The sequence below is a fragment of the Lepidochelys olivacea genome (assembly GCF_965140295.1).
Source record: "Lepidochelys olivacea isolate rLepOli2 genome assembly, chromosome: 1".
Taxonomy (NCBI): domain Eukaryota; kingdom Metazoa; phylum Chordata; order Testudines; family Cheloniidae; genus Lepidochelys; species Lepidochelys olivacea.
This window is the reverse complement of record NC_140411.1, coordinates 237,009,403-237,081,491: the sequence shown is the minus strand read 5'-3', so window position 1 is coordinate 237,081,491 and position 72,089 is coordinate 237,009,403.

Below are 72,089 nucleotides of genomic sequence, written 5' to 3'. Positions count from 1 at the left end.
ATTATTTTTAAAAATATGCTACAGAACATATATTAGTATATATAGTATATTAGTAAAGTAATGTCTGAAATCATAAATTAATAAGTAATGCAGGTTTCATAATTAAACTGTAATGGTAAAATAAAGGAATGAGTTGTGGTGTACCCAGTTACAGGGGAACTCTTTTTAAACCAAGGAGCCAAGGTTTGATAATGATGTACTTAAAACCATCAGCAAGGCCTTGTGTATTTCTGCAGCAAGCAGGACCTAAATTCTCAGGCAAGGCTCCCTGCTTTCTGTAGCACACAGCAGTGCCTAACTTTGTAGCAAACTAGAAATTCTGTGGCAGCTTCCAGTAAATTTAAAAGGGAGAGTTTTAATCAATTAAATATGAAATTGAATAATACAATCAGCAGAGTATTCCATGTGCTATTTATTTTTATATTGAAGTAAATTGATTTTTAATAAACCCCCACATTTTCAGTTTTAAATTTGCTGCAAATTTTTGCATTGACAATACATAACTGCAACAAAACAAGTTGTCAGGAGGAAGCTGGATATAGGACAGTGAAGGATTTTGACACCATGGGCTCTTTGGAGGAGGAGGTTTAGGGTGGTTTGTTGTTTTTCACAGAAGGCAGTGAAAGCTTTGGGCAATGGGTGGGTGGGGCAATGAATACTCCTCTTACCTTCCTCCTTGAAGCAGAGTCAAAGGTGGCATGAAATGTTTTTTGGGTGACTTGACCTTCTAGACCTAGTCTAAAGGTTGTCCACTGTTCTGAATCCTTCATGCCTCATCAGATGTCACTTAGGACACAAGCAAGGCTCCACCATCTCTGTCTATCCAAGGCCACTCTTTGCATGTACCCTATGTTAAGTCCCATAAGTTTTCTCTCCTTGAGTAGTGTTTCTAACAGCATTTTCGCTCCATTGGTATTAGCATTGTTGGAAGCCCCAGCATAGACCTGTTACCAGCTTTATCACCAGATGATCCCATTTACATTATTAGCATGCACATGTTGGGAAAAAATTCCCTCATTTTTATAATTATAAGGAATCAGAGTGGGAAAGACATAATGCACATCTCTCCCTCCCCCTTCTTGCATCCTTCATTTTGAAGGGTTTAAAAAACAAAAGCCACAAGCTTTTGGCTGCAAATGGAGCAAAAGTCTGTTGTTCCTCTTACTCCCTTCCACTGTCCTTTCCCATTCCTCCCCTCAGTTCAGCTGCTGGATTTTGCAGGCAGCTGGGTCACTTTAAATTTAAAAGTTTTACTTATGAAATAGGTTCCAATTCAGATGTTTTTTTTTTCATGTAAATGTCAAACGTTAAAGCAACCCAGCCGCTCCTGTAGCCTTGTTCCACACCATGGCCAGAGAAGAGTGGAGTTGAATTATGGGGAATTTCTCTTTGAGGTTTGGCACTGTGAGAAATTTTGGAGTCTTTCCCCCCACTCTCAGTTTTTTGCTATCAATCTTCCCCATTGCTGGCCTCAGTGTTCTCTTGTTCACTGTACCTAGCTTCACCTCTGCTTGCTTATCTATCTGATGTACCAAGTGTTCCACACCATAGCAGCTGGTGTAGTGAGTTGCTCTCTATATTGGCTCAGAATATGGTGAGAGCCTTTCAAAAAGTAGTCTCCATGTTGGAATAGGCAAATATATTAGATAAAAATGCATCACCCAATCCAGGCCTGAGAGATGTACAAAACAAGGAAGATCTAGCGTAATGAGAAAGAGAGCACCTGATCAACTTTCCTTATACCACTCTACTCCTCTTTGCACCAGGACTCTTTATAATTCACATGCTGTAGAATAGTAAAGGCAGTTTTCTCTTGTTTGCCAGTTGGGAAAGTTCTTCAGTCTCACAGTAAATAGCACAGTACCTTTCATTCTTGACCAGTCAAGAGGCCTACTGACAGGATCATGACTTTTGATGTACATAGGAAATCCTGCCCTGAAACTCATACTGTGTTCATTACATTGATATTGCAGGCAAGAATTAAAAAAGAAAACTGTTTCAAATAAGTTTTGCAGTTATGCTCTTGCGTTGTCTTTCTGTGGCATCTGGGATCCATCAAACTCTTATACAGCTGGTTAGATGTCGAACATATTGAGTAGACACAAATGTTGCTTTTTCAATTTCTCTGAATTGTTGCTATTGTATAGAGGTTTCCTTATCTCAAACCTAGAATAAGCAAACTCTTAAGAAGCAATACTTATTTCATGCTCACCAAACTTTTTTTACCACGAGCATTAGATGACGTTCTATAAAGTGTGTATGATAAATTTGATTATGCTGCCACGTATTTATTGTCAGGGAAAAATATAGTATGATAATTACTCAATCGATGATACAAACATAATCAATACTAGTTTATTAATGTGCTACTGGAACTATTTTTTCTTAAAAGTTTTCTGCCATTAGTACTTGTGACATGCTATGGTTTTAGTCTGTGATTTCTTTTTTATTTTAATTTTTATAAAATTAGGAGCACTAATTGGAGAAGGGATAAATTCATCTCAAGAGCAGTCAGAAGCAGACTTGGGATTATGTGCGTAAGGATTTGGGCCCCATTGCTCTGCCGGCTCTGAGACTGGAGGCAGAGCGGCGCAACAATGCTTTCATTCTCATGGTTTTTTTGTAATTTTCGTCTCAATTTTCTCAATATTTGATTATGATTGATGTAAAATCTTCCCTTTTTTTAAATCACAATTTTTTGAAGCCTGACTCATAATTCTGGAACATTTGGGGTTGGCAATATGGATATTCATCAGAAGGTGTGGGAGCTATGGTCCTGTGACCTTCAGCCAGGATTAGTTCATTGGGCAAATGACCTTCAGCCCCAACTAGATCTGCCTCAAGGCAAAGCTAGGAAGATAATTTAGGAGAAGCTGCTTCTATTCATTTTAATGATAAACACACTGGCAGCCTTCTGAGTGATCGATGTGTTTTGATCATCTGAATTTAAAAAGGCTGACTTAAGCACCTGCAATACCCACAGTCATATCTACAGGGCCTCTTAATCAAGGCTGGGTTGCCACCTGCTTTGAAATTCATGGAACAGTCCTGGTTTTCAAACATCTGTGTCTCATCCGATGAACCTAAAACTTGCAGGATCAATTAAAGGGCCTTAAATTAATTTTGCGCCTCACAATACAGTGTTGTGGTGATTTTGCATAGTTTCAGCATTATTTGATATCAACAGATGATGACAGCATTGTTTCACAACAACAATGTTGTGTCAACAATGTGATGACAAAACATGGTTGCGGAATCACATGACCTAATGATATGAGATGCATTGCTCATGGAGAGGAATGTACAGGTTTAGGGGGAATCTCAGGCTAATTTGTCTGGCCAATTCCTAAATCCTAAAGGCAGTGTGAAAAGAGATGTGCATTGACAAATTTGACAGTAAGGAATTTAGGACAAAGGAACTAAAAATTTTTGAAGGGTTTTTGATACCCTTTTAACCACATACTCAAAAACTTCCTGAGCTAGAAACAATATCCAGTATTAGTCCCTAATCCAGAGAGAACAATCTTTACAAGTTATCAAAAAAAAATTGTATCATGGAAGCATTTGGATGATGCAAATTGGTAGAAAACTGTTTCTTATCAGTTTTTTTAATGCTAAAATTATTTTCCTCTTTTCTTGTCTTCCTTTCTTCTGCACAAAATGTGAACTTATGACAGTTTACTGTAGTTTTTTGGCTCATGGAATAACACTGTACATATGCCAGTAAATCAGGATGTACAGTGTCTCTTCTGTATAATTTGCTGGATAACTTTCAATGTCAACCAGACCGAACTGTTTTTCTTGGAGTGAATTTCAATAGCATTTATATTTATATTGCACATTTCCAACATCTCATATGTATAAAACTAGAATTTATTCCATTGGGAAACAGGAATAATTAATCACTTGTCCGCCAATAGCATCCATTTCACAATTGAATTTATAAAGAATTTCTTGGGGATCTTGGGGTGGAGGCTGGTGGTGCAATTTCTTCTGACCTATGATTTCCATACTCCAGGGGTTTTTTTTTGTTTGTTTGTTTGTTTTTCTACACTCTCCTAAATGTAGTGGGAACATCAGCATTTAAAATGTGAAATATCCCATTGTATTCTCATTGTACGTTACTCTGGAATTTGTCTGCTCCATCATACAGTGCATATTTCTTCGCTAATCAACCTAAATATTTATTGAATTTCAAAACTAAAACTTTTAAGGCCTGATTCTCACTCAGGGTATGTCTTCACTGCAAAAAAGGTGCATTCTTAATTTGGGATAGATAGCCTGTGTTAGGTAACTCGGATTAAAATAGCAGTGAAGCTATGACGCCTCATCTTTTAACTTGGGTTAGCAGCTCAAGTTCTACCCCAGGCTTCCCAATAGACTTTGCTAGCCTGAGTTAAAAGACTTTCTTTTTCAGTGAAGACTTTACCTCAGGTCTCTTTACACCATTCTGTCACCGTAAAGTGACCTTAAAATGGACATAAATTACATTTACACTTGCTTTACGGACCCTACACAATGCCAGAGCAGTGTAAACGTACCTTTGGCATAAAGCTAATGTTGTTAAATTCTTCCCCGCTTATAAACACAACTATGAAGTACTTGGTGGGTACAAAAGTTAAACATGAACAACATTTTAAGATTCATCATTTAGGGCTATCAGTAAATACTAGCCTTCATTAAGGGCCCAATCCTGAAATCTTTGCTCCTGTGACTAACTCTTGCTCAGATAAGTAGTCATTTTGAAGGCAATGGGACTGCTCATGTAATATTTATATGCAATGTAGTTGTAGCCATGTCAGTCCCAGGATATTAGAGAGACAAGGTGGGTGAGGTAATAACTGGACCAACTCCTGTTGGTTTGTAAGCTTGTTTCTCTCACCAACAGATGCTGGTCCAGTAAAAGATATTACCTCACACACCTTGTCTCTCATGTAATATTGGGTTATGTGATCAAAGGCTGCAGGATTGGGGTATAACTTTGAACTTAAATCTAAGCTACTTGCTAACTTTAGCTACTCATCATCCTCCCCGGAAAAAAAAAATTACACAATTTTTGTGAAAAGCTGGCCCATTTCAAACAGTTGACAAGAAGGTGTGAGTAACGGTAGGGGAAAAATAAAGCAAGGGGAAATAGTTTTACTTTTTGTAATGACCCATCCACTCCCAGTCTTTATTCAACCCTAATTTAATGGTGTCCAGTTTGCAAATTAATTCCGATTCTGCAGTTTCTCGTTGGAGTCTGTTTTTTGAAGTTTTTTTGTTGGAGAATTGCGACTTTTAGGTCTGAAATTGAGTGACCAGGGAGGTAGAAGTGTTCTCCGACTGTTTCCCCATGCTAATTTTTCCCCTACTGTTACTCACACCTTCTTGTCAACAGTTTGAAATGGGCCATCCTGATTATCATTACAAAAGTTTTTTTTTCTCCTGCTGATAATAGCCCACCTTAATTGATTAGTCTCGTTACAGTGTGTATGGCAACAACCATTTTTTCATGTTCTCTGTGTATATATATCTTCCTACTGTATTTTCCACTGCATGCATCCGATGAAGTGGGGTTTAGCTCACGAAAGCTTATGCTCAAATAAATTTATTAGTCTGTAAGGTGCCACAAGGACTCCCACTTCTATACTACAAAAAGAGAAGTTCTGGGGTAGCGCAGAGTTCTTGCTCCCTTTTGCCACTTAATCCTTTTCTGATGCAATTGGTTGCTGTGCAATACACACATAACAGCCACACGTGTTCAGAATATTATCTTGCAAGTGGAATTAGTTGAATAATGGAAAGCAGACTAATCAAATAATAGCTTTTGAAATATTTTAAAGTAATGAATATTATTTGACCAGCTGTACTTCCATCTCTGCTGGGAGCTGGGATTAGAGTGACTTCCCATGAAATATAGCTGACCCGCATACAAGGGTTTCAAGCTACCCGTGTGAGGTCCAAGAGTTCTGTTCTCCACCCTTCACCTGCCTGAAATTCTGTTCTGCTGCTATCAGAAACCTTTGAGGTTCTATTGACAGATTTGCCTGACCTCATCAGTATGTTTCTATACACTTCTTTGTTATAGTTCAAGACAATGGGTTTTTTTTTTTTAGTTAGCATAGAATTGTGTACAATTAACTGTTCCTTTCAACAAGATAAATTATACTGATTAACCAGTTCTTTCCATGCAAGGATTAATCGCTATTACTAATACCTAATTCTCCTTGCTGTTTAATGTATTAGACTGAATACTCAGTTACAGTACACAAATAGAGAATGCATTCATGTTAATTTTCCTATTCATTTTTATTAACGCCACCTAACAAATTTTAAATTCCAAGGAAACTGTTTTTTAACTCAGTCATATTGAAGGTGAATCAAAGGCCAATTAAAATTGAAGTCCAGATTTTATTTTTTTTAGAACACTATTACATTAGACAGATTGCATGGTATTTCAATACCAAGGAAGTACCAGAGTTTGGCAGATTGATAAATAGCATTCTAGTAACAACTTGTAGATTGCATTCACAAAATATTCCAATTTTGATAGATTTTCCTGCTGTGGGTCAGTGCTACCTACTGGAAGTGGCATTTTATATCCAAACATTTCTCTAGAAACTATTGCGGCCTGCTGCTTTCCTCTCATTTTTCAGTTGAGAAAATTCCAGTGTGTGTTAATTCTTTCTGAACTGCAATTCCAAGTATCATATATACTTGATCATAAGCCAGTTCATTTATAAACTGACCCCCCCAAGATGGATAAGTAAAAATGGAAAATTTTTATGACCCATTCATAAACCGACCCTATAATTCAGGGGTCAGCAAACTTTGGCTCCTGGGCCCTCAGGATAAGCCGTTGGTGGGCCTAGATGGTTTGTTTACCTTGAGCGTCCACAGGCACGAAGGTAAACCTAAGTCAACAAAGTGTCCCAGCGTGCCAGCCGGACCAGGACAGCAACTGGTGGAGAAATTTTTTGGGGGGAGAAGCTGGGGGTCAGGGGAGTAACCCCTGTGACCACCCCCCACATGAGCCCACCCCTAGCCCAGGACCCCCACACTCTCCCCATCCCATCCCTTCCCACCTTAGCTGGGGAGGGCCAGGGGAGGATGTCTCTGGGCTGTCCAGAGCTGCTCCGGCAGGCTGGGCAGTGCGGCCTCAGCCTGCTCCAGAGGGCCAGACCGGTCGGTGCAGCTACAGCATGTTCCAGCGGGCTGGGCCGGGTGGCACGGCCACAACCTGCTCTGGAGGGCGGGGCCGAGTGGTGCGGCTGCAGCCTGCCAGCCCTGGAGCTGCAGCTGTTTCGGAGGCTGGGGGGAGAGCAGCGCAGCCAGAAGCGGAGAGACTCTGGCCCCACCTCTTCCCTTTTGGCTCCGCTGGCTGTGCTGCCTCTCCTTGCCCCCTCTGTTGCGGAGAGGGGCTGTGTCCCACCTCTCCCCTCTCTATACCTGTTCATAAGCCGACCCCCTTCTCTGGTGCTTCCCTTTTTTACTAAAAAAAAATTCGGCTTATGAACGAGTATACAGTAATTGCAGTACCACTTTAAAATGTATCTGATGGCCCAATATTTTGGGTGCTTTGCTACTTTAATATTGTATTACGTAATGCAGGGAAATAATATGCCATGGGAAACTACCTTCCCCAAGCCAAACGTTTCATCTAAGGAAAACCACTATGACTTCATGTCATTTTTTCCATCTCTGACAAAGCAGCGGTTTAGGTTTAGAGCCTGCTTCCTTTGTGAGCTGGAGAACAGTATGTTTGGTTTTGTGTGGTCTTGTGTAAAACAAATCACCATAAAACTAACAAAATCCCTGAATGTTAGTCCCATGTCTTTACTGTGCCTGTTGTTTCCCTTGTTGTGAATTTTTGCAGTAGGCTGAGTGTGAAACAGGGATTACGCCATACACAGATGGTCTTGATATTGCTCAAAACAGAGGTCCTGAAGCAAATTATGCAAAGATATCCACTTTCCTCTGTTTAATACTTGGCTATCCTAATATTTGCCATAAGGTCTATATTTCCATATGGTGAAGTGTCCACCCCTTCATTGCATTATGCAAGTTCATGTAAAAAAACTCAGTGACAAAATGCACTTAATCTTCTAATTTCTGAAATATGTTGATCAGCTGTTGTTTTTTTCTAAGAGAGCTATGATGTAACAATGTATATGAGAGAGCTTTACAGTACCTTTGATAGCAATAAGGATTTTTATTCGATCTACCACTGCACTGAGACTACTGAAGAATGAGAGAGAGCGATGAATTCATAAAGGGTGAAATCCACTCCTGTGCAGAGCACTAGCACAAGTCTTTTCACCACTTGTGTCCCACATAAGTCTTCAAAATATAGGTCTTGTCTGTACAGAGATAAATTTCACCCAAATTGATGTACATCTTAAACTGAATTATGTTATTTGCAAAAGGCCTATAAACCTTGATAATCATTACAGGAAAAGTATAGTAAGAGCATCTAGTTGCAACATATGATTACAAAGAACTAAAAAAAAGTTCAGATGTTAAAAGTAATTTTAAAGGCTATATCTGAGCTTCTTTATGGTTCGATTCTGCTGACCTTATTCCTGCCTGCTTAGCATCTTATGCTGGGAGATGGCCTGTTGATTTTAATGGCACTACAGATGGGGTAAAGTACTGTACAGTATGAATAAGTTTCAGAGTAACAGCCGTGTTAGTCTGTATTCACAAAAAGAAAAGGAGTACTTGTGGCACCTTAGAGACTAACCAATTTATTAGAGCATAAGCTTTCGTGAGCTACAGCTCACTCTGGCCCTTATTAATCAGTGACCAACATGGTGACTTGTTTGTGCATTTCAATAGATGTGCTTGTGTGGCTATTCAGCCTGAAATCAGGAACTCCTGAGTCCTTATCCCTGCTTTGCCATGGTCTTGCTGTGAGACCTTGGGCAAGTTACTTAACTTCTGCAATCCATTATTCTATCTGTAAGCCTGGGATAGTATTACTTTTTTTGTGTCATAATGGTGTTGCAGGTATTAATTGTTAATATTTGTGCAACACTTGGAAAATCTGTAACTATATATACGTGCTAAGTATTAGTGACGTTTACAAGATCAGGGCCTTACAAAGAGTACAACAGATTTTATATGGAAGCTCATTAAATTAATCCGAAAAACACAGAAAAGTAGAATTTTGTGCAGTGAATTTCATGGTTGCCATGGCTGCTTCTTTGGTATTTGGTATCTGGAATTCAGGCTGAGTTCCTAAATCATGATTGGTCACAAGTTATGTGGGATGGCTTCTGCTCTTGACTATATGAGTCTAATTCTCATAACAGATTTCTGGTGCAGCTACTAGCTGAAGCCAAATTTAAAATTTGCTTTCCATTAGTATTTGAGTGTGAGCTTAAAATCTGTGTTAATGAAATTCAGCTGCATGAATATTCCTGGAAACCAAACACAAAAGGGTCATGAAGATGGTTGGAAAAAATTCATTTTAAAATTCAAACAAACATTCACAGGAAATGGTTTTACACTATTCATGTGGGTCTAGCACAGAATTTAGAAGTAAAGACTATTCTGTGTTTGTTTTACTGCTGTCTCCCATCATCTGTTTTGGGGGCTTCATTCATTTACAATAGTGTTAATCAGGAGTAATTCCACTGAAGTCAATTCAGACACACCAGAATAAAATCACTGTGATGTCAAAATCAGGCTCTTTTGCTTTCAACCACTTCTGATTCTGATTTAAAAGCACAGTCCTGCAAGTTGCTGAGCACCCTCAACTTCTTTAGAAGTTTCTGGGAGTCTGCGTGGTCAGCACCATTTTGCAGGATTAAATCCTAAAAATGTGTACATGGTATTCATCAATAAACTGGAGGAATGAATTCTGCAGATTTAGCATTTATTGTTTGTTATTTTAGGCCACTTTACACTTGATCTGATCTTAGAGGCCAATGTTCTGGGGTTTGGTTTTAGAGTAAACAAGACTGTATCCTTCTTTGACCAGGACAGCACATCTTAAAAGTATGTGTGACAGAGCTCGGGTTTATAATATAGTTGTTTCGACAGTTCATTTGTGATCGTCTGTAGTAACGGGGCACATTGTTGTTCTCTGTCAGGATTTATGGCCATGCCTTCCTCATTTCTGCAATTCTTTATTGCTGCAATGTCCTGGGAAAGTTTTTATCTGAGTATGGTAGGTGATAACAAAGTCTTTCACATCAGCATGACCAATCAGAATGTTAAAGTACAATTAGTGAGGCTTGTTGTGTTTTCCTCAACTGTTTAGGCTCTATTTATCAAGAAACTTCAAAGTGAAGGACATTCTCAAACGCTCTTAAAAATTTCCATGCTTTACCTTGAATATAAAAGAGAGAACAAAGGAAGTGGAACACACAAGAAAGAAAAAAATGGATAGAAAATTACAACAAATTGAAACACAGTTTGGAGACACTTGGCCTTCTGCTGACCAAGATCAACAACGGAGAGTGTACCATGCCACTCAGCAACATGCAGTCAGAAGTTGACACTTGATGTGAATGATTTTACCAATTACAGCTGTATGTATAATCTTCCACTCTTGATCAAGGTCACTGAGAAGCTCTGTCTGCAGCAACACCTGACTTCTGCCAATAGCTTAGATCGCCTCACAGTTGGATTTAAAACCAAAATATGCCACCATGTGGAAAGTGGTTGTGATGGTAGAGCATCTCTTCTTTAGCTGTAGCCAACAGATGACTCCTTGTCCGTAGTCCTTGTTCAGTAGGTGCACATCACCTCTCAAGATCTGACACCAACACCTAGTGGCCGGACTGGGAATTGTGCGCTTGGTATACAATGTATGCCAATAAAGGGCCTTTCTGGGGGAAATGCTGTGGTGAGGAAACTCTAGTATCATAATCCTTAATCTGACTGGCTCTATGTCATTAATATCTTTTTTATTATATCAGATATCTATCTAGACGTATAGGCTATGTATCACCATGGAATCTGAGAAACTTAAAATATTAACTACCTGGCTTCCTCAGATAGCTTGGACCATTTCTGGGGAAAATCATAACCAAGACTTGGAACCTGACTTTGTACTCAGTTTCTGAGCCACTGTAACAAGCAAAGCACTAGAATGAGGTGCTTTGGGAAGCATGCACTTCTGAGCTGGTATATCACTGCATCCTGAACCAACTTCTGAGGGGTGTTGGCTTCATTCCTGTGAATGTAAAATTGCTGTAATCAAAACTAGAGATTATAAATGTCCTGTCATATATGGATCACCATGGCCAAGTCTGAGTCTATAGGCTAGAGCATAGTTTTCTGACTAGATGTAGATGGCAAAAGGTCTTTATAGGAATCATTGGGGTACCCAGTAGTAGTTGAGTCCAGAAAGACCCTAAACCTATAGATAATCTAATCCAGCAGTTCTCAGACTGTGGGTCGGGACTCCAAAGTGGGTCGGGACCCCATTTTAATGGGGTCGCCAGAGCTGGCTTAGACTTCCTTGGGCCCAAAGGTGAAGCCCGAGCCACACCACCTGGGGTTGAAGCTGAAGCCTGAGGGCTTCAGGGCTCACGTTACAGGCCCCCTGTCTGGGACTGAAGCCCTTGGGCTTCAACTTTAGCCCCCCAGCTCAGGGTGGAGGGGCTCAGGCTTTGCCCCCACCCACTGGGGCGACAGGCCTCAGGTGGGCTCAGGCTTCAGTCCCCCCTCCTGGGGTCATGAAGTAACTTTTGTTGTCAGAAGGGGGTCACAGTGCAATGAAGTTGGAGAACCCCTGATCTAATCTTTAACCCTCTGTTCCTTACCTCTTCCTGCAGCTGGTCAACATTCAGGAAGGTGATTTTATGCAAAAATTCAAAGTTGTCTGTATCTCAGAGGGTTTGAACTTAGAGCTGGCCAGAAAACTATGTTTCTATTTTGCAAAACATGTTGAAGTTTCAACATTTGCTTTTGTTCCAATGTGAAATGAAGCCAAGACCTTTGGAATTTTTTTGCAAAAAATCTCGAGAGAGAGAAACACAGCTCAGAATAGCCAATAGCCCAGTGGTTATGGCATTTACCTGCACTGTGTGAGAGACAGGTGCAAGACTGATATAGAGCAGGGACTGGAACCAGAGTCACATTGGAGTCAGTCTTTCTTTTCTCACTTTAGCTCTTCTCTTGCTACTGTTCCATTTATATAAATAATTAAATGTTTAGCATATGAAACAGGGACTAATTCTGTAGGCTGGTGGTTGCCTGGGAAGTGGGAGACCAAGGTTCAACACTCTATTTCAGAATAAAGGCTTGAACTTGGGTGTCTCATGTCTCAATTGAGTGCTCTACCCATGTGGCTATGATGAATTGGGTTCATTCTCTGGTTTTGACCTGAAATGGCTTTCTGAACCTGAGAAACCTTACTGACAAAAATGTAATTGATAAGAGTTTTGCAAAATCTTTCGGTTTCAATACATTAGCATTTTCCAGTTGAAAAAAATGTTCCATCGAAAAATTCGTAACCAGCTGTATTCGAATTGGACCTTATCACTGGGTGGGCTGGCCCTTTAAGGGAGTTGGATTTAGCCACACCCTGGTGATGGATTTGAAGCCAGGGATCATGTTGATAATCTTAGACAAAGTCACCTTTGGGGCTAAAAATAGCAGTGTAGATGTTCGGACTTGGGCTGGAGCCTGGATTCTGACGCAGGGGTGATGGAAGCTCCCTAAAAGTGGGGGGGCCACCAACGACCGAACCATAGCCCCAGCCACTGTGCCTCCCCTGAGGCCCCTTCACCCAATGCCCTGCCTTTGCCGCACCTCTTCTTCCTGAGGCCCCACCCTCACACCACCTCTTCCCCCCAAGATCCCTTGCCCTGCTTGCACCTCTCTACCCCCTGCTCCCGTCGCTTGCCCTTAGGGCTGGTAAAAAAAAGTTATGGGTCATAGCCCTCTGGTTTTCCCTGTTCCATAGCCCTTGCTCTGAGACCACCCCCCTCGTGGTGGTCTCAGCACCTGGGTTCCAGCCTGAGCCCACACATCTACATTGCAGTTGTATAGTACCTCAGTCTGAGCTCTACTGCCTAAATCAGCTGACCTGGGCCAGAGTGTAGATGTACCCAGAGAAAGCTGTAGGGAGCAGGTAGGTTCCTGCAGGAGACCTGGGGTCAGGGGGTAGGAGCTGGAAAGGCTTGGAACTACCTGCAATGAGGAGCAGAAGCCTTAAGGGGAAGACACTTGAGAAAATGCCAGGCAGCAAAACCCAGGTTTTGGTAAATAACTGTAGAGCCCAGCAAGTGGGCTGAAGAAAATGTAAATTGGGTTAGATTTGTTTTAAGTGGACATGTGAATTGTGATGTTTTAGTAAACTAGATGCCAAACAGGGGTATTACTTGATTTACAAATATCTGGCTACCATTTTGAAAACCTTGAGAAAGGGAAACTGAGACAGTGTCAGGGCTCAATGCCAGATCAGCTATGACCTGTTACAGACCTTTTTTCAGTATTTCATGAAACTTTTCCTGGATATTTTTAACCAGAATTTTTACTTGGGGGGCGGGGAAGGGAAGGGTTGCTTAAAACATGTTTTTCAGTAAGCAAAACATTCCAATTCCAATTTTTTATGATGATGGAAAAGTCGCTATATCACTGACAATCTTTCACAAAAATATTTTGTAAAAAGGCCTGCGGGAAGGGCAGCCCGCACGTCCCTTGGCCCTCACTGCTTCCCGCAGCCCCCATTGGCCTGGAGCGGCGAACCGCGGCCAGTGGGAGCCGCGATCAGCTGAACCTGCGGACGCGGCAGGTAAACAAACCGGTCCGGCGCGCCAGGGGCTTTCCCTGAACAAGCGGCGGACCGGCTTTGAGAACCACTGGTATAGGTGCAACTTACACCAGCAAAAAAGTGCTTTTGTCAATACAGCTTATACCAAGTCACAGAATGAAATGAGCTATAGCAGCAAAAATACTTCTATGATGGTATATCTACAATAGGGCTTTTGCCAGTATAGCAGTGTTGCAAACAATCACACTCCTAACCAGCGTTACCTATTATTAGCATTATAATGTAATATATCAATTTTATATTAAAATTCATATAGTAATATAAAAGTCAAAACAAAGTAAATGTGAAATGATAAAGTCAAAGGTAAAATGTTTTGCTTATGAAAATGAAAGGTTTTGACATTATGGTAACAGAAAGAGAAAGTCAAAACAGTTCATGTTCACTTTTTCCTGTTGAAACTTTGTCAAAATCAACACATTCTCATGAAACATTTTGATTTTGAGTATTTAAATGGAAAACTGTCCTATCAAAAAAAAAATTTGACCAGTTCTATTTTTGGCCTAGCTCTTTGGTGATTCTTTTTTTCTGTCTGTTCTATTGTTCTGTTGATTGCCACATCCCCTATGTTTAAGAACAGTTTCACCCCACATCTCCAGTCTGTCTGGATGTAATTTCTTTCTAAAGTAGTTTACCTCTCTTGGTTATTACGCTATAATTTAGGAAAGAGGAACAGAGGTTCGGTACCTAGACACAGTTAAAGACAATCCTTACACTTTACAAAGACAAGACCAAAGGCAGACAAAGGATGGGTGGAAGGAAGTGTTGGCATTTCTGGGTTTCACATGGAGGACTGAGGCACAGAGACCCAGTGTATATCCACACAGTGAGCAAGTCTCAGAGCCTGGGTTCCAAGACTTCACTCATGCTACCATGTTAAAAACAGTTGTGTAGATGGCTTCAGAGCTCAAGCTACAACATCTACAGAGCTATATTTAGCATAGTGGCATGACCCCCACAAGCTCAAGTCTGTCACCCCAGGCTTTGAGACTCACTGCTGCTTGCTGTGTAGACATACCCTAAGGGTGACCTAGGAATAGTCAGATAGAGCCAGGAACTGAACCCTATGGCCCAGATCAGTGTCTTTACCCCCAAAATTATGCCTCCTTTCTATAATTAGCATCTTATGCCGAGAAAGTGGGTCAAACAGTGTGCTATTTATTTCAGGACTAGCAAACCTGATCTTCATGCTGGTTTAAATTTCAAAGGTAGACATCTGTGGCATCCCTGTATTGAAATACATGTACATTGAAATGCACTATGTAAACTAAAATCTACTTTCCTAGTCATAAACTATCCATTTACCATTTGGGATCTTTCATTTAGGTATTTAGGTAGCCACATCACCTCATACTTGCTTTTGCATAAATATATGGGGTACCAATTTGACAAAAGTAATTGGTGAAATATGGGCCTTTAGTTGCAATGTAAATAAGTTTACTCCTCTAATTTAGAAAGCTACCATTGTAGTGAAGCAGTGAGAACTTCCTCCTATTATTCTCAGACTGCAGGAGTCTTAACAATCTATTGCACTATAAACAGTACATGCAAACAGATATTCACATAGACTACAAAAGAATTCATGTTTTGTCTTGAGAAAAATTAAGTCCCAGAGGTAATTCCTGTACTGTGTGGGAAATTATGTCTCCTGGAAGAAATTTATAGCCATGATTGTTTAAAAGAAATGAAAAATATATCATTAAAATGTTTTTAACAAAACCCCTCAATTGTTTCATACTTTCCATCAGACTAACATTGCCAGTTTATATCAGTTATAAATTCTGGGTAAAGATTTGGGTTACTTCTTCTAAATGAGTTTGATCAACTGTGGGTATTATTGTGGTAATGTATAAAATAACTTATTAATGATGCATCTTATTTGAATTAATTGTTAGACCTAAAAATTGAAAGTACTCTGTAGTTTTCTTGTCAGGTTCTAAAATTTTATTTGTAAGTAACTGGTAAGTGTGACTTTATTTATTTGCATCCAAGGTAGCCATGTTTTTCTATCTGTTTAGCTGGTTATGAAGATTAATTTACTAAGGATCATATGTAGGATCCTATTTTCCTCTATGCAGAATTACCTGTATAGGGGAGAGGGAGCTGTGAGTTGAAACTCATGGAAGTTCCTACTCATTCTTCCATTGGAATATATAAGAATGAGGGATTCTGTTCCCTTAACTTGAGATCTGCAAGAAACAAGAAAAATTCATATTGATAGCCCTTGCCTCTCTCACACTTATCCCCACGGGCCTCTTGAAAGGATGGTTTCCCTGACCATGGTGGCCCTTAGAGGACTGGAGAGTTTACACAGCAGGTAGGTCTGGGAGAAGAAACCAGACATGCTGAACTGGCTCTCCTGTTTCTCTTATTTCCACAGCCTCCTACCCAGCTGCACTTGAGTTCTTGTGGAGGGTTCAGGATGATTTTGAACAAGTTACATAATCTCTCCTTGTTTCACATTGCTCTGTCTATAAAACGAATATGAGTAGTCTCCTATTTCATAGCTGCTGTAAAGCCAAACTGATGTTTGCAAAGCACATTGAGATCCTTGGATATAAAATGCTAGATAAGGGGAGATGATGTATTATTTATGCAGATCAAAGATATGAGCTGTTCAAACGGGGTGAAATTTACCCCCCTCCCATAGGGGGTAAGTGGGATTTAAGTGGTTCATAGGTAGGGCCCTACCAAATTCACTGTCCATTATGGTCAATTTCATGGCCACAGGATTTGAAAATTGGTAAATTTCACATTTTCAGATGTTTAAATCTGAAATTTCACAGGGTTGTAACTGTGGGGGTCCCTACCCAAAAGGGGATTGTGGGGTCGGGAGTCACAAACCTGTTGTAGGGGGGTCATGGGATTGCCTCCCTCACTTCTGTGCTACCTTCAGAGCTGGACTCTGAAGGCAGCAACCACAGATTCCCGGAGGTGGCTGTGGGTCTGATCCCACCCACTCTCCCTCCCCCAGAGCAGTTGTGCAGGGATGGACAAGTCCTGTACCTCCCCTGCCCAGCCCGAAGTAGGAGCCCCCTTTGCTGGGGTGCTGCTAGAATCACACGGAAGATCAGACCCACATCGACAAGCCTCCTCCAGCTGCAGGAACCTCTGGGGCTGCTGCCCAGTCCCAGAGAGTCCTGCAGCAAGGGGAGGCACTCGAAGGTGGGTCTCTCCTCCCACCCCTGAGCAGCTGTGCAGGATGAGATGGTCAACTCCTGTCCCTCCCAGCCCAGCCAGAACTAGGAGTCCCCTTTGCTGGGGCATTCCTAGGAACAAGGGGACATCGGATTTCACAGGGAAGGGCTTATTTCACAGTCTGTGATGCCTTTTTCACAGCCATGAAATTGGTAGGGCCCTATTCATAGGCCTTGTGCCTGGGTTCTCTACGTCTGGGTGAATTTCATCCCAGGTGAGATATCTGATTCCATATGGCACTGGAGTAAGATCCCTTAAATGGAAAATAATGCCACATTATTTTCCTACAATTTCTGCCTGCCCCTTTAACCTGATGTCAGGTCAAGGCCAAAGGCTCCTTTGCCTCCAAGTATGACTCCCTCTTCCTTTTATATAAGGCTTTCCCTTCAGGACTGGAACCTCAGAGCTGCTCTAACTTAACTATCAGCTTCCCACAGACCCTTATGGTCCCTGGGAGGCAGGGCAAAGCTGTAATGCCATGGACACCAGCCTCACCTCTGATCTGTGCCATAGTTCAGGAAAGTGGGCATACAGCCTTTATAAAAGCTCTTCACCAACATGGGAGGCCATATGCCCAGGAGATATTCACAAGATACCATTTCCAGAGACCCATTTAAGGCCCCTTTATACTGCCAGAGTGGTGTAATGGGGCCTAGGGTAATGAAGAATCAGGCCCTTTGAGAAGAATAAACTATGAGTGACTGTTGGTGTTGCAATTCAGTAGGGTACCAACGAGTGTTGGGACGTGTATGTAGGGGATGATGATGCAACCAGGTATTTTCCCCATGAAATAACTATCCAGAGACTGTTCCGACCCACTTGTTTAGTCAAACAAATACTTCCAAGATAGTAATCATACATTTTTCAGCAAATCCCTCACTGAAACAATTGCTTGTTTCATATTTTCCAAAAGCTTCCACAAAAGTCAACAGTTTTATGATTTAGTGAAAAACACCCTATCACATTCAACAGCTTGCAAAAGTAAACTTCCTTCCAAATATGATGTGCCCTGATCATCATATAAAGCAATTTAAAGTAACATTACTGCATAAAAACCCTCAAAGTGTTAGGCTATATGTTGCTTTTTTGGCCTGTAAAACATTCATGTTGGTCACTACCGCTGCTCACCGCTGTTGTATACGCATGTCATACATACTCACGTGAATAAGTGCTATTCATTGTCAATAAAATTATTAGAATCTGACCTTTAGTTTGGAAGAAACAACATTTAATCTTTGAATCTTAGTTAGAATCTTTTTAGTTAATCCAGTCTTCTGTATAAATTCATCCAGCTTTTGGGGCTAGATTGCACTTTTGGCTCTTAGTCCTCTACTTCAGAGGGTTACAATTCTTCCCACACTCCCCTCTTGCTTCAGGGAAAATAACTTACTGCAGTCCTTGAAAAGATGCAGATGACTTTTCTCTTTATGCCCATCCAGCTTTGCAAGTTGGTATGTGGGGGAGAAAGAAACAGAGACAAAGCTTCACCTATTCCCCACCATAATATTCCTCTTTCTCACCCACTTGCTCCCAGTGGATGGGGAGCACAGCTCCACCCCTCTGCACAGGACCAAGGTCCAGGTAGCCCTAATACAGCTGTGAGAAGAATGGGGCAATACTCTCTTAGGTCTATCCATTTTTTTAAGAGCATAAAACTACATAAAATGTCTTTTAGGCACTTAAACTGCTATCTTAACCAACTCACATATCTGTAAATTCTGGCCCAAATGTTTCACAACACTGATAACTACCTCTATGGAACTAATTCTCTATATCATTCAAAATATGCCAACAAACCTGGAATTCACTTATACTGATATTCCTAAGAGCAGCAGTGTGAACACCACTGTCATAGCAATGTAGACAAAAATGCATTACACAATAATACAATTCATAGCCAAAAGGTTTCATGTTCTGGCCAAAAATGTAAACACAGAAAACCCAGGAAATTCAATTATAATGTCCCATAGAAAAGATAACTGGGTTCTGTTCCACTTATGTTCTAAGGTATTTTTTATTGTTTGTGTGTTTTGTTAATTCAGACTTTAATATATGCAAACAATGTAGGGCTTCGTCATTGCTGTGGGACCAGTAAGCTTGAATTTCTTGATTTTTGGGCATTGGAATTCTCAGTCATAAACATATGTTGCAATAAGACAAGGCCCAGCAAAGACCTGAAATGAGAGGGACACAAATTATTTATACAAGACACTTAAAATGTGGAAGGGGTTCACTTCTTTAGTGTGAATAATGCTCCAACCTCTGTTCCAGAATACTTTATTTCTGATGTGAATAATTTTCAAAACTACAAGCAAGAGGACACCAAATTTGTGGGACACACAGGTATGATCATAAGGGCTTCTGTAAAATTTTTTTGTATTACATTTCCTCTTTTCCTTAGAGGTTTTTAAAATAAAGAACAAAAAGATCTGAAAAAGTGAGTGATTTGTATATTATGCAATTTTAGATTCAGATAAATACAGCTTGGTATGTCATTAAAAATTGGTGGAAAGTTCATTCTTGAAAATAAGTTTTGATATAATATGCTCCAGTTAGCCTGAAGATTGTCACCACAAAGCCAAAATTGACTCTCAGCTTCTGTTTCCAGGGCTCTCGGTGTTAGCTCAAAAGCTTGTCTTTCTCACCAACAGAAGCTGGTCCAATCAAAGATACTATCTCATTCACCTTCTCTCTCCAGTTTCCAGGGCTGACAGTCTGGAACTTTTTTAGAAAAACTAAACTCACTTTCATTTAACAAGAATAACAAAAAGTGCCAAATGACTAGTTCTGTATTCTGAGAAGCAAAAAGTCCCCAGAGAACAGAGAGAGAGTGTGAGAACCTAATGGCTTATCCTCATTTTGATGTGTACTGTACACTAGTTTGTCTTCAAACTGAAATGGGAAGACATGCAGATTTATGATGAATTAATCTAAAATAGTTATGCGTACATCTTATCTGATAAGTGTTGTATCATTCACATTCTAGGTGCCAGAACTGCTTTGCTGAGCAGTTCTAGCACCTGAAATGTCAACTAGATAACACTCTTATCAGATAAGATGTACCAACATGCTTTCACAGTATTGAATAAAAAGAGGAATTCAGGTCTTTAGCATAACTATGTCACCTTCATATTTATAAATTTTACCCCTTCCTGTCTAGCCTTTGAAAACATGGTCATATAATTCTGACAGGATCCAAAATAACATTTTCTTCCTCTTCACATAATTTATGGAAGGCCAATGTTAATGTTTTCAGGTTGCATCACTCTCAATTGACAATTTAAACAAAGCAAGGATGTAAGAATCTACCAAGTCCTAAATTAAGTTAGACATGTCCATGAAATCCTCTCTGCTATGACATATGAGCAATGGAGTTTGTCACATTTTTCCCCCTTCATCACCCACAAAACACCAGGGAAGCTGCATTCTGTATCAGATAGATATGCATTCAACTCAATTTCCTAGATCCATACAGAGGGGCAAGGGGATTGTCTCCTCACTGTACCAGACATTAGCCCCAACCCAGGTTCCCTGGTTCCCTTAAGGGATACCTTCCTCCTCAGTCCACTTTCAGCTCTGGTTTATCTGGGAACCAGATCCCGTACGGAACAAGGACACATGCCCCAAGGAGACTCCTGCAGTTAGCTTAGCTGCCTCACACCCAGCCAGGTTTCCAGATACTTAACAATTCCCACCCTAATGTCAGCCAAAAATAATCCACTGCTTGGTCAGACAGGTCTACCCCCTTGTCCCTGAATGAGGGTGTGAGGCAGCACCCCCTCATGCCTTCTGCTATAGCATTTCAGACCAGTTTACAGTCACCTGCTGGAAAAGGTCCTGGTTCTGCCCTACATCTCTCTGTGCCCTCATGATTAAATCAACCCCGTTACAAAATCCAACTGTTTTCACCCAGGTGTTCAATAATCATTTCAGGTGGCTGGTTCCTGGCTGCCAAAGAGCACGAGAGAGGCATTAGCTGACTTTAGAGCACACACCTCTTTCCATGCCATTCACCGCACCACTGAGGCTTAGTTGTGAACCACCAGAGGAATTATCTGCTTGCCTTTGGGCCCAATACTTACATATCCAAACTCTGGGTCTCATGACCCATTCTCTTGTTCCCCTCCATCCATGTCAAGTCAAAACTGCCTCACTACTGAGTCCCAGCAATGCATTCCCAGGGGAACTGGCTGGGTGCCTGTGGGCCTAATGCACAATATTTTGTCCACACATCCAGTCACCCATTTCAGTGATCCTCTTTTGTGATCCTGAAGTAGGGGATATAGACCTCTGAATTATCCTCCCCAATGGAGTCTGTATGTATTCAGAAGCCATCATTGATAGGCGTAACCCTCTGGGCTCGTATTCCAAGCTGTGGTGTGGATGTAACCAATCTAATCCCAAATAAATAGGATCCCACTTCACAAGGGAATCCTGAACAATATGCACTCACTCAAGTTAAATTTTCTTTTCCAGAATAACTCTTCCTCATGAAGAAAGAGTGGACCAGCACCAACAGCCTCAGCACTAAATAAATCTGCATTGCTTTGACTGGGAAATCCCAGCATCCCCACAGTATTATGACTCACCATGCCACCCCTAATTGGTTTGTACCCTCTGTGGGAGTCAGGGGATCAGATTTCTCCCTTCCTGACTGCAGATCCCTAAATTCCAGAGCCCTGTCTGAACACCTTATTAAACCTGATAGAGAATGCCCCTCCCATAGCTGTGACACCACTGACTGTTATGTCAAATTTGGAGGTGGCTCATCCCTGCCCACACATGGGAACAAAATTCTTCATCCCCTCAGTAGACACCTGAATGTTCCGGGTGTCAACTGTTTTGCAATAAAACAAAACTGGTTGAGGACAAAGGTTCCAGATACCTAGCTGAATGCCTGAATAGGCTGCTTGCTGGCTCCCAGCACCAACTCTCAAATTCTGCCTCCCTCATGCTCTGAGGGATTTGAAGACCTGTCAGTTATCACCCTGGACTACTGCCAGATTTTTCACTTCAGGCTTGTCTCTTGCTCTTGACTTCATTCTTGCTAGTAGTCACTTCCACTAACACAAGAAAGAGCTCCTACTGGGTTATATCCCTTTCTTCTCCCAGAGCCAATGAGCACCCCGGCCCTGCTGGACACACAAGATCCAATGCCCCCGATGCCTGCAAACCAACTTTCAATGCCATCTCTGGCATCCAGTCCTCCCTTCAAACAACCCTGATTAAGGGTTTGGTCCAACACTCGATAAAATCTCCATCACTTAATTTGCCTTTAGTAATAGATTGGCTTTGGCCATGACTGAAGATAAAGAAGAGTGTCAAGTGCAAAATACCCCCAGTGGTGCCCTCAGGATAGGTGTGGAATTGAAGACGGCCATGCTTGTAGTTCATGCAAGATAATTTTCTTGGATACCCCAACCCTCCTAGCCAACTCCTGCAACCCCGCCAGTGTACTAACAGTGAGTAGACATACCTGCCTGGATCTTTTAGCTCGGTCTCCAGACAAGCCAGTCTAGCAAGTGGGGAGTGCTCTCTGTGGTTCTTTTGCTGGCACTACTCCTAAAGTACCATCTAATGTGCAGTAAAGTCAGTGAATGTATAGGCTCACTTTAATCCACCCTTGCTGCAAACAAAAGGGTATCCAAGTGTCCCACCACATGCAAAGCTGGCCTTAGCCAAGCTGTAACTCCTGGTTTCAGTCGCCCAGTGTCAGGTGGGGAAGGGATTCATGGCATGCCCTCTCCAGGGGTCTGTGTCTACCCTGGGGCTGTGTCTACATGAGCAAACCATCTTCCCTCTTTGGGATAACTGTATGTTCCTTCCCAAGAGATCAATTCCTCTCCCTGCCTGGCCTTTATGTGAGCTGCAAGTTAGGGTCGCTTGACTGAAGTTTCCTCCATTATCCATGGCTACCCTCTGAAAAGGAGTCCATTATACGGAGCCGCCTCATCACTGCTGTACATATACCTTGGGCTTTTCCTAACCTGAGTAGGACTCACATATTCTGCAATACTCCTTAATTGCTTCTGTTTCCCCACTTTCAGCAAAAAAAAATGAGCTGTGCCTCAGTTTCCTCAATCTTGGTTCCCCAGTTTCAGCTGGGATCTCACCTGCTGTCACACACAGAATGGTGCCTCCAGTTGAAACTACAGGGAGATCTTTGAGCAGCGCAGAACATCAAAGATGGTGTTAGGGTGGCAGTTTTAGCCTGGTGTATTTTTAGGAAAAGTCACCAAGTGCTTGTAGACAGAGGGTCATGAGGAATCTAAAAATAAATATAACGATGTCTGACACATGACTTTATATATATGCGGTGTCAGAGACACTTCATATATATACTGCATTTGTACAGTGTATATATATAGAGAGAGATATACTGTATATTGTACTCCAAGTAAGCTACTCCCACCCCCATTTTAATGCAAAAAAATGTGTGGTGAGCTTGTGTAGCTCTGAACACGGCAGTTGCCTTAGAGCCAAACTTGTCAAACCCAGCCTAGGTCATCAATTGTTTTTTTGTTTTGTTTTTTTAAATGTAGTCTTAGGAGAAACCTAGTCACATTTGGTGACACTAACACTCTGAGGGCCTGCTCCTGCTCCTATTGAACTCAAAATGGCCATTGACTTCAATGGGTGTATAATCTGACCCTTCTGCACAGCGGCTTATTTTTATATGTTTCACTATATTTTTTTTCCCCTGAGTTCCTGCTCCCTCAGAGACTCCTGTGCAATGCAAGGTTTTAACTTGACAGCCATCAAAGATCTAATTGAAAATGGTTTAGCTATTTAACTTCACGCCCCACCTGCAGGGAAAAATCTCAGTGGGTCAAAAGCCAGGGATATTTAAAACCAAAACAAAATAAAGAGCTAGGAACTATAACATCCATGGCTTAAAAAAAATCCAGCCTTATACATAATTGTAGTGTTGGTGAACATCTAGCTTGTGAGGAATGGGAAGATGTAGTAAGAGCTGCATGATTCTGAGTTTGCTGGTGCTTCTGTGCCACCAAAGACACAGTGAGATTTCACTGTGGAGTGATTTCTGACCAGAATGTGGTCAGTTTTCTTCCTGGCATGTCCACTGTTTGAAATCCAGGTCCAGCAATCATTGCTAAGGTGCCTAAATCAGGAGCCCATAACAGATGAGTCTTTGGTGGCATACGTCAAAAGCCGAATGCTGATGTCATTTGGGAAACCCAAACCAAAGGGACCTATCATGGTTTCATATCCAGTTCGGTCATAGCCAGTCATGGTTACTGAAATCTCTGAGCACTAGCAGTGTGTCACAGGGCAGAGCTGACTGCATTCTTAATGCTAACTCATAGTAGAATGCATCCCTTTCCACACATGAGGCCTCTTCTGTTGGGGTGTAAGCCAAAACAACAAATAAGTGTCCATGATGATGTTGGAGCTGAGCATAGGGTAAGCATGTAGAGATGGGGGTTCAATGTGGTTAAAGTCTCTGCTAGAGGTTTTCTGATAACACGTGACACACCTTGAGTTTGGTGTGACCATCAGAGAACATCTTCCACAATCCCTTGTTTGGTGGGTGGCAGGCGGGCCTTTGTAAAGGATGAGTTCTTTGATGAGAGGAATCTTCTACTCAGTGCCATCCAGTGTTAACAGATTCCATCTGGCTACATGGAATGTACCTCAGAAGTCTAGTTTGGACCTCCAGGATGCTGTGGTCATTGGGCCTATGCTTTCCTTGAGCGGTGTTTGAGTCGTGCCCATCCTAAGTGTGAAAAACACCTGGAGTTGGTAATAGCAGGGGCTTTAACTCGGGTGCTCTTGTCATGGTTTGTCATGGCTGGTTCCCCTTTGTTTCACTCTTCCCCCTGAGGAGTGGGGAGATGTAGAGAGGTTTTATTTTTGGGGACACCCTCCCCCTTCCCAGGAACTGTTCCACCAGATGCCATTGGTTCCTGATGGTTTGGATGAGTGCTGTGAAGATCTAGCTCTTCTTCTTCCCTGTCTGGTTCATGCATCCACTGTCACGGTTTGCTTCAATTGTTCATTATAGTCAAAAGCTGCACCTTTTGGTCATGTCTCTGGGATGGGCAAAAACACCCCTGGCACACCATGCTCAGATGCATGCTCTGGCCCTACCTGACACAACCCATGGGCTGCCCCGGTCATTCATGGATTTGCAGGATTGATCCAGTTCTGGGAACTTCACTACACAATGCTGGTGCAATGCCACCATCCATGGTCACCCTGACTTGTGCAGTAGTCCCCAGTAGACGACCTGTGTTTAATGATGCTTATGTATAATCATTACTACAAACAGTGTACAGGATTAATGTTTGACGAAAAATTCTAACAAAGAGGGAGAGAGCGGGTATACTATGTTGCTCAGAGTTGCATGCTGTGCATTAGGTCAGCATACTTAAAGATGGGTTTGAAAGTTTCATTTAATCAAGAAAAAGGGCTGTAAGAGACACTATGCTGTAATAGAACTGAGGCAAGTTGTGATTAGCAAGTTTGAATTTGGGCAAAGTTTGGGAATTTCAGATTTGGATGCGCTTTTACAAATATGAAAATAAAAAGAGTCAGTCAAAACAGCATAACCTCTATTAGGGTTCCTATTAGAGGAATTCAGTTAAGACCTACCTACATTTTGGATGTATCTGAAATTCAGAAACCACAGGCACAACAAAATAATTAAAATTCTAAACTGCTATCCAAAGTGTAGTTCTTGTCCATTCCTCACCTCTCTCTTAAATCCTTAAATACTCTCATTTTGTATGTGGCATGACAATTTTGTAATCTTATGTGTCAGGAAACCTTGTTATTGCTGTTCAAATGATATTCAGACCAACAAGAGTGACTTTGGTTTTCAAATTCGGAGACAATAGGATTAAAACACCAAGAGGTTCCACAGGATAAAAGGCCGAAACAAAGGAAACACATGAGAGATTCTCAAAAGGCTGGAGCTAATGTAATTGTCAAACCACAGCCTGAGAGCAAAACTAAGTTATGTGTCTTTCGATGCTCTTGTTTCCGTAAGAGTCTTTAACCATCTTCAGTTGCTCCTGGGTTCCAGCCAGTTGAGATGCACATTTCAGTTAGCGGAAAGACATTGTTCCTTTTCTGAGATGTACCTTCATAGCTTTTATTTATGGACTCTTTTAGGGACGTGAGGGTAGAAATCTCAAGAAATGTTGAGAAAATTAATACTTGAGAAAGGGCTGCAAATATACCAAACAGAACTTTATGGAGGGGAAAGAAAACATAAAAGGAGCCATAAATGGGAGAAGTGGTTCATACGTCCAGCCACAGAAATGATGACAGTAACACTTAGCAATGAGGGAAAAAAACTGATACATCTGACCACATGTCTGCAGAAAATGGCGTTTTTAAAATGGCGTTTTTAAAACATGGTGCAAGCAGGATTAGTCATTTTTACAGCTACAGCAGAATGTGTTGTTTTAGGAAGAAGGAAGAAAGATTCCCGTTTGATTTGGGAAATTGTTACTGTTAGAGATTGAATGCTTCCTCAAGTTGTAGTTTGGGTGAGAGGGAGAGGGAGCCATCTAGTGAGGATGGTTTTGCTGTAAAGGAACTGGGTTGGGACTTATGAGATCTGGGCCAAGTTCCTGGCTCTGCAATAGACTTCCTGGGTGACTTTGGACAATTTGCTTTCTCTATGTCTTCATTTTCCATTTGTAAATTGAGGCTAATACTTCCTTGCTTCATAGAGGTGTTGAAATGATTAATTAATGTTTGTAAGGTGCTCAGATATGATGATTCAATCTGATAATTAGATTGATAGATAGAAGCTGGTCCACAGAGAGAAGCCACTTCTAGTGCCCACAATAAGAGTTCTCCCTTAGCTCAAGTCATTGGTGGAAACCTGTGGTTCTGGATGTCATGATGGGGGTTTTAGTCACGTTGTGTATATGATTTATTTGATAATTGTGTGTGTATGGAGCACATGTGGTATCTCCATAATCGTAGAGCTGAAGGACAAATGGGAGCTACAGCCTTCTGGGTCAATTGTTTTGAGCATTTCCCAAGGGAACTTTTCTTACCTTCCAGATGTCACGGTTGCTACAGAAAGACATTGCCAAGAGGAGCAATGTTGTGCAAGTGTTGGAGGAAAATTGGGAAGGAAGCATAGAATTCATTGAAATGTAGGACAGGAAGGGACCTCAATAGTTCATCTACACCAATTCCCTGCACTGAGGCAGGACTGAGTATTATCTAGAACATCCCTGACAGGTGTTTGTCTAACCTGCTCTTAAAAACCTCCAATGACAGAGATTCAACAACCTTCCTAGGTAATTGTTCCAGTGCTTAACTACCCGGACAGTTAGGAATATTTTCCTAATGGTTATCCTAAATCTCCCTTGCTGCAATTTAAGCCCATTGCTTCTTGTCCTTTCCTCAGTAATTAAGGAGAACAATTTGTCACCCTCCTCTTTATAACAACATTTTATATACTTGGACGACCACCCCCATCCCCCCAGTCTTCTCTTCTCCGTACTAAACAAACTCAATTTTTTTTCAATCTTACCTTGTAGGTCATGTTTTCTCATCTTTAAACAATTATGTTGCTCTCCTCTAGACTTTCTCCAATTTGTACATATCTTTCCCAAAGTGTGGTGCCCAGAACTGGACATGTACTCCAGCTTAAGCTTTAACAGTGCTGAGTAGAGTGGAAAAATTATTTCTCATGTCTTGCTTACAACACTCCAGCTAATACATCCCAGAATGATGTTCACTTTGTTTGCAACAATATTACATTGTTGACTCTCATTTAGTTTGTGATCCACCATAACCCCTAGATCCTTCTCTGCAGTACATCTGCCTAGGCAGTCATTTCCCATTTTGTATTTGTTCAATTGATTTTTCCTTACTAAGTATTGTACTTTGCATTTGTCCTTATTGAATTTTATCCCAGTTATTTCAGACCATTTCTCCAGTTTATCAAGTTCATTTTGAATTCTAATCCCGTTCTCCAAAGCACTTGCAACTTTTTCCAGCTTGGTATCAGCTGCAAACATTATAAGGGTACTCTCTATGCCATTATATGAACCATTTATGATGATATTGAACAGAACCAGACCCAGGACAGATCCTTGTGGGACCCCATTTGATAAGCCCTTCCAGCTTGACTATGAACCATTGATAACTACCCTCTGAGTACAGTTTGCTAACCAGTTGTTCACCCACTTTATAGTATGTTTGTGTAGGCTATATTTCCATGGTTTGCTTATAAGACAGTCATCTGGGACAGTAACAAACTAACAAAAGTCAAGATACATCCCATCTACTATCCCACATCTATCCTATTTACAAGGGCTTGTTACCCAGTCAAAGAAGACTATTAGGTTAGTTTGACATTATTTGTTCTTGCCAAATCCTTGTTGTCTATTACTTATCACCCTCTTGTCTTGTAGCTGCCTACAAATTGATGTTTGATTATTTGCTCCATTATCTTTCTGGGTACCAAAGTTAAGCTGACTGGTCTATAATTCCCTGAGTTTTTCTTATTCCCTTTTTTTATAGATAGGTTCTATATTTGCCCTTTTCCAGTTCTTTCGTATCTCTCCCATACTCCACAAGTTCTCAAAGATCATTGCTAATGTCTCAAAGATTTCTTCAGCCAGTTCCTTAAGTATTCATGAGTATATTTTGTCAGGCCCTGCCAACTTGAAGACATCTAACTTGTCTGAGTAATTCTTAGCTTCTTCTTTCTCTATTTTGTCCTCATATCCTACCTCACTTTCACTGGTATTCACTGTGTTAGTTGTCCAGTGACTGCTAACCTTTTTCGTGAAAACTGAAATTTAAAAAAAGGCACTTAACACTTCAGCCATTCTGCATTTTCTGTTATTTTCTTCCAACTCCTCATTGAGTAATGGGCCTACCCTGTCCTTGGTGTTCCTCTTGATTCTATTGTATTTGTAAAAAATTTACTTCTTACCCTTTAAAGATCCCTAGCTAGTTTAATCTTGTTTTGTGCCTTGGCCTTTCTAATTTTGTCCCTACAAGTTTGTGCGTTTATTTTAAATAACATGAAACAACTCAGTCAAAAGTGCCAGCTCTAAAATGGACTATTTGTGTTTCTTAAAGTTCTTCTCTTTGTTTTATGTATTTTATTGTTGCTGGAGAAAATGAAGGTAGGAGAGAACAGTGGGTGGGTGTAGAGAACACAAAGACACTGGAATCTCAACTTTTCTTCAGTGATTTTTACTTAGGTTCAGTGCAAAACAAAGTGTATGCAGGCAGGTGTTTTCCCCTACTGCATCACTTAGCACTTCCCTAGACACAGAACAAGCTTTCCCCAGGTATTTTTGTCTGCAGCCTCTCCCCCAGTCTTGCTTCTTGTACAGTACTAAACTTATTCTCAATGTGGAACAAATTAATTTGCAATAAAGCTCGTCTCAAAAGCCCCAAATTCTTTTTCACAGCTCCTTTCTTCTGTGTTGTTGTTGGGTGTTCTTTCCTCTTATTCCCTTTCTCTGTTTCCCTCTGCCAGTACCTGGGATTCCTTTCTCCACTGCTTTACCTCACACCTCCTTTCTTTTCTTCCCACCACACAGGGTGAATGCTTGTGGGAGGAGCAGGTTCCAAGAGTCTGGTTCTCTTCCCCTGTAACAACAATTCACTTCCAAACCAAGCAAGAAAAAGGCAGCTATATTTTACCAATTGCTACTAAGGGCATTATTTAGATCAGAGGTGCTGTGGAGAAGGTCCTTGCCATGGCAACACTGCTTTCCACTAACACCACTCCTCTGCCCTGCTGTTCTTTGCATTATTCTGTAGCAGGTTCTTGTGGTTTGAAGACAGGAGTGGGACCAAATCTCCTCCTGTGTTCTAGTCCCAGCTCAAACACTTGCTCTACAGTGACCTTGTACAAATCACCCATCCTCCTACCTCAGTTTCCCCCATGTTTAAAAATAGGGGAGTGTGTTAATTAATAAAAAATATTTAAAGATTAAAAATGTAAAGTATTAATTACATATTTTCATTGCAGAGTAATCCTCCTCTCGCCCACAAATGTAAAACATATTAGCTGGGAGAAACTTGTCAGTAAGGTTTGGCTGTATGTAATCCAGTACAGAGCAGACGTCAGCTGGGAATATTGCCTGTTGAATTCACAGCAATGCTTTGACTTTTCTTAGACAGCTGCCTCTGTTTGTAGATTCAAAGCTCACAGTTAATCTAACAAGATTTTCCTGTTACCTTTATAGGAGTTTTGTCTGCTAATGATATTTTTGTCACAGAGGCAGAGCAAGAATTACCTGTTTACAGATTGAATGACAGTGGCTTAATAAAAAGTAATAATAATTAACATCCGCATGTTACTGATAACTTTATAGAAAGCAAAGGAAGACTCATCACAGCTGGTTACAACAGAATGAGTGAGAGCCAATAACTTAATTTTTAAAAAATCTCCAGTGGGAGGAAGCAGAGCTGCAGAGGTGACAGGGGCTAATCAAGAAAAGGCCTTTGGAACATGTCGGTAAGCAGTGCTAGTGGGGAGTGAGAGGAGGAAAGAAGATGTGGCATAGGCAGGCAGCATAAAAGGAAAACCAACATCATTAGAGTGGAATTTATTCTCCTTAGATCAAAAGGTCAGTAGCATTGCAGTATGCTGTTTGTGTAAAAAGACGCACAAAGAGAAAGGAGGACAGTTCAGTATGCATACATAAGAACATCTGCTTGATGAACCCACTTGAATGATAATCATAAAGCAGTGTGAGAGAAACCCTAGATACAGTTCTCGAAGGGCACAACCAGGGATATATTGGGACAAGGAGGAATTCAGAAATTTAAGCAAGACCAGGAATTGTTCAGGAACTGGCCTTCCACTGAGTAGTTTAACTTCTATCACTACAGCCATATTCATAGTGGCCAAGATTTTCAGAAATGACTAGTGATTTTGGATGCCTCAGTTACAGGAGTAATCAACTTGAGATAACTTAAATGGAGACCTGATTTTCAGAAAGGGCTGAGAACCCACCTTTTAAAAATCAGGCCCATTCTGTGTGTCTCAAGGTCAGCGCCCAAAACACTAGGTGCTTCTGAAAATCTTGGTCACTAACACCCTATAAAACTAAGGAGATGAAGGGGAGGTAAAGAAACCCATAGATTTCCCCATTAGATACCGTCACAAAGTTTTATTTACCATCTCACAAAGGTTCCTACTAACTACACTGACCACTGGATTGGACCCTAACAGTATTTTCCTTGAATTAACCTAACCAAACCAAACCAAACCAAACCAGAATACACACATTAAAAAACAAACAGACAAAAAAACAACAACAAAAAACACCCCACCACCCCCACAACAGCACACACTTCTGTGCACATTTCCATTACCCTACACCAAACTACAGTAGATATCATACATGCTGTATCTGATCTGTTCAATGAAATATTTCATACCTCTGTGTACCCCTGAAAGCCCTGGATCTGAAAGCTTATGAGTAAAACATAATCATGCCTCTGGCATAAGCACTATATGTAAAAAAAATGAAGACTAGCAAAATTTAATGAAGAAACTGAAACAACTATTCCTTCCAGAAAGTAAATTAACTGAAAGCCTCTGCACAAAATAGGAACTGATATTCAGTTTACTTAATAAATATTAATTGGAAAATAGAAAGTGGCAATACAATAATTATTATTTAATAACATGAGCAATGCAAGTCCCATAATGAGAGGCTTATATATTTCAAGCAGCTGGTTTCCTCTTCTCTCTTCCATATTTACAGGTTTCATTGTCCTACCATGTTACCTGTAATCTAGAGATTTATGGCAGAATAAACTCATTAATCCTAACAGCTCAGTTTTCATTTGAAGGCTGGAGAGACTGTCAATAAACATCAAAAGAAGGAATTGTTCTTCAGATGACACCTGTTTAAAACAGAAGAGGGGCTATTTGACATTACACAGAGTCTGTGTGTTATAAACTTTTTATTACTGCATGTTTGTGCTGACTGCATTACACCACTTGTGAGCCAGACACAGGTTTTCTCAAACCAAGGTGAGTTAAGGACTTCATACTATGCCACCATATACTTTATTTATGCTACAAAGGTTTCCTTTCTGTGTGCTTTTAAATATGGTCTTCATACTTTATTCCAGCTGGAAGAATTTTAGGGCCTGGTTTAAGTCAGACACACACACACACACAAAGTTATATAAGCAGACCCACTGAAGTCAGTGAATGTGTCTTACTCATTATGGACCTAACCCAGTGCAGTTTTTCCTTTGAGTTCTGCAGGCATTGCACCAGGCACTATGGGTCAGATTATGACACTGCTACTTACATTGTGTGGTACTTTTACCCCATGAGTAATCCCAGAGAATTAGAATTCAATGGACTATTCATGGTGTAAGGTACTAATTAACATGAGTAAGGATGGCAGAAACTGGTCCTCTAGGAACAACGGTAGCATGCCAGTATAGGCAGAGTTTAATGCAAAATTATATTTACTTCAGGGTTTTAATTTTATTCCATGGTGGGTGAAATGTGGTGATTACCCTGCCCACATACAAGATGTGGGATACAGTGTTATGCACTGGGAGAAATTAGCACATCCTGGTTTGAGGATTAAAAGGTGTGTGTCATTTAAAATGTAAATAGCTGTGTGCAGGGAAGAATACCAATAATATTGAAAATTTTAAAATGAAGATTTTTAAAAAATAGATACTGCCATAATTAGACATCTAAACGAGTGACCTGAGTTTCAGAAACATTCAGCAACCAGACCTGACCTGATGGGAGCTGCTGGATTCTCAGTCCTTTTGATAATCAGGCCCAGGGCCGGCGGACAACATTTTGGCACCTGAGGCAGGGAGCTCAAATGATGCCCCCAAGCCTCCTCGCTTGGGCCAAAACTTTGAAAGGTCTCAATTTTGCCTTCTTCCTGATCTTCTCCTCTCATAGTACTGCTCTGCTACCTACCCCAATAAAGGAGAACTAACAACTTAAAATGCCTTGTTCAAAAATTTTGAGTAACAGTTAACTTTCAAACGCCTGAACAGCAAATGTAACTTTTCTTGTCTGCGTTGTAAACACTGGCATTTTTATCTGTTTGAATAATCAAAGTGGTGCTTTCCGTACCTCCTTGGTTGCAAAGATTTGAACTGCTTCCTGAAGGTCCATAGTCTGGGCCAGCTCATGCTCTATTGAGACCAGCCTCTCCTGTGTCATTGTGGAGCGTAGATGTGTTTTTATTAACTTCAGCTTAGAGAAGCTGCGTTCTCCACTGGCACCTGTTACAGGAAGTGTTAGAAGTATGCGCAGAGCAACAAAAGCAGTTAGAAAGAGAGTGATCATCTTGTCTGTGCACATATATTCCAGAACAGCCTTTGGAGTTGATCCTGCTGAAATGTATCTTGAAAGGGCTTTCAGTTCATCACCTAAATCACTCGCATCAATATCGTGCATGTCATCATGTGTCAACACTGTCTCTAGTGCCCTGCTGTAATGATGCTGGTTCTGGTGGGACCCAACTGAGAGTGCCAATTCAGGACAAATTGCTTAAAGCAGGGCAGTTACAGCCCAAGGCTGGGGTTTTTCCACCTCTAAGGCAAACCAAACCAGCCAGACAAAGAGAACTTTGATTTTACCCCACTGGCTAACCACAAGTAACACAAGCAATTCCCTTAGACACTCCAGTTTCTCAGTATCACCACCAGTGCCACTTGTTATGGGGACAAATGGTTATGAAAACCAATACCCAAGTAAAAGAAAAAAGGTTCTCTCGATCCCAAAGGACCAAGCCCCAGACCCAGGTCTATATACAAATCAGATCTTACCCACAAATCACGCTGTTGCCAATCCTTTAGAATCTAAAGGTTTATTCATAAAAGGAAAAAGATATAGATGAGAGCTAGAATTGGTTAAATGGAATCAATTATATACAGTAATGGCAAAGTTCTTGGTTCAGGCTTGTAGTAGTACTGGAATAAACTGCAGGTTCAAATCAAGTCTCTGGAGTACATCCGCAGCTGGGATGGGTCTTTCAGTCGTTGGTTCAAAGCTTCAGTGTAGCAAAGTTCCTCCACAGGTATGAAGCAGGATTGAAGACCAAATGGAGGAGCTGCAGCAGCTTTTTATAGTCTCTTGCCATGTGGTCTCTGCTTTCTTTGTCCCAAGGACAAACTATCCATCACATGGCATGGCAGAACCTCAGAGTTCTGTCCATAGGCATGTCCCTGCATACCTTGCTGAGTCACAAGGTATGTGTGTCTTCTCTCAGTGGGTCAATTGTATAGCTGATGGTCCTTAATGGGCCATCAAGCAGGCTAGGCAAAGCTGACACCAGCTTGTCTGGGGTGTCACCCAGAAGCATAGCATAAGTTGGAAATACAGACAGTATGGAGCCAATATTCATAACTTCAACTACAAAAATGATACACACATATAGACAGCATAATCATAACCAGCAAACCATAACCTCTCCATAGACCCCTTACACAACAACCTTTATACAATATTTGCTGCAAATATATAACAGTGGTTGCAACAGCGATCTATATGGTTACAGATTCTGTCAATAACGTCACACCTGCATTGCGGGTGTAGATCTTCTTCGGATATAGTGAGGAGTTTTGGAATATCATACATCCCAAATATATGGCTGTGTTCCTTGAGCTGCATGAAACGTTCTTCAGCTGACTGTATTGCACAGTCTAGCACCTGTTTTAAAAAATTCAACTTTGAACTGTTGTTTGGGGTCTCTTATGGGATTATCCCGTGCCTCGTAATCAAAATGTCATCTTCTTCGGTGACTCTTGTATTCTTGAATGGGTGGGAAAATAGCTTCAGTGTGAAGTTCCTCTGCCAACTTCTGTGCACTCTTCAAAACGTTTTGAAATCCCCCATCTGACGAGTAAGACTGTAGGTATGACTTTGCTTTGTCCAGTTGTTCCATTGCTCCAGATATATCAAGGTCAACACCTTGGAGTGTCTTGCTTACAACATTTATTTCAAACAGTATGTCATGCCACAACACTAAGCCTCACAGAACTTTGAAGTTTTGTATGTTTCTGGTGATTCCATTTCCCCCTGCCAGTGTTCTCCCACAAAAAGTTCCTGTCATAGCATTAAGAAAAGGAGTACTTGTGGTACCTTAGAGACTAACAAATTTATTTGAGCATAAGCTTTCGTGAGCTACAGCTCACTTCATCAGATGCATTCAGTGGAAAATACAGTGGGGAGATTTATATACATAGAGAACATGAAACAATGGGTGTTATCATACACACTGTAACGAGAGTGATCACTTAAGGTGAGCTATTACCAGCAGGAGAGCGGGGAGAAAAAAACCTTTTGTAGTGATAATCAAGGTGGGCCACTTCCAGCAGTTGACAAGAACGTCTGAGGAACAGTGGGGATTGGAGGGGAGGAATAAACATGGGGAAATAGTTTTTCTTTGTGTAATGACACATCCACTCCCAGTCTCTATTCAAGCCTAAGTTAATTGTATCCAGTTTGCAAATTAATTCCAATTCAGCAGTCTCTCGTTGGAGTCTGTTTCTGAAGTTTTTTTGTTGAAGAATTGCAACTTTTAGGTCTGTAATCGAGTGACCAGAGAGATTGAAGTGTTCTCCAACTGGTTTTTGAATGTTATAATTCTTGACGTCTGATTTGTGTCCATTTATTCTTTTACGTAGAGACAGTCCAGTTTGACCAATGTACGTGGCAGAGGGGCATTGCTGGCACATGATGGCATATATCACATTGGTAGATGTGCAGGTGAACGAGCCTCTGATAGTATGGCTGATGTGATTAGGCCCTATGATGGTGTCCCCTGAATAGATGTGTGGACACAGTTGGCAATGGGCTTTGTTGCAAGGATAGGTTCCTGGGTTAGTGGTTCTGTTGTGTGGTATGTGGTTGCTGGTGAGTATTTGCTTCAGGTTGGGGGGCTGTCTGTAAGCAAGGACTGGCCTGTCTCCCAAGATCTGTGAGAGTGATGGGTTGTCCTTCAGGATAGGTTGTAGATCCTTGATGATGCATTGGAGAGGTTTTAGTTGGGGGCTGAAGGTGATGGCTAGTGGAGTTCTGTTATTTTCTTTGTTGGGCCTGTCCTGTAGTAGGTGACTTCTGGGTACTCTTCACTACAAAAGGTTTTTTTCCCCCGCTCTCCTGCTGGTAATAGCTCACCTTAAGTGATCACTCTCTTGTTACAGTGTGTATGGTAGCACCCATTGTTTCATGTTCTCTATGTATATAAATCTCCCCACTGTATTTTCTGCTGAATACATCCGATGAAGTGAGCTGTAACTCATGAAAGCTTATGCTCAAATAAATTTGTTAGTCTCTGAGGTGCCACAAGTACTCCTTTTCTTTTTGCAAATACAGACTAACATGGCTGCTACTCTGAAATCTGTCATAGCATTATCCTCCATAATAGCAACTATGGCGTCATCTATCTTCCCAATTTGGTGTTTGATAGGCTTTATTGCCTCCAATCGACTTTCCCATCGTGTGGCACTCAGTGGTTTCAGTGTCAGAGAGGATGTTCCCAGATGTTGCTTCAAAATTTGCCATCGATGAGTTGATGCAGAGAAAAACACATAGATACTTTGAATTACATTAAAAAATTCAGCAGCCTCGCTTGAAGCTGATGCTGCATCACTGACCACCACGCTCAATGAATGAGAACAGCATGGGACAAAAAAAGCTCGAGGGTTTAACTCTCGGATCCGTGTCTGCACTCCTCTGTTCTTTGCTCTTTTGTTGGCACCATTATTGTAACCCTGACCTCTCATGTCAGCTATCGCAATTCCCATATCTTCCAGCTTTTTAAGAAGCACATTTGTCATACCATCTCCTGTAGTATCATCAATGTCAATAAATTCTAGAAAATGCTCTCTGACAGTCACTATTGCAGGGACATTTTCACTAGGTTCTGCTGTTGTTACAAAATGCACCATTAAAGTAATTTGTTCTGTATGGCTGATGCTAGGTGTGCAGTCCAGAATAACAGAGTAATATCAGACACAAATCAGACATCAAGAATTATTACATTCAAAAACCAGTCGGAGAATGCTTCAGTCTCTTTGGTCACTCAATTACAGACCTAAAAGTGGCAATTCTTCAACAAAAAAACTTCAAATACAGACTCCAACAAGAGACCGCTGAATTGGAATTAATTTGCAAACTAGATACAATTAACTTAGGCTTGAATAAAGACTGGGAGTGGATGTGTCATTACACAAAGAAAAACTATTTCCCCATGTTTATTTCCCCCCGCCCCTACTGTTCCTCAGATGTTCTTGTCAACTGTGGAAATGGCCCACCTTGATTATCACTACAAAAGGTTTCCCCATTGTTTCATGTTCTCTGTGTATATAAATCTCCCCACTGTATTTTCCACTGCATGCATCTGATGAAGTGAGCTGTAGCTCACGAAAGCTTATGCTCAAATAAATTTGTTAGTCTCTAAGGTGCCACAAGTCCTCCTTTTCTTTTTTTAGAGTAATATCTTGCTGACTTCAGATCTGCCACAATCTTCTGTTTGACTTTTGTTGCCAGTAACTGTATGATCTCATTTTGAATTGTTTTTCCAAGGTAGTGGTGTGTGTACATTTCTTGGGTGGTGACTCTTCTTAGATGCTCCCGGAGTCCAGCATCAAACTCAGCCATCAGCTCCACAATTTTAAGGAAGTTTCCATTGTTTGGCACATACAGCTGATCTGAAGTGCCATGCAGTGCTAGGTTTTGAGTAGCAAGCATTTCACAATGGCAATGAGCCTTTTCAGAACATTTTGCCAGTAAAGAGACTCTGATGCAATCTTCTTTTGATGCTGATCATCTGTGGTCGCCTTTAACCTTAGTCTCATCTCAAGCTCTTTCCACCTATGGATTGCGCTTTCGTGATTTGCTGCCTTCTCATGGCATGCCAGATTTCTAGCTAGACTTTTCCAGTCCTTTGTTCCTGTAGAACCCAATGTGGCTGGAACATTAGACTGGAAGAGTTTGCAACAAAAACAGTATGCAGCATTCTGGGTTTTTGAGTACATAAGCCATGGCCTCTCCACTTTGTCACCATTGGGGATTTCACTCCAGTAATGTGTTGGATGGAAACTTCTATTTTCATTGTCTTTGGGGAACATGAAGTTTTTCACTTGCTGTGGCCCATGCAGTACAAGGAAGTCCTTCGGGATACTGCTCAAGTGGGTCCACAGTCCTGGATCATCTAGATTTAAGGAACTAAACTCAGCAGCAGCTGTTTCTTGCGCCATACTCTTCTCTGATCTACACTTTTCTTCAGGAATGTGCATGGTTACATCCATTTGAGATGGAGATATGGATGCTGCAGTAGCTGCCAGGTCACCTGCACTCTGACTAACTGGAAGATCAGGCATCTCCTCACCACTCACATTCTCACTGTGACCAGAAGGCTCACCATGAACATTTGTGTCTGTGTATCTCAGGAGAGCTCCTTCCTGCTTAAATAGAAAAGCTTCCTTTGCTTTCTTTCTTTTTCTGAATGCTGCCCCAGAGGGGCGTTTTCTTCTTTCACTCATGACTGCTGTTCTGTGCCAACTATAGTGGCTCTCAACACTCAGTTGAAGGGGACAAATAAGCAGGCTGGTAGCAGGGCCTGAGTGAGGGAAGATATCAGCCTCTTGAGGGCCTAACTACTTCAGTTGGCTCCTACTACTTCAGTTGACTGTGTGTTCTCCTCAAGGGGGTTCAGGGAAGCAGCAGGTAACAGGAAGCTCCCTGAGAAGCTGGTGTTAATCAGTCCAGGCTCCTGGGGAGAGAGGTACATAAGAGGCTCCTCCTCCTTTCTCTCCCTGCAGCTCCTGCTGCTTTCTGTTGTTCCCTCTCACGTTTTCTCCCGCCTGCCTGTTATGTCTCTCGTGCCCTCCTTCCTCCAGCACAGCACTCCACCATCTCTGTGCATCTAGAGCAGAGAAAATCCATATGCACCAGCAGCAGACACAATTTTCTACACTCTGGGTCCTAGTGGCGCCCCCCACAGTCTGGCACCTGAAGCGGCCGCCTCAGTTTGCCTCATGGTAAGGCCAGCCCTGTTCAGGCCACTTATTTAGGTGCCTAACTTTATGGCCTTTTTTTTTTTTTTTTAAAAAAAACATCTTGGCCTTCATCCATAAAGCTAAAGCATTTTGTCAAGGGAAGAAATGCAACCTGCCTGGTCACGCTTCACTTACGCTGGTGGTGTCTAAGGGCCAGACTGTACTCCCATTGAAACTTAATTTGTCCTCCTCCATTTTGTGCAGGAACCAGCCTGAAGTGTGCCAGGAAGATTGCAGATATTTTGGCAAATGAACACCCGTGTATATCTGAAGCCAATAAAGATATTTTTAAAATCTTTATTGGCTAATCGTGATGTTTATAAATAAATCTCTTAATACAACATCACAAATAAACCTCTTAATACAACATCACAAATGTATTGATTCAAGCCAGAATGCTTCACACACCCTCAACGTTGTCCAAGTGAAGTGTGTCCCCCTTACATTTACATAAACAGCCTGCTGAATAACAGCCCTCTACATGCACAATATTACACAGCTTCTCAAGCTGTGTAATTCATTGCCCACATCATGGGCTCACTCCTGCAGCCCTTACTCACAGGGTGGAATTTGATGATTTTGGATTAAGGAAAGCCTTCAGTACAGGATCTCACCCAATAATAATATTTGATGTTCACCAACAGTTCCATTTCTGGTTATACACAATTTGAAGTGAAAGCAAAACGTACCTACTGTTCTCAGGAAAACTCTTCCCACAAACTACTGTCTCTTTAGTCTTCCTCAGCTTTTTCTCGGGTTTTTTTTGTGAATGCATTTGGTTTGTGCTTTATGAATTTTCCAGGAATTTTTGCTAATAGCACAATTTACCTGGTACCAAGGCTCATGCAAAATGCCAGTTTTCAGAATTTTATTACCAGCACAGAAAAGTTGTTTGGGGAATGTGGCGTTTTAGCACCTATGTTCCCAGCTCTGCAGTGATTGGCTGTGAGTACCTGGATAGGCCTCTCTACCTTTCTGCATCTCAGTTTCTCAGTCTATAAGGTAGGGATAAGAATGCTTACCTACTGTGGCAAAATACTTTTGGACCTACAGCTGAAAAAGTGATATATAGGTGCTAATTGATATTACTATTATTGGGCCAAATCCTGGTTTTCTTTAGTATATTTTTACTCTGTTCTTATTTAAACTTCCAATGACATGAAGAGGTTTTTGCTGAGTCATAGCTCTACTTCTAAAGATCCCAGGAAGGAGTAGAGGGCGGCATCCTCGTCTCATTATTGAGTGTGGTAGGGTTTTGTTGTTTGGTTTTAGGGTTTTTGGAATCAGGGTTTTAAAGATGTTGAAATGAGTTTTACTGAATGTTTCATTCCGTCTTTACTCAGGCAAACTTTAAGTGTTGTCAGTAGGATTTTGACTGAGTAAACACTGAGTAACATATCCTCAGAATGTGTGCCATTATTATTTTTATTAGAATCATTAGATGCTAGAGCCATCTCCAATTGTAATTCTTTGAATTCAGTGGGAGCTGGATTGGGTTATGCAAGAAGACCATAAGGTCAAGCCAAAGCCCCGCTCTCTAGTACCTCTGAAGGTTAGGGAAATTTGCTTCCAGATGCCAAGTTTGCTGTTCAGGTCCATCTTTTCTTACAAGAAGCTGCTTTTGCTGCTTTCTATTTCATATATATCTGGACACATCTAGTATGATAAGAATTGTTCTCCTACACTAATACAGTATCAAAAAATCACCTTATTCACCATGTCACTGCTGTCTTTCTTCTTTTTATAAATATCTCATAGTTTTCCTTGTTTCCTTATGTACCATTTTTCTGGTACTAGTGGAAGATCATGGAATACATTATGAGTTTAGTTTAAGTGTATAATTTAGCACAATTACGACATAGCTGATGTTTTGAGAATGGAGGGGAATTGGTGTGACACTCACAATGATTTGATAGATCTGTTATCCTACCTCTTGTCAACAGCACACTTGCCTTATTAAGGGAATATTATGTAAGAAATTCTTTGAAGCTGTTTTTTTGTTTGTTTTTTTAAAGACAATCAGAGAACAAAATGTTTCATTTAGAGATGGGCCCAGGCAGGAACATCTGGTCCAAAACACCTCACCCTGTGGGGAAGTTCAGAGCCTCCTTGGCATCCAAATGCCATCGATCTTTATCAATTGGCTCCTACATGAAACAGTGGGTCTGGAATCCCTTGAAGACGTTTGGGTCCATATCCAAATTTTGCAGTTCAGGTCCATCCCTAGTGTTATGTAATGTGATGTTGAAGGGTTTGGGGAGGTGTTGTGGAACTTGGAGGTAGCTCATGGCATCTCCTAAGGCACTGCAGATGCAGATGATAGAACATATTTTAAAATTTGCTTTACTGAATGATAGGCATCTCAGTGCCTGGCTTCAAGCCATACAGGTATCCTTCCAGTTCAGAGCAGGTCCTGAGACCGAACAGGTACACTGTGTGCTGTGACTCACTGCGTGCTAGGAGGAGCATTTAACCGTTGGGACGGACTGAATAATCTGAAAGGCTGCAGTCTTAAACTGATACCTTTCCTCCCTGATGTTATTAAGAACAAGAAAAATATGAGCACTTCAGGGTGATCATAAAGACTTTCTGGACTTTATTGAATGCACTCTGAGTATCTTTAAAACAGGTTATTTGATTACTTTCCCTGTCTATAAAAGTTTTTCTCCTGTAAAATGTGCATGTATTTATACTTCTATTTTATTACAATCCTGCTGCAATTCTTACTAGGCCCATCATTGTTACAGATCAGGAATAAGAGTGAACTTTTTTTTTTGTTTTTTACTATCCTGGGCTATACAGTATTAAGGAACAGTACATTTAGGTGGGAAGGAAGCTAACATGGTAGCCCTCCTAGAACATACTACTGTTACATACATAGAGAGGAAGCAGGAAAAGAATCCTCGGAACATGATACAAACAAAACTAAGGGCATGGATGTAATCTAGAAGTAACCTCTTGCTACTGCAAGTTTTGGAAGCGGGCCACAGGCAATAATATTTTCTTATAAAGCATCTCCCATCCTGATGGATCCCCAAAACACTTCATAAAACATACATGTAGCATAACCAATGCAGCTATGTTTGGGTTATGGGGTAGCAGCCAAGCAGATAACCGGGGCCCAGCATCCAGAGAGATGTTATTTTTCTTTACTAGGGAAACAGACAACCCTCCACCACCATTCTTGTTAAAAGAATCTTCAATATCCATGCACCACAGCCATAACCACCATTGTTAAGTTCTCGGAGTAGGTTCTATAGAACAACCTAAGCTAGACAGACAGCCTGACTTCCCACTGCATTACAGCAGTTTTACTCTGGTGAAATGCCAAACAAACCAATGGAGTAAAACTGGAATAATGCAGAGGTGAATCAAGGCTTCTTTTACTACACTGATTTTTTTTCATTAAGTTTCACCTGTGCAAAACTGGAATAATGCACTGAATTTGGCCTGTAGAGCTAAGGGAATTGGCCCTTAATGGCCACCACTCTACCATTACATGTTAAATAAAATCATGAATAAAAATGGTGAAGACTGACTAATATTTCACTGGAAGCGAAGGCCGGTGCCATATTTTTTTTATATTGTGGAATTCTTGGAAGAAGACCATTAGGTGCCTCATGAAAAAGAAGTGATTCCAATTTACAAGAAGAGAATGCCACTCGACTTACTGGCGGTGCTTTGTTTTTGTTTTTTATGCTACAATTGGTAACCATTAGGAATGGTTTAGGGCCAAAACAGCCTTCATGTAGATCCACGCTGGTAATTTTCTAGCCGGGCTATTGGATGCATTCACTTAGAATTCCATGTTTTGTGAAACAGCAAAAACAACTTGCCTGTTTCTGTTTTTTCCTCCTTCATAATTCAATTGTATAGTCTTTCTGGAAAATGTGCTCTTGTAATTCAATATTATAATACAGGAAAATGAACAATATTGGCTTTTTAATCTGATGTCACATCTCTTTTTAAGAACCCCCTAAAAATACTGCACGCTAATTCTTTTTGGCCCCCATGATATACATAGGACAGAGCAAAGTTGATCTGCAGCGGGTATCCTGCTACTGAACTCTGCCAATAAAGTGCTCCATAAAAGCAGATGTTTCTCTTTTAGGCTAATGGAGCTCTTGTAGACCATTTTCCTTCCCAAGAGAAAATATCAGCACATTTGGAGGCTGGAAGAACTCCATGCAACAACAGAAGCAAAGTGCCAGCAGCAGCAGTTTAATAATAAAAATGCCATGGATGGAACAGCAATTGTCCTCTTTTTTTAAAGCTTGTTCTCAAAAACACATTTTTCTTCCCTCAGGAAGCCCTTCTCTTATTTGGAATCACTTTTTTGTTGTAGCAGTTTACTTCCAGGTAAGGGGACAGTATTGGTCAAGAGATAAGAAAGTAGAATGTAGATTAATGTACAGTGTTTATCAATAAAATTCAGCCTTTACTTACAGTTACCACACAGGTGGTAACTGACATACTGTAGCTATATCCTTCTCTGGTAAAGCTTTATAATCAGGTAGGCCTGATTGTGATCTCACATAGTGTAAGTCAGGAGTAATTCCACTGAAGTTAATGGTGTTACACTGGTGTAAAAGGAGTGTATGTGAAAAAAGAATAAGGCCCATTGTCGCAAACAGATTTGGGATTCCATAGAGCTTGAATGACAACCTGAATGTGACTAATTCCTGGAAACATCTTCTATTCTCTTGGGATTTGCACACCTGGTTTTGGTCCATGTGTTGATAGTGAGGATCACACGTTAAATACTAATTAGTGCCAGGGTTTTATATTTTGTATAAACTTGACCGTAACCCAGGAAAGCCAAGTTTCACTGAGCTGGGGTGCAGAGAGGGGTGAGTCTGCTCCCCACCACCGCCCTTGCAGGGTTCCTAGAGCAGCAGTAAAGAAATCAATCTGGGGCTGTTACTCAGAGTTCCAGGTGTTAGCATAAAGAAATTTATGAGACTAGATTGTAAGCTCTTCAGGAAAGAAATAGCTTGTACTGGGTTTGAACAGCAGCAAGTATAATAGAGCCTAGACTCCGATGGATCCCTCTGAGCACTACTGTATAACAAATAAGTTATAATATTACCCTGGGCATTTTGTTCAGTTTCACTTTTATTTATTTATTTATTTTACTCCTAGGAGAATTCTGTGCCAAAAAATTAAAAATTCTGTGCACAATATTTTAAAATTCTGCATATTTTATTTGTCTAAATAAAGTAATGTAATCACACTGGTTTCAATTATTTTGGTAATTTATTTAAACTACAATACAATGGATGAAGAATGGGAGCGAGGAGCATTGGAGGAAATCCCCAAGCCCCCTTTGTCTAATAGTAATGTAGCTAGGTTTGACCTTTTATTTCTAGTTATTATTCAACAAATATATGCAGCCATATGCTCAGTGTTACATCATAGGCAACTGAAGAGAAAGTGAGGGCTGGGGAATCAAACAAACAATTTAGATTGGCTATTGACCACCTCCAGAAAGATAACAAACAGTTCCTGGAGCAATTTTGATAAGAATTTTTTTCAGTCCAAAAATTTAGACCAGTTCTAGTCACTAAAGCACCACAAGCATTTACAAGTCCTTTGCACCAATCTGGCAATGTAAAGGAGGCTTTTTACACCTGTTTTATACTTCTGGGGGAATTCACAAAGACAACGGGAACAATTCACTAAGGAAGCAGGCTGCTACATTCTGCTCTAAGGGGACAGATCCTGCCCCACACCTACCTCCTCAGAAACCATCCAAGGGCCTGCCTCTCCATGCCAAGTGTGCCATAATAGCAAACAAGAGGGACAGAGTATCTTTTTCTCTCTCATATGCATGACTTCTCAGCCCCTCTCTGTGGTGATTTACGTCTCTACTGGCTGCTCCAGGCACCTGAACCAACCTGCCTGAGCTGCTGTGGAGGGGCACATGACTGCTCTTGTGGCTTCCCTTTGCTTCCCCATCAGAAGTCATTTTTCTGTGGGGAAGCAAAAAAAATATGTGGGGGACATGAATTCTGTCATGCACTGTGATGCAGAATACTCCCTGGAGTATTATTTATATAGCAGCACAGCCTCCAGGAAGCGCGAATTCTGCTTTCTTCCCTACATCTCCCACGCCGTACTTGAACTGTCCTAAACAGTAACAGGCATGCTGGTTATTGCCATTATTCGCTGGCTGCCTTCACTTTTTAAAATAATTCTTAGTGGTATTTCTGCTGTTCATGTTGTGAGGAAGGGGACAGGAAATAAAAAGTAGTTTCCATTCTAATCCAGTTGAAAGGACATGGCAAAACAAAAGTAGCTTTCACGTTTCCTTGCTGGGGCAGAAACATTTGGCTTTTAAATAACATCTTCTTGAGATTATTTACATAGTCTATTTGGCATTATTCATATCAGTTCATGCCCTTCGTGTGTTTTAGATAACATTGTTGTGTTTCCTTTCACTTAGCATTTAGTTCTCTGTGAACTTGCCAATAGTCGGAGCAGCTCAGGGCCTTCTCCATGTGATCCCTTACAAAAGCTGTTTATTAAGTAGTTATTCATGATTTCATATTGTAAATTCATCTTTCACAATGAAAGCCTGAGAAGCCACTTCAGTAGATTCTCTCTGCTTCTGCCTCCAGCATAGTAAGTTCATCTCTACTGTTTATAAACTAGTGGTTCTGAAACTTTTGTACTGGTGACCCCTTTCACACAGCAAGCCTCTGAGTGCAACCCCCCTCTTATAAATTAAAAACACTTTTTTTTATATTTAGCATTATTATAAATGCTGGAGGCAAAGTGGGATTTGGCAGTGGAGGCTGACAGCTTGCAAACCCCACGTAATGACCTCGCAACCCCCTGAGGGGTCATGACCAGTTTGAGAACTTATGGTTTACACCTGTTGGCACTTATACAGCAAGAGAGTTTACACAAATCATAAGAGGAAATGGACACAAAGGTCAGTGATATTTCTGGCTGATGTGGAGACAGATTTTCTTGGAGTCTGTGCCTGAAAAGCTGAGAACTGGCAAAGTCCACCTCCAGATCTGAACTTCTCTGACACTTCCCTGGATGTTGTAGTTTGGGGTTTTGTTTTGACCCATTATCTAAATCCAGCCTCCCCCACATAAATTCAAGATCCAAACATCTCTGCCTCAGATGTTTGGATCCAGCCAATTTCCATTCAAAACCCATGAATGCCCTATTCACAGCAGCACTTTGTGTAAGTAATACCGGGAAAAAGTGATGATGGCACATGGAGGACAAACTGAATCAAGGAAATACATATCCAAAAGAGCTCAAGACATAGAATCATAGAATATCAGGGTTGGAAGGGACCTCAGAAGGTCATCTAGTCCAACCCCCTGCTCAAAGCAGGACCAATCCCCAACTAAATCATCCCAGCCAGGGCTTTGTCAAGCCTGACCTTAAAAACTCCTAAGGAAGGAGATTCCACCACCTCCCTAGGTAACACATTCCAGTGTTTCACCACCCTCCTAGTGAAAAAGTTTTTCCTAATATCCCACCTAAACCTCCCCCACTGCAACTTGAGACCGTTACTCCTTGTTCTGTCATCAGCTCCCACTGAGAACAGCCTAGATCCATCCTCTTTGGAACCCCCTTTCAGGTAGTTGAAAGCAGCTATCAAATCCCCCCTCATTCTTCTCTTCCGCAGACTAAACAATCCCAGTTCCCTCAGTCTCTACTCAAAAGTCATGTGTTCCAGTCCACTAATCATTTTTGTTGCCCTCCACTGGACGTTTTCCAATTTTTCTACATCCTTCTTGTAGTGTGGGGCCCAAAACTGGACACAGTACTCCAGATGAGGCCTCACCAATGTCGAATAGAGGGGAACGATCATGTCCTTCGATCTTCTGGCAATGCCCCTACTTATACATCCCAAAATGCCATTGGCCTTCTTGGCAACAAGGGCACACTGTTGACTCATATCTAGCTTCTCGTCCACTGTAACCCTTAGGTCCTTTTCTGCAGAACTACTGCCTAGCTGTTTGGTCCCTAGTCTGTAGCAGTGCATAGGATTCTTCCATCCTAAGTGCAGGACTCTGCACTTGTCCTTGTTGAACCTCATCAGATTTCTTTTGGCCCAATTCTCTAATTTGTCTAGGTCCCTCTGTATCCTATCCCTACCCTCCAGTGTATCTACCTCTCCTCCCAGTTTAGTGTCATCTGCAAACTTGCTGAGGGTGTAATCCATGCCATCCTCCAGATCATTAATGAAGATATTAAACAAAACCAGCCCCAGGACCAACCCTTGGGGCACTCCGCTTGATACCGGCTGTCAACTAGACATGGAGCCATTGATTACTACCCATTGAGCCTGACGATCTAGCCAGCTTTCTATCCACCTTATAGTCCATTCATCCAGTCCATACTTCTTAAACTTGCTGGCAAGAATACAGTGGGAGACCGTATCAAAAACTTTGCTAAAGTCAAGGCATAACACATCCACTGCTTTCCCCGCATCCACAGAGCCAGTTATCTCATCATAGAAGGCAATTAGATTAGTCAGGCATGACTTGCCCTTGATGAATCCACACTGACTGTCCCTGATCACTTTCCTCTCCTCTAAGTGCTTCAGAATTGATTCCTTGAGGACCTGCTCCATGATTTTTCCAGGGACTAGGGTGAGGCTGACTGGCCTGTAGCTCCCCGGATCCTCCTTCTTCCCTTTTTTAAAGATGGGCACTACTTAGCCTTTTTCCAGTTGTCCGGGACCTCCCCCGATCACCATGAGTTTTCAAAGATAATGGCCAGTGGCTCTGCAATCACATCCACCAACTCCTTTAGCACTCTCGAATGCAGCGCATCCAGCCCCATGGACTTGTGTTTGACCAGCTTTTCTAAATAGTCCCAAACCACTTCTTTCTCCACAGAGGGCTGGTCACCTCCTCCCCATGCTGTGCTGCCCAGTGCAGTAGTCTGGGAGCTGACCTTGTTTGTGAAGACAGAGGCAAAAAAAGCATTGAGTACATTAGCTTTTTCCACATCCTCTGTCACTAGGTTGCCTCCCTCATTCAGTAAGAGGCCCACACTTTCCTTTCTTGTTGCTAACATACCTGAAGAAACCCTTCTTGTTACTCTTAACATCTCTTGTTAGCTGCAACTCCAAGTGTGATTTGGCCTTCCTGATTTCACTCCTGCAATATTTGTATGCTCTTCCCTGGTCATTTGTCCCATCTTCCACTTCTTGTAAGCTTCTTTTTTGTGTTTAAGATCAGCAAGGATTTCATGGTTAAGCCACTGCCATATTTACTATTCTTTCTACACATTGGGATGGTTTGTCCCTGTAACCTCAATAAGGATTCTTTAAAATACAGCCAGCTCTCCTGGACTCCTTTCCCCCTCATGTTATTCTCCCAGGGGATCCTGCCTGTCAGTTCTCTGAGGGAGTCAAAGTCTGCTTTTCTGAAGTCCAGGGTCCGTATTCTGCTGCTCTCCTTTCTTCCTTGTGTCAGGATCCTTAACTCGACCATCTCATGGTCACTGCCTCCCAGGTTCCCATCCACTTTTGCTTCCCCCTACTAGTTCTTTCCAGTTTGTGAGCAGCAGGTCAAGAAGAGCTCTGCCCCTAATTGGTTCCTCCAGCACTTGCACCAGGAAATTGTCCCCTACACTTTCCAAAAACTTCCTGGATTGTCTGTGCACCGCTGTATTGCTCTCCCAGCAGATATCAGGGTGATTGAAGTCTCCCATGAGAACCAGGGCCTGCAATCTAGTAACTTCCGTTAGTTACAGGAAGAAAGCCTCATCCATCTCATCCCCCTGGTCCGATGGTCTATAGCAGACTCCCACCACGACATCACCCTTGTTGCTCACACTTCTAAACGTAATCCAGAGACTCTCAGGTTTGTCTGCAGTTTCATACCAGAGCTCTGAGCAGTCATACTGCTCCCTTACCTACAATGCAACTCCCCCACCTTTTCTGCCCTGCCTGTCCTTCCTGAACAGTTTATATCCATCCAAGACAGTACTCCAGTCATGTGAGTTATCCCACCAAGTCTCTGTTATTCCAATCATATCATAATTCCTTGACTGTGCCAGGACTTTCAGTTCTCCCTGCTTGTTTCCCAGGCTTCTTGCATTTGTGTATAGGCACTTAAGATAACTCACTGATCGACCCTCTTTCTCAGTGTGAGGCAGGAGCCCTCCCCTCTCGCGCTCTCCTGCTTGTGCTTCCTCCCGGTATCCCACTTACCTCAGGGCTTTGGTCTCCTTCCCCCGGTGAACCTAGTTTAAAGCCCTCCTCACTAGGTTAGCCAGCCTGCTTGCGAAGATGCTCTTCCCTCTCTTCGTTAGGTGGAGCCCGTCTCTGCCTAGCACTCCCCCTTCTTGGAACACCATCCCATGGTCAAAGAATCCAAAGCCTTCTCTCCAACACCACCTGCGTAGCCATTCATTGACTTCCACAATGCGATGGTCTCTACTCGGGCTTTTCCTTCCACAGGGAGGATGGACGAGAAGACCACTTGAGCCTCAAACTCCTTTATCCTCCTTCCCAGAGCCACGTAGTCTGCAGTGATCCGCTCAAGGTCATTCTTGGCAGTATCATTGGTGCCCACGGGGAGAAGCAGGAAGGGGTAGTGATCTGAGGGCTTGATGAGTCTCAGTGGTCTCTCCATCACATCATGAATCCTAGCTCCTGCCAAGCAGCAGAGTTCTCGGTTTTCCCGGTTGGGGCGGCAGACATATGGCTCAGTCCCCCTGAGGAGAGAGTCCCCGAGCACCACCACCCGCCGCCTTCTCTTGGGAGCAGTGGTTGTGAAACCCCCATCCCTAGGACAGTGCAACTCATGCCTTCCAATCGGCGGAGTCTCCTTCTGTTCCCTTCCCTCAGGTGTATCATCTAGTCCACTCTCTCCATTAGTACCTGTGGAGAGAACATGAAAATGGTTGCTTACCTGTATCTGCATTGCTAGTACATGGACACTCCCCTTTCTTCTTCTGGAGGTCACATGCTGCAAAATTTCTTCACCGTCCTTCTGTCCTCACTGTCTCCACTGCGCAGCCTGCTCTGAAACTTCAGAATGTTGTGTCTGTAGAAGCATATCCTGACATCTGTCCAGGAAATCTTCAGTTTCTCTTATGCCACGCAGGGTCAATACTTGTTTCTCCAGACCTTGAACCTTCTCTTCCAATATGGAGACCAGCTTGTACTTTGTACTTTGTTCACCAGCTGCAAGCACCAGCCACAAACGAATCTAAACACTGACCCACTTGTTAGTAACATGAAATTCAAAAGAACTTCATGCCAAGAAAGTAGAGGAAAGACATTTTCAGGCTCTGCACCCCAAAACTTGTGACTGAAGAAAGAGAATTCTGATTGCTTGGGACTAGGTAAGCCATAAGAGTATTCTAATTATATCCAGTTTAGAGGTAGCTAAGAACATTATGAGGCTGTACCAGGAAACAACTGTTCCCAGATTGCAAGCATGCATGAGCCATCATAAATGTCTTTTCCTTCATCTCCTCTGTTCTGTAGTCACCAGATAGCACAATCCTTCAGGAGCAGAGAAGATTAGGAAATCTGTATTTATACCTTTTCCTTCTATCAAGTGAACCTCACTTGGTCAGGTAAACCAGTAGTTCTCAATCAGGGGTACTCATACCCCTGGCGTTAAGCAGCGATCTTCCAGGGGGTATGTCTGCTCATCTAGATATTTGCCTAGTTTTACAACAGGCTACATAAAAAGCACTAGTGAAGTCAGTACAAACTAAAATTTCATATAGACAATGACTTGTTTATACTGCTGTATGTACTATTTTATATGGTAATGTAACATGCGTATACGCACTGTATTAGAGATGCATTTTATGTCATTTACTGATGCCTACAAGCACATTAATGAGGTTGAAGTTGTCATGGGGTTTATGCAGTTGTGATGTAAAAATGGATAGATTTGTAAAATGTGGAGCTGGAAGCGGCGGCAGTGAAAATGGTAAGAAATTGAAAATGACTGAAAAAAAACCCCATTGTCAGTTCTGCAAGGAATGTATTGCTTTTGGATTCACATCTACAAATAGCAATCCATCTCAAGCTTCATTTCCTTTACAGAGAAACTCTATCAAATAACAGTTTGAAGCTGGCACATCTGCAACAACATTTGAAGACAAAACACCCTGTGCATGCGGGTAAGCCAATAAAATTTTTTCAAATAAAGCTTTTTGTGTTCCGGGCTTGCCAGCGTAACATGAAAAAAGCTTTTGTAAGCACTATACCATCTGCAAGTAGCGCAAATAGTTTTTAAGTAGATGAAACTTGGGGGACAAATCAAAAACCTGAAAGGGGTACAGTAGTCTGGAAAGGTTGAGAACTACTGAGGTAAACCAATCCAGATCATAAGGAATCGAGGTTGTTACTGATGCCTGATAGCCTAACGTGATATTTATTTTATTTATTTCAGTTTAATTAAAATTTTTAAAATATCTATCCAAGGCTCTATCCACCCTATTAATATTACATGACAAACCCATCAGGATTAAAACAATCATTCAGATAGGAACATGGCTAGCCAGAGAACTACAAAAGTGTTTCTTCCCCCACCATCATTCCAGAATGCATATCCTCAGCCCTCTCGAAAAACTCTACTGAACATAACCCTTTGGCAGTGTGCTCAGAGAGTTACTAGAGTCAGGTTATGTTGCACCAGGCAGAGGGCCGGGGGGGAAGAACAAGTTCCAGTGTCTCAGAGCCTTCACAGACAATGGCCTGCCAGCTACCCCCTCTCTTCTATAATGAAGGAAAATCAGCTAGAGTTCCTGTACTGCCCACAGCTGTGGCAGTATGGCATGGGGAGCAAGGCCATCTTTCAGATGGCTTGGTTCCAGGCTATATAAGTCATAACACCTTAAACTCCATGTAGAGTATAACTTCACTGTAGGGGTAGTTTAGGCTCTTACTCAGATATTGTCCATAACCCCACTCCTGTCCACACTTACAAACATCTCCCTTGAGTTAAGTGGCAGTTTCAACCCAGGCTAGCTGGCACAGGTGGGGGTGGCGCTTTGAGCCTGGGTTCCACTTTCACATGGGCTGCTAACCTCTCCACTGCGCAGTGAGGATGCAGGATAAATCACTTGAGGGCCGATAGTTCTCCAAAGCCTTCCCACATTTCCCCACATGTGCCCAGAAATCCAAACAAGTTCTTCCACAATTCACTGCAAAAGAATCCTAGAATGGCTTGGCTTACCAAAGCGCAGAATAGGATGTGCCCCCAGAAATCCTAGTGACGCTCATGGAGGAGCACAACGCTAATAAGGACACAATAATCTGGGCAGAGCATTGCAGTGTGGCTGCTCACACCCAGGCTAAGCTAACCCACGTGCGCAGACGAAGGTACTGATCACCCGGACTAACTGGGCAATTAAGATGTCCCACCCCCACCCCCCAAAAGGCCAAGAGACAGCCGCTGTAGAGCCTGGAGCACCAGTGGCATGTGCTACCAGCAAGATGCCCCACTCAATAAGCAAGCCACTGAGGTGTCGCACCATGTCGAGCACGTTTCTGTTATCTAACGGAGCACAATGCAGCACGGGAGCAGGCACCCAGCAGTCATGTAAGCAGGGGATCTGTTCTTCACAGACTAACTTACTTTTTCTGATAATATTGATTTGCCTTGTACTATTGGACAATTTTCAGAAAAGAACCCTTCTCTTTCTGGGAAACAGCACAAAACTGGTTTCTGCTTGACCCTCCAATGATTCCTTTTGAAATGTGCAAGATCAAACAGTCTATTAAACAATGACTAGGCCATCTCTCTCCTTGACTTTTATAGCCTCCTTTACTTCCCTGGTATCTTACCTTACACAAACATCTCTCTGGGCTATAGGACATGATATAGTTTAATTTATCTTCCTCCCCAACCATTGTCCACAGCTCCTCATTCAAAGCCTTGCCTCTAGTTCCCTCTGTGTTTTTCCACTGAATTTTGTTCTACGTCCTCACGGTCAAGGCTCTTCACAGTTCCTCCTTGGCCTAAATCTCTACTGTCATTTTAACCCGCTCCCTTGTGGATTAATAATCAGGTGTTTGCAGTCTAACTTTAGAAACACTAATTTAATTTAGAAACATCTGTCTTCTTTAAAATTTATTTCCTAGAATGGAGACTGCCCTTTAAATGGGTTAGTAGTAACCTGAATATGCTAGCATGTACCACTCTTTTCTTCTTGCATCTATCTGCAGTATTTTAATATTGCTGACTGTTAGCTTTTCTTAAATTGGTTAAACTTCCGCATTGCTGTATCTGGCATGGATGTCTTATGGCTTAAAGCTTGCCTTTGTTAATAAATGTAGACCATTGTGCAAGGACCCCAGCAGTGATGCCAAATTGATTTGGGGGGGCCCTGAGCTGTTTAGTTTGGCCCATGATATGTTTTGCCTTTAGATACTTTCTGTGGCTGATTTTTCTTCTTGCCTCCACTGTGAAATATAGGGTGATAGAATCCAGATATTTTGTCAGTTGCCTGCAGATCTTGTGATACTTCTTGCTAGGTTGACATAAGCGTGTGTTAAAAATCACAACTCTGGCATGCATCCCTGTAATACTTACGTGATCCCTTTTCCTATAAATATTCATGTTTCATTGATGGTGAGATGTTCTCTCCTGTTTACATTTGTGCCGGTAGGCAACAGAGTTCTGCCCCAGTGTTGCCCCAGGTTTTTTTTAAATCTGCTTTATTGAATTTAAAAATATATTCTAACCACTGCATCTAGTTACAAAGCAGACTAAATCATGTAACTAAGCATTAGTTTGTACTCTTTCATGTACCATGATATTAATGTAGTAAATAAAACTACTACAGGGTTTTGTTCACCGTTGTCTGAAACATCTGGTTCTGGCCACTATCAGAAGACCAAATATCAGACAAGATGAAACACATGTCCAATCTAATATTACATATCTTATGTTTCTATGCAAATATAATCAGTTTTGAACCTAAAGCCTACTTCTCTGCACTGATAGAGTGCCATCAATTTCAGTAGGGATGCTCCTGATTTACACCAGTGTAAGTGAAAAATTAATCAGGCCCAATAAGTTCAGAATGGGCCAGATCTTGGCCCAGGTCAGATCTCCTTTGTAGCACTCTGGTGGTACAAATCAAAGCAGCCATAAAGCCGACCAAATTGGGCAGCTGAGGAATCCCTGGGGAATCCCTCAGCTGATATACCTGGGAATAGTGGGAGTGGCTGAAGTGCTGTGGCACGTCTCCAGTCAGGATAACTCACTAGCCATCTATGATGCTAGGGGACAGACTGGGTCCCAGCATCCCCAGGGACCCAGAAAACAGAGACAGTAGCTCTCCTACCCCTCTAGTGCTGGTCTAAGCACAACCTAGCAAGACCCAAGAATATGAGCTATCAAGCCTACTTCTTTCACATTTCTTGTTAAGGGATCTGTCAAGGCTGATTCCCCACTCTGGCACTTCAAGTGCAGAACGTGGGGGCCCGCAAGGATTCTAAAATTTAATACTGGACGCTCCAGGCTTGTATTAAACTCCCAAGGTTACAGCTTCTCTCTGACCTTGGATGGGTAGATGCTGTCACCACCCAAATGCAAAAATCCCCTTTTGGAACCCAGGAAGGCGCACTTGGGAATTCCTTTCTGTGGAGTTCCAAAGCCCTTTCACCCCGCTCCAGGGAAGAGCTGAGAAAGAAAACAAACAAAATTAACTGTTGCCCCCAGCTAATTAAACAGCATGTGCACAAACCTCTTAGGACACCAAAAATCCAATCCTGTTCTTTAAAAGGTAAATTTTATTAAAAACAAAAAGAAAGAAAATACATCTGGAACTTCAGCTTTTGCTAGATTTAAAAAAAATACTTACAAAAATTAAACATCAAGAATAACCTTCTTGAGATCCAGCTTAAAGGTTACAAGCAAAACAAAAAGCATTTGGGGTTAGCTCAGAGGAGTTCACAAGCCAATAAGAAATAAACAGAAATAAACCTAATCGTGTCTTTCTAAACTTTCCTGATCTACTTACATATCCGGGTTGTTAAATAAGTAGTTCTAGATATGATGTGATGATTTTCATATCTAGCCTTCAGCTTCTCACAGCATAACTGCTTCTGTGCCCCTCTTTCCTGGAGAACAACAACAGCACACAAAGGGAAAGCTTTTTTTCCAATTTTAAAACGTTCTAGCCTTCCCATTGGCTCATTTGGTCAGGTGCCCACTCCCTTCCTTTTACCTGGACTTTTAAAACCCTTTACAGGTAAAGTAAGTAGAGAACAATTACCAAGAGGGACTTTATAGCTAACTGGCTGGCTGGGTGTCCCTAAAAGGGTGGTACCCTCCCCCTTCATTTATCACAGGATGTCTAAATGGAATTGGCTTGACTGAAAAGAAGTAGTTTTTACTCCATAGTTGCATAAGAAATTTCCCTCCACCAGCTGTCCTATCAACATAATTTTTCTTACCTTGAAGTAAATTTAGAAAGAAACAATAAAAGGCAAGGTATCTGACTGCATTTTGTTTATATCTGACCTGTTAAACCTCACCACTGCGACCCCCCTTTTTCACCTGTGTGTGCGCCCTTTCTTTCTGATGAGACTTTTTCTGGACAGCAAAAATGCTCATCAAGGAAGAAATTCATTGCTCATTGAAACAGATCCAAGTTGAATGAGCTGCAAGAACATGATCTGTTTTTGCAGCAAGTGATTTTCCCAGAGATTCAGAGTCCAGTTTTTTATTTTCCTTGGGGGAAGAGGAAAGGGGTTTTTGCAGACTTTTCAGGGAAAGTCTGGGAGATGTCAATATCCTAGACAAACCTTACTGAATTAAGTTTAAGTAGCTTAGTAATTCATTGAATTAAAACTTCAAATGTTTAGGTATTATTATGAGATTGTATGTAACGTCCCGGTGTGTGTGTGTGGGGAGTGATGACATGTAAATCTTGAGAAGTGTTCTGAACGTCAAAGAAGTATTTGAAACAATGGGCCAGACAAAAATGAATTTTTGAAGTTAAGTGGGTTTCCCAGGAAATCCCTAAGGGAAGGGGTATGCAGACACAGCCTGTTGAATCTTTGCCCTGAGGAGGGGACCTTTGTCTGCTGATCACCTGCCACATGGGAACAAGATCAGAGGCCCACACTGCATAAAGGAGTGACTTTCAGGTTCATGGGTGTCCTTGTTCTGAGCCTAGGCGATTATGAATCGGTTACCACAGAAGAACCCCTGCATGGGATTTGAAAGACTGACTCCTACCAGAGTGCTTGTTGGAGTTAGAGTGGTCTCTGGTAAGCTTAATAGCATGCATGTAGATTCTTTTTAACGTGTTTTCTCTGCAATGCTTTAACTTTACAAATAATTGTTTTTGCTTAGGAAAAGTTGTGTGGTACCTTATAACAGTGGGCAATTACGCTGTTTACAACCTCTAAGGAGAACAGCAAAGCAAACCTGCTTAGGCAGGCTGACTTGCTGGGGAATTTGCAGTGTACTGTGCAGCCCGGAAAAAAAGCCAGTCAGGAGTGAGAGAGATGCAAGTGTCCACTTCCAAGAGTTGGTACCTAGAGGCTATGTGGCTTAGTGGATAGGGCACTGGACAGGGGGTCAGGGTTCTGTTCCTAGCTCTGTCCTGCAGTGTAACCTTTGGCAAGTCACTTCACCTCTCTGTGCCTCTATTTTTTCTTGTCTGTGTTTTCTATTTAGACAGTAAGTTCTTTGGGGGCAGGGACTGTCTCTTATGATGTATTTAGTGCCTAGCATTGTGGAACCCTCATTTTCAATGGGCTTATCTAAGTGCTACAGTAGTACAAATAACACTACTTGTTTTTTGCAGCTTAGTTCTCACAGTCCTGTTCCTCTTTAAAACAATGGACAATGAAAGAATACATACAAATATATGTGTGCACATAGGTATCCAGTAACTAGGCTGAAAACTGTAGCTGAACTAACTGTATGTATAATTACTGATTTACACTATTTTTTAAAGTTTTTTTAATTAACACTGTAATATATAACTCCAATTTTATACTTGCTACACCAACGCTTCTGATATTTGATGGTAAAAAAAGAAAATTCTCAATAGTGGCATCACAATAGTAGGATCAGCATGTTCTTAGGTGCTACCAGAATGCAAATAAATAATAATTATAACTAGGGAGGGAAGGAGAAGGCTTAGACATGAGCAGCTGCTAGAAGGAGATAGGAGTCTGTTCAGCTTTTGCCTTGTCTAATAGCTGCAAAGCTGATCAATCCTCTGCTCCAAAAATTGCTAAAAAAAAAGTCTTGGTGTACAAAGTATAATGAAATTATAACTTCTTCCATGTTAGCCTAATATTGGATGGAGTACAGTCTGAATGTCTCATAGGCAACAGGTTAATTCCTTAATTACAAGGATACTTTGCCACTTCCTTTGGGGGGAGGTGTATCAGAACACTCTCACTGAATGGAATTTGAAATTTCAAGGGTCTACTGATTTAACAGTTAAGAATGTAATGGGATAATTAATGGATAATTTTTTGACTCGCCATTGATCAACAGGTGTGCTGAACCATATGAAAGGAAAGCCTGGGAAAGTAACCAAACTTTTAAAACCTTGGGATATTGTGCGGGGGATTATCCTAGCCCTGTTGAAGTGAATGACAAACTCAATTTGACTTCATTGCATCAAGACTTTACCCTGTGTATTTTTGCTTTCCCCAGGAACTGTGGGAATGGGCAGGAGTTAACAAAAGCAAAAGTGGTTGTGAGTTGTTCATTAAGAAAAGAAAACTTTTTTGGGGAAGGAAATGAGTGGTCATTCTTAAATGGATAGACCAATTGAAGCAGCTAGCACCTGTTGAAGCTGCTCTTGTCTTTACCTGGTATTGGCTAAACTGAGTTGATAAAAGCGTGTTCTTTAACTAGATCAGAAGTGATCCACACACAGTAGTTGTGCCTATATAACTGGGGTGTTTTCTACTTATTTGCTTTCTAGAGAGATTTTTTTAAAGGGGATTTTATATGGAATATTTGATCGATACTCCAGTCCTGCTACTATTTATAACCCTAAAGAACAGGTTATGGATTGACCTACCGTCAATCATCTTGTGTTTTCTTCTTTGTTCTGACAGCTCCCTCTGTGTGTTGCAGTGTCTGTGTGATTCTCCATGATTATTATTGCAGAGCAACTATGTGGCTGCAGGAACATATACATGGCTCTGGGCTGTGTGGAGAGATTGGTTCCATAGGGTGTTTATTTCTGAATGTGGATCCACCTCAATATCTCTACATAGTGCAGGAACAGGTTCTGGGGCTGGAACATATGTAAAGTGTCTCCAGGCAAAGCAGCTTTCATCTGCTCTGCTGAGAGATAGCTATTTTTATTATCCATCTTCTGGGGCTCTTATTCCTGGTTCTGATGTGGACTCACTTTGCAAGCTTGGGGAAGCAGCGTGTACTTCTAGTGCCTCAGCTGTGAAATGGGGTTTATGAGGAGATATAGGGATGGATTCTGATCTCACACCATTTTATATCAGTGCAATTCTACTGATTTCAACAGAGATTATTATTATTTACACTGAAGTAGCAACTTGAGGCTGAGACCCCTGGTGCTAGGCACTGTGCAAACATATAACAAAAAGACAATCCTTGCCCGGAAGAGTTTAGAACAACAGGCAATAGGTGGATATGACAAATGCAGGGGTGAGGAGGGAAGCACAAGGGAATAGTGACAGCATGAACACTGGAGTAAGCACAGGTCATAGCACGCCAGCTCTCCTAACCAGTATCTTGTATACATCATGGCACAGGTGGGTTTAAAGGAGGATAACATACTTGGTATATGGAGTGAGATGGGAGAATGCCCAACAGTGCTTGTTGGAAAATTTGACAAATTGGCAATCACGGGCATTTTTAGTAGTGGGACAGAGTCAGGAGTCGACAGCTTGATAATATTTAAGAAATGATGGATAGGGTGGGGAGAGGCCATGAAGTACTTTAAAAGTGAAGACTAGTAGGTTGTAACTAGTGCAGTGCAGAAGGGGAGGGGAGCGGGAGGGCGGGGGAGAGGGAAGAGTGAGCATTGGGTTACAAAAAGCCAGGTGAAATAGTCAAAGCAAGGAGCCAAGAAAATGTTGACAGGTTTCAGAGTAGCAGCCGTGTTAGTCTGTATTCACAAAAAGAAAAGGAGTACTTGTGGCACCTTAGGGCCACCTTAAATTGGTTAGTCTCTAAGGTGCCACAAGTACTCCTTTTCTTTTTTAAGAAAATATTGGCAGCAGCATTTTGCTGGATTTAAGTGGAGAAAGACAGGATTTGTTAAGAGAGGAGGACGTTGCAGCAGTCAAGCTATGAGATATTGAGTAGAGCTGGTCAGGAATATTCTGACTAAACGTTTTACATTGGAAAATGTAGATTCATTGAAACTGGAACTGTTTGCAGGAAAGGGTCTGTGTTGACAAATCTCCTGATTTGAAACATTTATGACGACAAGTTTCAAAATTATCAAAATGGCTCCTTTCAGCATTTTCTAAAGGGAAAAAAATATTTTTCTGCTTCAAAACAACTTTTTGTTTCAAAATTATAGTTAATTTATGCTAAAAGGGGTTAAAAATTAAAAGGTCAGCACAAAAAGTTTTGAAATAATCAAAGCAAAATATTTTGATTGAGCTAATCTGAACTTTTTCAGAGTGTGGGTCTGAGTAATGTTTAAGATTGGCTTTTCATTCCAATTTGGAACAAGAAAAAATGTCACATACCTTGCAAACTCTCACGGGATAGGAAAACCCTTTCCCACACACTGATAATAATGAAGGCCTGAACAAGAGTGATTCCTGAGTTATATTGGGTGTGAGAACTGAATCAGGCCCACTGGAGGTGAATATCAAGATTTATTGTCTTGATTTTGCTGTAGTCAATATTTACTCTGAGTAATAATAAATCCTGGTACTCACTGAAACAAGATGTCAGTGTATGTGATTGAAGGTGAGCGAGGTAATATCTTTTATTTCTCTACATTCACCGTAAACATCATTCAGCATGAATTCAATCCAAGTGTATAAACTGAAAGCAACACTTTTCCTTCTAAACCAGCTTTATAAAAAGGTTAATGATGCAAAAGAAAAAGCTATTACTTATGCCCTAAAAGGCAATTTTATTGAGGATTTTCTACCTTATAGTAGAAGAACACTCTGTGGTATTTGGTTTGGACAATTTTCTCACTTAGCTAAACCTGGTGAGACTACAAGATTGGAATGAAAATCTTTTTCCTTGTGAGATTTCTAGAACTTCTGCTAGAAGCACTAGTAAAATGCTGGTAACTCCCATCAAGGGAGAAATACTAGTGAAACTTAAGATATATTAGCATTTCCCATTGCAATTCTGCTCCTGACCAGAACCCAGCCATAGAAAGGCTTGTAAAAATTGGCTATAAACAATTGAATAAAATATTTTAGAACAATAGCAAAAGTTCAGTTCAAGTTTGATTGTAGATATGGTTGAAGATTTGGGAAGCTGGGGAGGGTTCTTATTTTTTTTCACACTGGTTCACACATTCCTAGACCTTGTCTTTTCTTATGCAGAATTCTGACTCCACTGAAAATGCAATCTTTCTAATTAATGATGGGCCAAAAGTGTATGTCTATACTGGAATAAAAGACCTGTGGCACAGCTATGGCTGCCCTGGGTCAGCTGAATTGGGCATGGGCTACAGGGCTAAAAATTGCTGTGTAGACATTCGGGCTCCAGCTGGAGGCTCTGGGACACTCCCCCCGATGGAGTTCCAGAGCTCAGGCTGCAGCCTGAGCCCAAACTTGTACACTGCAATTTTACAGATCCACAGCCCAAGCCTCAGGAGCCCGAGTTAGATGACTCAGGCCAGCCACAGGTGTTTAGTTGCGGTGTAGACGTACCCAAAGTGACCACCTGAATCCAAGACACTCAAACTTTGCGAGTGTTCAAAATTCAAACCTGGGTCCAAATTCTGAGCCCATAACTGCTGTTAAATAAACATAACATGGAACTCTGACAGGTTCTAGAAGTTCGGCTTGTTTTTCGAGAAGTGAGTTCCCTGCTTAGAGCTCAGAAAGATGTGGAAAGTTGAATAATGAGGCTGGGCGGGGGCTGACAGACCAATCAAGTTCCCATGTGGAATACAGCAGAGTTGATAATAATAACAGAAATCAAATTTGGTAATTGGAGGAAGGGGGATCCTTTTGGAAGTTAGAGCCCCACTCAGACGGGTCCCAGGACTTGGGAGGCTTATTTCATTGTGATGTGAAACAATTTATTTCTGAGTTTTATATATATATATATATATATATATATAAAGACCCAGAAGAATGAAACCTTGGAGAAATTACTTGACAGAAATTTTGTTTTTTCACTGCTGAATCAGTAAATTCACTCTACCTGTTTACATGGACACTTGGTGTTCATTTACTTTCTCATGGCTCCTCTATCAGGAGAAGACTTCAGTGCACCCACAGTTGAAATGGCAACTCCCAACCCCCAACAGTCACGTGTCTGAACTGTAACCAGTTTCTCCCATTGATAACTTATCTAAGGGCTTGTCTTCACTACGGAAGTAAGTCAACCTAGGTTATACATTACATGAATAATGTAGCTGGAGTTGGTGTAGCTTGAGTTGACTTACCCTGCTGTCTTCACTGTGCTGCATTGACGGGATACACTCTCCAGTCGACTTCCCTTACTCTTCTCAGAGAGCTGGAGTTCTGGGGTCAATCGTAGAGTGCTCTGCCATCGATTTAGCAGGTCTTTTCTAGACCTGCTAAATTGATCCCTGCTGCATTGATTTCAGCAGTGTCGATCTCCCCATAGTGAAGACCAGCCCTAAGAGAGGAAAGCTTACAGCTGTGGAATTCTTATCAAAGAGTGGCTTTTTGTCGGTTTTGAATAACTATTTACATTTCAATCCCATGGAACTGTACTTGAAGTCAGTATCTGGTATAGTATAGTTCTGATTTTCAGTGTATATGATGATCTTTCCATAGCTTAAACAAACCAAGCTTACCAAAATATTGAATTATTAGGAGGACTACCTAGTAAATATATCAACTGTCCTAAACCATGCTATATCCACAGAAGTATGAGTTATATTGCATTTTTATTTTATATAATTTGAATAAACATTGTCAATACTGACCTAAATGCAGAGTTTTCAAAAAGATTTTTCTTCTTGGGGATAACATATGTAAGTACAAGTACATAAGCAATGGTGAAAGATGTATTAAGCTGTGTAGTATGTGTAACTCGTGCACTGGGGGGACACTTTTCCCTCATTGCAGGAAACACAAACTAACATGGAAGTCTACTAATGGAATTACTGAGAAATAATGGGATCACAACTGAAAGATGGAAGAGTATTAACCAAAGAAGCAGAACTAAAAGGAACAATGGTGAGAACATTTTAATTAAGTACTCAACCAACCAGAAGCAACAATTCCAATTGATGGATGTGAAGAAGATGAAGAAATAAATACTTCACTGCTAGAATTTTCAGAAGTAGAAGCAGAGGAAACAATTAAGCAGCTAACAAAATGGCAAAACACCTGGTCAAGATAAAAATCACTGCTGAAATGCTTAAAACAATGTTTAAAAGGGAGGAGGTGATAGTAAATGAAATACATGAACTTTGTAATATAGTTTGGGAGAGAGAATTCTGCCCAGAGGAGTGGAAGAAAGGTTGATCTTTACCTTACAAAGACAGACTATAGAGAGACTGATTCAAGAAAGAAGGCTGAAGTGGTTTGGACATGTTGTACAGATGTCAAAAAATTGTATTCCTAGGCAAGGCTTTGATTGGATACCACCTGGTAGAGGGCAACAGATAAATAGGAAAACTGTTGAGAAAGATCTGGCTCTCATGGAAACAGGTCAAGAAACATGTCATTAGACAGACAGAGGTGCAAAGACTGGGTTGCTTCATGTGTCACAAGGTATGAGAGCATCTTATAATAATATATGAGGTCTTTGAAACGTTTACATTCATTTACAAAAGCATGGGGTATGTATTTTATAAACACACATTAAGTAAATACTAATAGTAATATTCACTTATTGCCAATACACCCAACATACAGAGATGCGGAGGTTAATCTAGTGCTTAAAGTCAGGGACAGGAAGTTAGAGCTTCCTGGGTTCTGCTATTGGCTTGCTGCTTGACCTTAAGAAAACACCTATCCATTCTGTGACTCCTTTCACTCATCTGTAAATTGGGTCTAACAATAGTTACATAACTTGTCAAAGTCTTCTAAGAATAGTGTACATGTTTGTGAAACACGTTGTGGTTCTCAGATGAAAGGGGCGATATAAGTGCAGTTATTAATATATCCCATAAACCAAAAATATATAGTATAGTTGATGGAAAAGTTGTTCACCTGTCCAATTTTCTGGACTTTTCTGGCAGGAGTTTGGTTCAGTTCCAGTGCTTACTTTGTCCACACTCTTTCATTTATCCCTAGTTAAAAATACAGAGCCTGGTCCTATGGGGCTCAGCTCCCTCATCTTCCATTAAAAGTCAAGAATGCCTATTGTTTTGCAGGGTCAAGATCCTTAATGGTTCAAATTCATTTCTGATGTAAATAGAGTTCAGTGGAGTTACATCAGAAATGAATTTGAACTGTTTAGGACCAGTCTCTGTATTTATAACTATGGATAAGTGAAAGAGTTTGGACAAAATAAGAACTGGAACTGAACCATACTTCTCCCTCCGCCCAATTATTTTCAAAGTAAGAAACAATTAATGAAATTGAAAACAATATTTGTGTTTGAGAAAGTCAGATATAATGGATTTTTCTCACCTCTTGTATATTGTCTTATGAAATGTAGTAAAACAGACTAGTGATGCACATTGTAAAATGATTTGCTTGAAAGCCTGCTTGTATGAGAGAGAAACATACTATCTATAGGCCATGCTTGAAGACAATCAAGAGTACTTCTGGCAGAAATACAAATCAAACTGATGGATCTATAAGCCTCTAGGATATTCTTGTTATATTGCTTAAAAACAAAGATGTGATTGTATTTTTCTTTCAAAGGTCAGTATAATTACCTGTTTCTAAGGGATGAGCATTGGCTTCAAAGACTGAATACAGAATTGGACTCTTCCCAAACTCTGGTGATATTTCGCTTCAGGTTCTGGTTTGGTCCCATTAGAAAGAATGAGAGCCACAGAATTTGGACACTGATTTAGATCCAAATCTTCCCAAAGTTCAAATGGGTTTGGATCTGGGATTCTGTTTTAGGCCTGTCCAAGTCTATTGTAATATGTGTGAAAGGTTTAGTCAGGGCAGGAGACCACTAATCCATTTTTCAGTATGCACTGCTGCTGGATTCATAGCCACTTTATTTAATCTCAATTTTATTAAATCTCTTACTAACTCAGTAAAAACAAGGCAAGATGCTGTAGTATCTTTCTTGACTTTGTGGAGTTCTAACTTCCTCCTGTACTACTTTATTAGTATGCACATTAAGATAGCGATCTGGTTTGTTATAAGGGGCCATTTTATGATAATCCTATTCATGCAGAATAATATGCGACTCTCTGAATAGTATCATTCAAGTCAATCAAAATATTTGTGAAGGAAGGTTCTACCAATCCTGAGTGAGGAGATTAGAATCTGGCCTAAAGTAAATGGCAACAATATTCCCAGTGAAATCCAGTAGCTCTACTACAAGTAGTTATGAATGCCTCTGGAGGAGATTGTAGCTGTCCCCCAACCCGTAGCCTTGGAGAGAAGCCACCCTCCCTCGCTACCACACCTCTATCAAGACTGGGATATTAGTCTCTGAGGCCCTGTCCTTCTAGGCAGGGCCAAGCGGCAAGTAGTCTGGGGCTCTGACAGCAACAACACAGTCTAGAGGCTCAAGCTCTCAGGCAGGGCAGAGTGACAGTCTAGGGCCAGTGGCCTGGCTCTGGCAGACGTCAAACAAATGCAGGCCTCTCGGCCTAAGATGAGGAGACTGCCACGCCAGGGGTGTGGTTGGCATCAGAGGTTAGGGACACCCCAGGCCCACCCTACCCCTCTGGGTCCCAGCCCAGCACCCTAACAGTGGTGGATGGTTCTGCCACCGGGTCAGCAGGGATCCGGCCAAAACACGCTGACCAGAATTCTGGCCACACAATCAGACTACTGTCTGGTGTCCCTGAGCAACTTCCTATGACCCCTTCACTACATACCTTTATCTTGTGGAGCTCCTCCATCTCCCTCAGGTAACGGCCAGCAGCAGTTCCAGCAGCTCTTTGGCATCTTTGTTGTGACAGACCTAGCAGTCCCTCTGAGTCCTCAGTGTCACAGAGGTCCTCTTTGGACTCCTGCTCCAGGAGCAGGTGGGAGGCATCTGTCTCCTTCACTGGCTCCAGCTAACTGAGTTGCAGGGCCTGGCTTGTGGATGTGGCTTCCCTGGCTCTGCCCAGCAGGGGTGCATGGAGGTTCCTCCCCATCATTCTTTGATGGAGGCCATACCCCCTCACGAGAGCCACCCATTACCAATCTTCAAAATGTTCTTCCATCTTTCTCTTTGATAGTAAAATATAATTTCTTACACATAGCTTGAATATTGGGTTCTTTTTAAACATGGGCGCGGAGCTGGACCACGTGCAGCGGCTGGTACATTCACACACAAGCTGCACCCATGCGGACGCAGTCCGCCTGACATTTGGGCAGCGTTGCGCCTGCGCTGGCTGGTACCCTGCTGGGCTCACTCTTCCGGCATGCCAGGGCTTCCACATGCCCGTCTGGCTGCCTTCACCACCGACAGTACCACTCTGCATGGGCCAAGGAGCCCTACAGCCCACCCGGGCAATTGCCCTCTGTCATAAATATAAAGGGAAGAGTAAACACCTTTAAAATCCCTCCTGGTCAGAGGAAAAGCCCTTTCACCTGTAAAGGGTTAAGAAGCTAGGATAACCTCGCTGGCACCTGACCACAATGACCAATGAGGAGACAAGATACTTTCAAAGCTGGAGGGGGGGCAGGAAACAAAGGGTCTGTCTCTATGATGCTTTTGCCGGGGACAGAACAGGAATGGAGTCTTAGAACTTAGTAATTAATCTAGCTAGATATGCGTTAGATTCTGATTTCTTTAAATGGCTGAGGAAATAAGCTGTGCTGAATGGTCTGAATATTCCTGTCTTTGTGTCTTTTTGTAACTTAAGGTTTTGCCTAGAGGGATTCTCTATGTTTTGAATCTAATTACTCTGTAAGGTATTTACCATCCTGATTTTACAGAGGTGATTGTTTTTTACTTTTTCTTCTATTAAAATTCTTCTTTTCAGAAACTGAATGCTTTTTCATTGTTCTTAAGATCCAAGGGTTTGGGTCTGTGGTCACCTATGCAAATTGGTGAGGATTTTTACCAAACCTTCCCCAAGAAGTGGGATGCAAGGGTTGGCAGGATTTTGGGGGGAAAGATGTTTCCAAACAACTCTTTCCCAGAAACCCAGTTAGATGTTTGGTGGTGGCACTGAAAGTCCAAGGGCAAAGGGTAAAATAGTTTGTACCTTGGGGAAGTTTTAACCTAAGCTGGTAAAAGTAAGCTTAGGAGGTTTTCATGCAGGTCCCCACATTTGTACCCTGGAGTTCAGAGTGGGGAAGGAACCTTGACAGTGGGTGCAAAAGACCTATCTGGCTTCAACATTAAACTCGATAAGTTTATGGGGGAGATGGTATGATGGGATAACATGATTTTGGCAATTAATTGATCTTTAACTATTCATGGTAAATAGCCCAATGGCCTGTGATGGGATGTTAGATGGGGTGGGATCTGAGTTACTATAGAGAATTCTTTCCTGGGTATCTGGCTGGTGAATCCTGCCCGCATGCTCAAGGTTCAGCTGATCTCCATATTTGGGGTCAGGAAGGAATTTTCCTCCAGGGCAGATTGGAAGAGGCCCTGGAGTTTTTTCGCCTTCCTCTGTAGCATGGGGCACAGGTCACTTGCTGGAGGATTCTCTGCACTTGAAGTCTGTAAACCATGATTTGAGGACTTCAGTAGCTCAGACATAGGTGAGAGGTTTATTGCAGGAGTGGTTGGGTGAGATTCTGTGGCCTGCATTGTGCAGGAGGTCAGAGTAGATGATCATAATGGTCCCTTCTGACCTTAATATCTATGAGTCTATGAGTTACTAATACAATCACTCTCTACTTTAGCTAACACAAGAAACATACAGATGTAGACAAAACTATAAAATGCCCGTATGCATTTCCCTGCTCACTTTCCTCACCACTCTTGAGTGTTCTTTAGGCTTTGGTCAGAGTACTGTAAGAAGCCCAGGATCCTTCCTCTGCCACTTCCCTCCTGCACATGGAGTCTCCTCTGACTTCTGCAACCAGCTTTCTGCTTCTCGTCTCTTCTCCCTCTCTACAATGGGTAGTAAGAGACCCTTTCTTATATAACCTCCAGTCCCCTTTGTCAGATGACCCCATCAGGTGATCCATTGCTTCCATTAGTTACTTCCCTCCTGGCATTCACACTTGAAAACTGGTTTGTCCTGGATGGTAGCCATCCTTTTATCCAAGGCTGCTCCATTCGAATGGATGATCATGGTTTAATGACACTCCATTATTAGCCCTGTGCCAAGTGCAAGAATTTCTGCTGTCACCGCCTGTGGGTTTTAGGTTAATATGGAGGCAAAAGATAACACAGAAGGCAAACACGCCCCATAATAAAAATGGAATTTGCAGTGTAAACATAGATGCACAGAGATTCCCCAATATTAAACAGAATTTATAACCTGTACATAGACAAATTTCTCCCCAGTCATCAGTCAAGTATGTGGTATTCAGCTTTCAACAAAAGATAATATAGCTTTTGCTTGAGAGGAAGATGAAAATATATTGGTATCAGGCATCCTTTAAAAGCTGTTCTAACGTGTTAGATTTCAGTAATGTGCATAGGAAATTTAGTGTATAATGTATTACACTGATTTACAGCAAATGGTGCAAATTATATCTTGGAAAATAATTTTGGATTTCAGGATGTACATTTGCATGTACAGTATGTAATGAAGGTTAGACCTCAACTTTTAGCTCTAAATCATGTAGAAAAAGTTGCACCATATTTGTCACGGGAAAGGTCACTTTCACTGGACTTGCAGTGAGGATTCAGACTTGATTTGTAACCAATTCCTAATACGTCCACAAAAACTGTTTGTTTTGGCCAAGGTATTTGCCAAAAAAGTTGATGTAATTCCAGCACAACTCTTTTCTCACTCTTAAAATGAGTGAGAAGCCTCATCTCACTCGCAGCCTAATCTCTCTGGTTAACTTGCAAGTGAATGTGGATAGTTTTGATCCAACCTAGATCAGTTTAGAGTTTGATGGGAAACCAGCAAAAAAAAATCATAATATTTAATGCAGGAATTACATGTTGGCTTAAACTAATGGTCTAGATGCTGTAGTCCAATGTATCCTGACAATGGCAAGTATCAGTTGCTTCAGAGAAAGTTGCAAGAAACCATGAGTGTTTATATCTCCCTAAAAAATCATATTCCTTCTAATGTAACTGTGGATGCTCTCAATATTCATATAAACGTCTAATCCTTTTGTGCATCTTATTTAAATATTGACCTCAATAACATCTTATAGCAACGAGTTTCAATTTCAGTTTTTCAGTTCATATTATCTGGAATCTCAAAGCAATGCTCAGGATGGGACTTGTGTATTAGTGAGGGGTGTGGCTGCAGAGACAAAAGATTATCTTCCATTTTGGGAGCTGGGTCTCTGGACTGCAGGGACAGATCAAGGAACTGTAGACTCCAGCTTGTGGCAGGCTGTGGTTACTGTGTACTATTGTGTTTAAATAAAAATGTCATTGTTAAATACAAGCTCTCTGTGCCTTACAGAGAAGAGCATACATGAACTTCGGTGAATATAAAACAAAGAAAATATTTGCATGAACCCTGGTACTGTACAAGCACCAAGTTCCACTCAGCTGCACTTAGAACCCCTCCGGCCCCTGCGTCCTGCCTAAGAACATGCATTACTCAAGGAATTTATATTCATGCTATATCTGTGTGAGTTACGTCAGTTTGCTAATTGCAAGTAACCTCCTCAGCAGGTAATATTTTGTAAGATTTCTCAGAGGCAGCCTTTTTTGTTTAAAAGGTGTCCTTTTAAAAACTTCAATACAATGGTATTTGCACATTGCTCCACGTGCTGTTATGTTTCAAGAGGTTAACCTGACATAACTCAGTGCAAAGCAATATAAATCTTAGGGCGCCACAAAGTTTGAAGTAATACTCTGTAAATACATACCAGCTGCCACAGGTATCAATAAAACAAACACAAATGTATACAGCCTGAACTACTGTAGCTATGGGTCAGTGGTATTAAATATCTTTTGCAGTACACAGTTATCAGAGCAAGGCTGGGCCAGCTTTGGATTCTACTTTGCAATTCTAGCTTCACTGCCAGCTCTGGGACAGTGTATTTAGTCACTTAAAGCTTGGCCGTCCACAAATGGAGCCGTGCAGTTGCTGTTACTTCAAATTAAAGCCTAAATTCACTGGTAGTAATTCATAAAATATCAAGCTAGATTGGCACCATTAACAAGTCATCCAATCTGCCCTCCTATCGTAGAATGTTACCACTAGCTTCTGCAGTGGAATTGAGCCCAATAACTTGTGGTTGCAATTAACAAATCTACCTTGCCTACCCTCAGAGAAGAAGTACTGTTATCTTCGTTTTACAGATGGGGAACTGAGGCAGAAAAATTGAGCGCCCAAGGTCACAAAGAAGGAAGTCTGTGGCAGAGTCAAGAACTGAACTGAGGTCTCTTGAGCCTCACCATATCATGCTTCCTCTCAGGATCATTTCTGTAAACTCATATATAGATATACGATTGAATATAGATTTTGTTTCAAACGTGAGGGCCTGATGTTACAGTCCTGCCATCTACATTGTTAATCCTGGATTGTAAGGCTTCACATTTCTCCTGGAGCTGAAAATCACTGAAGCAGTAATTCTACCACTCCTGGCAAGAAGCTACTTAACATTTCTTTTCATGAACTGTGCCCCTCCAGAGGATTCTCAGCACATCCATGGCGGTCAAAGCTGGCACTGGGCAGAGTATGAAACTGGATGCCACAATCTGGAAATTGACTAGATTTCAAGTTAAGCTCCCATTCAAAATTGCAAGAAACAAATCATAATGTAGCTCACATAATGGTGCCTATCTATTGCAGTCAGATTACTTTCTGAGAGCATGCATATGATAGTAGTTTCCACTGTGTATACAATTCCCAGACAACAACTTCATGAGATTTAAGGCTCAAAGTGTGTTTTAGTGCAGGCTGCCAAAAAAAAAAAAAAAAAAGTGAAAAATATCTGTAAATGAAAAGTGAATGAATCCAGCCAGTTCCTTACTGCCATATAATCCTTAATCATTTGCTATCACCCCACCAGATTCACACTGCCCACTCAGCCTTCATCTCTCTCTCAGTTTCATGCCTTATTTAAGGCTGCCCATAGTAGCCTTCAAACCTGAACCATTCTCTCGCAGCTCACCTTTTAAGTTACTTCCACCCAGTTTTGCCCAGACTAGCAGCAAACTTGAAATTAAATCTCACTACCAAAACATCCCTTTCTCCTTAGGTGTTCCTGAGGTAAGCTTTTCCCAACACTCCTCCACAGTTTTAGAGGCAGGCCAAACAATTCAGGCTCATTCTGCCTGGCTTGAGAGGCTAGCAGGGGGTCCTCCTCCAACCAGTGTCCTCTGCACATTTTGTTATCAGGACAAAAGCAGATTATGTATGGCCCTCCTTTCCAGAACTTGTCCTGGCTGATGAAGGGAATGAAGGCAACTCTGCCTCATCCCACGTTACAAGGCTCACCTGGCCAAAGTCCTAAAAGAGAACAATAGCCTGGTTTGGTTTGACACGAGCTGTCATCCTGGGAACCTTCCTTTCTCTTAACAGCTGTCTCTGTTGTTCTCTGGGTTTCTCTGTTGGTGAGCGAGATAAGCTTTGAGTTTACACAGACGTCTTCTTCAGGTCTGGCAAACTTACTTATGCCTTGTTTACACTGCCACTTTACAGCGCTGCAACTTTCTCTCTCAGGGGTGTGCAAAAAACACCTCCCTGTGCACTGCAAGTTTCATCGCTGTAAAGTGGCAGTGTAGACAGTGCACCTGCACTGGGAGCTACTCCCCTGGTGGGGGTAGTTTTTTACAGCGCTGGGAGAGCTCTCTCCCAGCGCTGTTGCCGCAACTACACAGCCATGTTAAAGTGCTACCACGGCATACCCTCAGAGTGTCACAACTAAATACAAGGTGGAACAGATTGTTTAGCACAAGTAGTTAACACATATTTCAAGGGGCCATTCAAAGTGAAGTGGCTCATTAACTCTCCTTCAGTCATAGGGAGAAAAGGAAAGGAGCGTTGGGGAAAAGGCAGCTGGTGGGGGAGGGGGAAGGGAAAGGAGGGGGACTCCTGCAGTGGGGCAGACTGCCCTTCCCTCTGCACACTAAGGCTTCCCCCTCTAGCCTTAAAGGGCTAGTATACTATACCATTTCACTCCCCTCAGTGGCCCCCATTCTGTTCGGCGCAGGCAGACCCTCAAGTCCACACATTGGAATTTAACTTCAATGGGGCTCTGCGTGGACGCAGGGATCATTCTGCGCAGAGCAGCTTGCAGGTCTGAGAGCTTTGTTTGGCACATATCCCCCACTACTTGTTTAACTAGCATCCTCTCTCTCTCTCTCTCTCTCAAAATCCACTTCTCCCATGAATTCTTCCATTGATCTAGCCTCACTCGCACATTCTATTGCCCAGGGCATTTCTTATATATGACCACACTGTAATCATACTGAATCAGCGTGTAAGTACCTTCCTAATGTGCACAGGATGTCTGTGGCAGAGCCAAGAGTTGAACCCAGATCTCTTGTGTTCCAGGATAGCGTCTTAAGCACAAGACAACACTTCTTTTCTAGCTGCCTTTATGCTCCACTGTTTTCTGGGGAACCATCTTTCCAAAACTGTATGTGCCTGTTAATTTTCACATGATGCCATTAACCATCTTATGTACTGCACAAAGACGCATAAAGTCCAGTATTTTTCATTCCTCCTGTCATAAATATAAAAGGAAGGGTAAACACCTTTAAAATCCCTCCTGGCCAGAGGAAAAACCCTTTCACCTGTAAAGGGTAAAGAA